At 46.0% G+C, this 50,703-nt stretch overlaps 1 protein-coding gene and 1 long non-coding RNA gene across 5 annotated transcripts; both read left to right on the top strand.

Annotated features, from left to right (window-relative positions):
- The first annotated feature begins 21,122 nt into the window (after positions 1-21,122).
- On the top strand, positions 21,123-34,573 carry LOC121565136 (regulation of nuclear pre-mRNA domain-containing protein 1A). Of its 4 annotated transcripts, none has more exons than XM_045220175.1 (7): positions 21,124-21,483; positions 27,699-27,828; positions 27,926-28,032; positions 29,415-29,509; positions 29,888-30,014; positions 30,454-30,493; positions 32,937-33,025. In XM_045220175.1, the coding sequence occupies exons 1-6, from the start codon at positions 21,333-21,335 to the stop codon at positions 30,489-30,491; spliced, it is 648 nt and encodes a 215-aa protein (XP_045076110.1). In that variant the 5' UTR covers positions 21,124-21,332; the 3' UTR covers positions 30,492-30,493; positions 32,937-33,025. The 4 variants fall into 4 exon arrangements, with proteins under 4 accessions (XP_045076108.1, XP_045076109.1, XP_045076110.1 ...); XM_045220176.1 differs by lacking the exon at positions 32,937-33,025 and adding an exon at positions 31,080-31,171; XM_045220173.1 differs by lacking the exon at positions 30,454-30,493 and having other exon boundaries at positions 21,123-21,483; positions 32,937-34,573.
- A 373-nt stretch (positions 34,574-34,946) lies between these two features.
- LOC123489775 lies at positions 34,947-49,723 on the top strand. The gene is made up of 4 exons (XR_006660649.1): positions 34,947-35,170; positions 35,283-35,351; positions 46,642-46,666; positions 49,699-49,723. It is a non-coding gene; the product is annotated as an uncharacterized LOC123489775 (long non-coding RNA).
- Positions 49,724-50,703: the final 980 nt, after the last annotated feature.

The following is a 50,703-nucleotide window of genomic DNA, read 5'->3' as shown; positions in this document are numbered from 1 at the left end:
GTTTGCAAGCTGAGTTTGAATAAGCCATCCGAATACCTCATACAGGGCAGATTGGGAAAAAGGCACAACCGGGCGCACTTGAGCTCCGTTCATGGGAGACCAACGGACAGGGTAAGGGGTAGGGGTAGGGGCGATCTTGACAATGACTTGGGGGCAGTGAATACAGAACAACGACCAAAACTGTATACAATTTTAAAATATATATATTTATACAGTATCTGTCAAAAGTTTGGACACACCTACTAATTCAAGGGTTTTTCTTTAATTTTACTATTTTCTACAGTGTAGAATAATAGTGAAGACATCAAAACTATGAAATAACACATATGTAGCAACCAAAAAAGTGTTAAAGAAATAAAAATATATTTTATATTTGAGATTCTTCAAAGTAGCCACCCTTTGCCTTGATGACAGCTTTGCACACTCTTAGGCTTGTTATGGCAAGTACACATTTGCTTAACAAGTCACATAATAAGTTGCATGGACTCACTCTGTGTGCAATAATAGTTTAACATAATTTTTTGAATGAATACCTCATCTCTGTACCCCACACATACTCTTTGAGCAGTGAATTTCAAACACAGATTCAACCACAAAGACCAGGGAGGTTGTCCAATGCCTCACAAAGAAGGGCACCTATTGGTAGATGGGTAAAAAAAAAAAAAAAAACGTTGGATGGTGTATCAATACATCCAGTCATTACAAAGATACAGCCATCCTTCCTAACTCAGTTGCCGGAGAGGAAGGAAACCACTCAAGGATTTCATCATGGTGACATTAAAACAGTTACAGAGTTTAATGGCTATGATAGGAGAAAACTGAGGATGGATCAACAACATTGTAGTTACTCCACAATACTAACCTAATTGACAGAGTGAAAAGAAGGAAGCCTGTACAGAATACAAATATTTCAAAACATGCATCCTGTTTGCAACAAGGCACTAAAGTAATGCTGCAAAAAATGTGGCAAAGCAATTCACTTTTTGTCCTGAATACAAAAGTGTTATGTTTGGGGAAAATCCAATGCAACACATTACTAAGTACCACTCTCCATATTTTTCAAGCATAGTGGTGGCTGCATCATGTTATGGGTATGCTTATAATCGTTAAGGACTGGGGAGTTTTTCATGATAAAAAAAGAAACGGAATGGAGCTAAGCACAAGCAAAATCCTAGAGGAAAAGCTGGTTCAGTCTGCCTTCCACCAGACACTGGACGATGAATTCACCTTTCAGTAGGACAATAACCCTAAAACACAAGGCCAAATCTACACTGGAGTTGCTTACCAAGAAGACAGTGAATGTTCCTGAGTGGCTGAGTTTCAGTTTTGAATGAAATCTGCTTGAGAATCTATGGAAATACCTGAAAATGGTTGTCTAGCAATGATCAACAACTAATTTGACAGAGCTTGAAGAATTTTGAAAAGAATATTGGGCAAATGTTACACAATCCAGGTGTGGAAAGCTCTTAGAGACTTACCCATAGACTCACAGCTGTAATCGCTGCCAAAGGGAATTCTAACACTTCGTTAGTGTTGTATTTTTTATGATTTTTTTACAAATGTTAGAATTTTTCTTCCACTTTGACATTAGAATATTTTGTGTAGATCGTTCACAAAAAAATTACAATTAAATCAATTTTTTAATCCCACTTTGTAACAGAACAAAATGTGGGAAAAGTCAAGGGTTGTGAATACTTTTTGAAGGCACTGTATATGATGGTGTGTATAGACAATATGGACAGTATATGAATAGAAAAGGTGTGTACATGTCACGATCGTTGAGAGACGGGTCAGACCAAGGTGCAGCGTGGTATGCGTACATATTTATTAATGAAGATAAGCACTTGACAAAAAAACAAAAGCAATGTAACGTGAAGTCCTATGGGCTATACTCACAACAAGCCTAACAGGAACACAAACAAGATCCCGCAACCAGGCTAATTATGTATGATCCCCAATCAGAGACAACAAGCGACAGCTGCCTCTGATTGGGAATCACACCCGGCCAAACATAGAAATGCAATGACATAGAATGTCCACATAGAAATTCCCACACATAGAATATTCACACCCTGACTCACCAACTAGCCAACTCTAAGTCAGGGCGTGACAGTACAGCAGTAGTTATATAGGATGAGCCTTGACTAGAATACAGTATATACATATTAAATGGATATAACAGTATGTAAACATTATTAAAGTTACAGATGTTCAATGACTATTGTCACGACTTCCTCCGTAGCTGCCTCCTCTGCTTGTTCGGGCAGGCTTCGGCGGTCGACGTCACCGGCCTTCTAGCCACTGCCGCTCCTCATCTCATCATTCTATTTGTTTTGTCTTGTTTATTACACATACATGGTTCATATCCCCTCATCAGTACCTGTATAAGTGTTCCCTCTGCCCCCATGTCTTTGTGTGTGATTGTTTATTGTGAAGGATAGAGAAGCTCGGTGGAGCTCCGTGTATTTTGTATCGCAGGGATATTTTCCTGTGTGCCTTGTATTTTCCAGTGCGCAAAACACTGTGCGCACTGGAGTGTTTTTTACGCATTACTGCGTAACTTTGTATTTGCGGAATAAAGCGTGTTATTCTGTGAGTCTTTTGATTCTCTATGTCCCCTATCCTCCTGGCCGGCTCGGTCCTCCCCTCCTGCTCCGTGGCTTGACGACTCATTGTGTCACGACTTCCGCCGAGGCTGCCCCCCCTCCTGGTTCGGGCAGGCTTCGGCGTTCGTTGTCACCGGAGTACTAGCTACTGCCGATCCCATTCTCATCACTCCACTTGTCATGTCTTGTCAATCACACACACCTGGTGCTCATTGTTTGTTGTGAGAGCGTGTAGCTCGGTTGAGCTACTATTCACTGTGTTTATGCCAAGGTGGATGTTTTCCCTTGTAATAGTTTCGTTTGACGCTTTGGGCGTTTGATTTATGTAAACGGAATAAACTCTGGACTTCGGTATTTTACCTCCTGCCAGTGGCGGCTCCTGAAAAAATTCTCAGGGGGGGCAATTTTTCTGATGATTTAGGTGACCTACACACATTTTAAAAAAGATATGTCCAGCAACAACATGAAGACAGGGGCAGCATATAAGTCAATACTGATATACACATTACTTGCTTCAAAAAGGCCTCATGGTTGAATTGGAAATATGTGCACCTGAGCATAATTCACAACAAGCAAGCAGGAGCTTTTGATAGAGGCTACTGAAAACATTGATGCAAGTTATTGGTAATAGGAAATGTTTATACACTTCCATATTCTGCCCTCTTGTATAGATTTGTGAAAATGAACAGTGATAGACATTTTGCCTGAAAACAGAATTTGAAAATAATTTCTAGAAAAGGTAAACACAGCTATCTGTATGGCTTTGTAAAAATGAACAACCATATTCTGGCCAATTGTATAGATTTGTAAATATGAACAACCATATTCTGGCCAATTGTATAGATTTGTAAAAAAAAAGTTTTACTTTTTTTTTCATGAAAAATAACTATTTTAAACAACATCAACTGTGAACTGATTTGGGCGTGTGTGTGTTAAAGAGACAGACAGGGAGGGACAAAGAGAGAGAGAGGCTACATTACTTGTACTGAAACTGTTCTCTTCTCTCTTTCAATGCAGCAAAGCGGTCAATGACTTTCTCATTGAAATCAGGCATAAAATTCAGCTGATGCACATAGCAATGCACGTAATGGGCATTCTTGAAATGCTCACGTACCTTTTGCTGCACACCAGCCTTCTCTCCCCTCATCACACTGGCTCCATCGTAAGCTTGCACAATGAGTTTGACTCTCAGTTTCAGTCTCTCCAAAAGCACACTGGCGATTGAGACTGAGGTTGATTCCGAGATGGGAAGGAACTCAAAAAAGCGCTCCTGCACTCTGTGGTTGCTATCTATGTACCTCAGCACCAGCTGTGTATGTGTAGAAACGTCCGTGGTCTCGTCAGCTTGGATAGCTACGAAGTTCGCCGACTTCACCTCCTCCACAATATGTTCCCTCATGACCGCTAGCATACACTCCAGTAGCTCGTTTTGAATGGTCTTTGATGTGAACTTCTTTCAAAGAGACAATCGAGTTGCACTGAACGCTATAGCCATCTTGATAGTAGTACGTGAATTGATTGACGCTGCTACCCGCTCTTTTCTTAGTTACGTTCATGGTTATGTTACGTATGACGAAAGCGCGTAAATGCAAGCCCTCAGAAACCCATAGAGATTGTATTGAAAGCTCTGATATTTGAAAAAAAATGATTTTACATGAGAGGCTATGAGAGACTTCTGGGCGATTTTCAACCTGACTGAAATCGCCCCAAAACGGGCGGGGCCATTTGAAGCACGACTTTAGCCTGATTGGACATTTAGTGGCAGATCAGACGTCTAGATTAGAACACTGATAACTACTGTTGCCGTGATATAATTGATTAGAAAATAAATCCCTTGCTTTTCCCGTTTGGCAGTGCGTCGCCCATATCGCCCTAATGAACACACCGCCCCTGCCTCCTGCGCCTGACTCCTTCATTCACACCTCGTCACACATTGCGAGCTCACAGAACAGGGCTCTGGGCAGCCGAGCGGAAATGGAGAAAAACTAGACTCCCTGCGGACCTGTCATCTTTTCACTCCCTCAAGCCTCTGCCTCTAACCCTAGGAAGCTCTTTGCCACCTTCTCCTCCCTGCTGAATCCTCCTCCTCCTCCCCCTCCCTCCTCCCTCTCTTTGGATGTCTTCGTCAACCATTTTGAAAAGAAGGTTGACGACATCCGATCCTCATTTATTAAGTAAAATGACACCGCTGGTCCTGCTCACACTGCCCTACCCTATGCTTTTACTTCTTTCTCCCCTCTCTCTCTCCAGATGAAATCTTGCGACTTGTGACGGCCGGCCGCCCAACAACTTGACCCTATCCCCTCCCCTCCTCTCTTCTCCAGACCATTTCCGGAGACCTTCTCCCTTACCTCACCTTGCTCATCAACTCATCCTTGACCGCTGGCTATGTCCCTTCTGTCGTCAAGAGAGCGAGAGTTGCACCCCTCCTCAAAAAACCTACACTTGATCCCTCCGATGTCAACAACTACAGACTAGTATCCCTTCTTTATTTTCTCTCCAAAACTCTTGAGCGTGCCGTCTCTAGCCAACTCTCCTGCTATCTCTCTCAGAATGATCTTCTTGATCCAAACCAGTTGTGATGCGTGTGATAGATGGAGTCAGGCGCAGCAGGGTAAATCACAGAATACAGAGTTTATTCCTTTCCGTCACAGTTGCGCTGGATAGCGACATACAAACATAGGCACAGGGGAAACTCTCTACCCTGGCAATCACGGTACGGAAATACTCCAAACGATATACAAGCATAGGGGAAAATAAATCTACCCCGGCAATACAATAAGAGAGTAACTGTCACGAATTCAGCCGAGGCTGCCCCTCCTCCTTGCTCGGGCAGGCTTCGGCGTTCGTCGTCACCGGAGTACTAGCTGCCACCGATCTATGTTTCTGTGTTCCACTTGTTTTGTCTTGATTGCACACACCTGATTCCCATCACGTTAATTTGTTTCCCTATTTTACCCTCTGGTTTCCTCATGGTGTTGTGCGTGCGTGATTGTTCGTTGTTTTGCTGTCTTTCTTGTGAGCTGGTATTTTTTCTTCCCTGCGTGGAAGTTATGCTCTGTTACTTTTGTTTAGTAAAGTACGTTGTTTACTAAGTTCTGTGTCCTGCGCCTGACTCCGTCCTATCGCTACACACTGACGCATGACAGAATCACGCACCCATAATGGAATCAGCAGGCACATTCATTCCTCCAGTATCAGTGGAGGAACGCATCCAGCAGCACTCAACCATGCTACAGACTCTCGGCACAGCCATGGATCGAGTACTACAGTCGATGGAGCGTTGGGAGAGAGGGGGTTTGCCTACACCTCCTCCCACTACAAATCCCCCCACATCGCTGTCTACTTCTTCACCTCCTAGATCCAGTGGGATTCTGCTCTCGCTCCCGAGGGCATATGATGGAACAGCTGCCGGGTGCCAGGGGTTTCTGCTCCAGGTGGAGCTTTATCGGGCAACCATCGGCTCCCTCGGGATACGAGAGCGTGTCCGCCCTCATCTCCTGTCTGTCGGGGAGAGCGCTCGAGTGGGCCAACGCTTAGTGGGGAGGTATAGACGCAGCATCGGTGTGCTATGAGGATTTCATCCGCCGCTTCCGGGCAGTTTTTGATCATCCACCGGAAGGGAGAGCGGCAGGGGAACGGTTGTTCCACCTCAGACGGGGGAGGAGGAGCGCACAGGACTTCACACTGGACTTCAGGACCTTGGCAGCCAGTGCGGGATGGAATGAGAGGGCCCTGATCGACCATTACAGATGCAGCCTACGGGAGGACGTTTGTCGAGAGCTGGCCTGCAGGGACACCACCCTCAACCTGGACCAGCTGGTGGACTTATCTATACGGCTGGATAACCTGTTGGCCACCCGCGGACGTTCAGATCAGGGTCCGTCCAGTCTATCACCCAGCACTTCCGACCCTACACCGATGGAGCTCGGAGGTGCTGATTTAAGGGTTACCGGAAGGGGGGCTGTTTCCTGCACCAACTGTGGCCGCAGAGGACACACTGCTGGTCGGTGCTGGAAAGGGTCCTAAGGGAATCGAGGCAGCAGGCAGGGCACTGGAGGACCATCCCAGGGGAGTAGGCACCCGACTCACCCAGAGCTCCCTGTTGCTCACATGTGTGTTCACGTCGATGAGATTTTCAGGGACCTGCACGGACAGGGTGTAGTAGTGTATATAGATGATATTCTCCTCTACTCCGCTACACGGGCCGAACATGTGTCCCTGATGCGCAGGGTGCTTGGTCGACTGTTGGAAGATGACCTGTACGTCAAGGCTGAGAAATGTCTGTTCTTTCAACAGTCCGTCTCCTTCTTAGGATATCGCCTGTCCTCGTCAAGGGTGGAGATGGAAAATGACCGCATTTCAGCCGTGTGTAATTGGCCGACTCCAACCACGGTAAAGGAAGTGCAGCGATTCTTAGGGTTTGCCAACTACTACCGGAGGTTTATCCGGGGCTTTGGTCAGGTAGCGGCTCCCATTACCTCCTTGCTGAAGGGGGGACCGGTGCGCCTGCAGTGGTCAGCTGAGGCAGACAGGGCTTTTGGTCACCTGAAGGCTCTGTTCACCTCGGCTCCCGTGCTGGCTCATCCGGATCCTTCCTTGGCATTCATAGTCGAGGTGGACGCGTCTGAGGCTGGGATAGGAGCTGTACTGTCTCAGCGCTCGGGTACACCACCAAAGCTCCGCCCCTGTGCCTTTTTTTCGAAGAAGCTCAGCCCGGCGAAGCGAAACTATGATGTGGGGGACCGGGAGCTGTTAGCTGTTGTTAAGGCTCTGAAGGCGTGGAGACATTGGCTTGAGGGGGCAAAACACCCTTTTCTCATTTGGACTGACCACCGCAATCTGGAGTACATCCGGGCGGCGAGGAGACTGAACCCTCGCCAGGCAAGGTGGGCCTTGTTTTTCACACGTTTTGTTTTCACCCTCTCGTACAGATCAGGTTCCCAGAATGCTAAGGCAGACGCTCTGTCCCGACTTTATGACACAGAGGAGCAGTCCAGGGAGCCCACTCCCATACTTCCGGCTTCTTGTCTGGTGGTATGGGAGGTTGACACGGACATCAAGCGGGCATTACGCACGGAGCCCACTCCCCCCCAGTGTCCAGTGGGTTGTGTGTACGTTCTGTCTGATGTCCGCGATCGATTGATCTATTGGGCTCATACGTCACCCTCTTCTGATCATCCTGGCATCGGTCGGACAGTGCGCTGTCTTAGTGGGAAGTACTGGTGGCCTACTTTAGCTGAGGACGTGAGGGTTTATGTTACCTCCTGTTCGGTGTGCGCCCAGTGCAAGGCACCTAGACACCTGCCCAGAGGGAAATTACAACCTCCCCTCCGGTCACACCTATCGGTGGATTTTGTTACGGACCTCCCTCCGTCACAGGGGAATACCACGATCTTAGTCGCTGTGGATTGGTTTTCTAAGTCCTGCCGTCTCATTCCCTTGCCCGGTCTCCCTACGGCCCTACAGACTGCTGAGGCCCTGTTTACACACGTCTTCCGGCCCTACGGGGTACCTGAGGATATAGTGTCTGATCGGGGTCCCCAGTTCACATCAAGGGTCTGGAGGGCGTTCATGGACCATCTGGGGTCTCGATCAGACTGACCTCAGGGTTTCACTCCGAGAGTAATGGGCAGGTGGAGAGAGTAAACCAGGATGTGGGTAGGTTTCTGAGGTCATATTGCCAGGACCGGCCGGGGGATTGGTCGGTGTACATCCCCTGGGCAGAGATGGCCCAAAACTCCCTCCGCCACTCCTCTACTGACCTGTCTCCATTTCAGTGTGTACTAGGTTATCAGCCGGTCCTGGCACCATGGCATCAGAGCCAGATCGAGGCACCTGCGGTGGATGAATGGTTTCGGCGCTCGGAGGAGACCTGGAACGCTGCCCATGTACGCCTGCAACGGGCTATCAGGCGACAGAAGGCGAGCGCCACCGCAGTGAGGCCCCGGTGTATGCACCGGGGGACCGGGTCTGGCTCTCGACCCGAAACCTGCCCCTTCGCCTTCCCTGCCGGAAGCTGGGTCGGCGGTTTGTGGGGCCATTTAAAGTCCTGAGGAGATTGAACGAGGTATGTTATAGGTTACAGCTCCCTCCTGATCCCTCCCTCCTCAGGCCGGTGGTAGCTGGTCCGCTCCAGGAGTCTGAGGTGCGGGAGGTTCCTCCACCCCCACTGGACATTGAGGGGGCACCGGCGTACTCGGTCCGGGCCATCCTGGATTCGAGGCGTCGGGTGGGGGGCCTGTAGTATCTCGTGGAGTGAGAGGGGTACGGTCCAGAGGAACGGTGCTGGGTTCCTAGGAGGGACATCCTCGATCCCTCCCGGAAATGGTCAATCAGGGCCCGCTCGTTCCAGCCGGACCCTGCTGCCAGAGTCTGAAACTCCAACGCGAAGTCCTGCGCGGTCCTCGTCACCTGCCTCAGGTGGACCAGCCGCTCACCCGCCTCTCGACGGGAAAAAAAAGGGAAAAAAGAGGACTGAGCACGCCCCCATTCTCATCGACGGGGCTGTAGTGGAACAGGTTGAGAGCTTCAAGTTCCTTGGTGTCCACATCACCAACAAACTATCATGGTCCAAACACACCAAGACAGTCGTGAAGAGGGCACGACAAAGCCTATTCCCCCTCAGGAGACTGAAAAGATTTGGCATGGGTCCTCAGATCCTCAAAAAATTATACAGCTGCACCATCGAGAGCATCCTGACTGGTTGCATCACCGCCTGGTATGGCAACTGCTTGGCCTCCGACCGCAAGGCACTACAGAGGGTAGTGTGTACGGCCCAGTATATCACTGGGGCCAAGCTGGCTGCCATCCAGGACCTCTATACCAGGCGGTGTCAGAGTAAGGCCCTCAAAATTGTCAAAGACTCCAGCCACCCTAGTCATAGACTGTTCTCTCTGCTACCGCACGGCAAGCGGTACTGGAGTGCCAAGTCTAGGTCCAAATGACTTCTCAACAGCTTCTACCCCCAAGCCATAAGACTCCTGAACAGCTAATCATGGCTACCCGGACTATTTGCACTGCCCCCCACCCCCTCCCCCCACCCCATCTTTTTACACTGCTGCTACTCTGTTAATTATTTATGCATAGTCACTTTAACTCTACCCACATGTACATATTACTTCAACCACCGGTGCCCCCGCACATTGACTCTGCACCAGTACCCCCCTGTATATAGCCTCCCTACTGTTATTTTATTTGACTTATGCTCTTTTTTTCTCAACACTTTTTTGTTGTTGTTTTATTTTACTTTTTTTAATTAAAAATAAATGCACTGTTGGTTAAGGGCTGTAAGTAAGCATTTCACTGTAATGTCTGCACCTGTTGTATTCGGCGCATGTGGCCAATAAAATTTGATTTGATTTGACCCTCGGGCGGGTGATCGAAGACCGCCCGAAAGAGGCGCGCGAACTCCCTGTAGTCCTCCAACGCGGCTCCTCCTTTGTTCCACACCGCGTTGGCCCATTCCAGGGCTTTCCCCGTGAGGCAGGAAACGAGGACGGACACCTTCTCCTGTTCCGATGGGGCCGGTCGGATGGTGGAGAAGTGGAGCACCAGTTGAAGGATAAATCCTTGGCAGAGCGCCGCCATCCCATCGAACTCCTGTGGTCGGGATATCTGGATCCCTCTGGGTGTTGGGGTGTAGGTGGCTGGATCTGATTGACCAGCTGGTCTCGACGGATCGGGTCCTCTCCTCTCCAGGCGTTGGATGACCTGAAGAACCCGATCCATCGCTTCTCCCAAGCTGGCCAGCATCGTGGAATGTTCCTGGACCCGTGCCACGACTCCAGGCATGCTCTCTTCTCCCGCTGACTCCATAGCGGGTGGGTGATTCTGTGATGAGTGTGATAGAAGGAGTCAGGCGCAGGATGGTTAATCACAGAATACAGAGTTTATTCCTTTCCGTCACAGTTGCGCTGGATAGCGACAAACAAACATAGGCACAGGGGAAACTCTCTACCCTGGCAATCACGGTACAGAAATACTCCAAACAATATACAAGCATAGGGGAAAATAAATCTACTCTTATACAATAAGAGAGTAGCTCAGCCGAGCTACTCTACTCTCACATGGAACAATCACCCACACAGACAAGGGAGCAGAGCACTTATACACAGACTAATGAGGGGATGAGAACCAGGTGTGTGTGATTAACAAGACAAGACAAGTGGAGTGATGATAATGGGAGCGGCAGTGGTTAGTAAGCCGGTGACGACGAACGCCAAAGCCTGCCCGAACAAGGAGGGGAGGCAGCCTCGGTGGAAGTCGTGACACCAGTCAGGTTTCAAGACTGGTCATTCAACTGAGACTGCTCTTCTCTGTGTCACAGAGGCTCTCCGCACTGCTAAAGTTAACTCTCTCTCCTCTGCTCTTATCCTTCTAGACCTATCTGCTGCCTTTGATACTGTGAACCATCAGATCCTCCTGTCCACCCTCTCCGAGTTGGGCATCTCCGGCGCTGCTCACTCTTGGATTGCGTCCTACCTGATAGGTCGCTCCTACCAGGTGGCGTGGCGAGAATCTGTCTCCGTACCACGTGCTCTCACCACTGGTGTCCCCCAGGGCACAGTTCTAGGCCCTCTCCTATTCTCTCTATACACCAAGTCACTTGGCTCTGTCATATCCTCACATGGTCTCTCCTATCATTGCTACGCAGACGACACACAATTAATTTTCTCCTTTCCCCCTTCTGATAACCAGGTAGCGAATCGCATCTCTGCATGTCTGGCAGACATATCAGTGTGGATGTCGGATCACCACCTCAAGCTGAAACTCGGCAAGTCGGAGCTGCTCTTCCTCCCGGGGAAGGACTGCCCACTCCATGATCTCGCCATCACGGTTGACAACTCCATTGTGTCCTCCTCCCAGAGTGCAAAGAACCTTGGCGTGACCCTGGACAACACCCTGTCGTTCTCCCCTAACATCAAAGCGGTGACCCGATCCTGCAGGTTCATGCGCTACAACATTCGCAGAGTACGACCCTACCTTACACAGAAAGCGGCACAGGTCCTAATCCAGGCACTTGTCATCTCCCGTCTGGATTACTGCAACTCGCTGTTGGCTGGGCTCCCTGCCTGTGCCATTAAACCCCTACAACTTATCCAGAACGCTGCAGCCCGTCTGGTGTTCGACCTTCCCAAGTTCTCTCATGTCACCCCGCTCCTCCGCACACTCCACTGGCTTCCAGTCGAAGCTCGCATCTACTACAAAACCATGGTGCTTGCCTACGTAGCTGTGAGGGGAACGGCACCTCCTTACCTTCAGGCTCTGATCAGACCCTACACCCAAACGAGGGCACTATGTTCATCAACCTCTGGCCTGCTAGCCCTCCTACCTCTATGGAAGCACAGTTCCCGCTCAGCCCAGTCAAAACTATTCGCTGCTCTGGCACCCCAATGGTGGAACAAGCTCCCCCACGACGCCAGGACAGCGGAGTCACTGACCACCTTCCGGAGACACTTGAAACCCTACCTCTTTAAGGAATACCTGGAATAGTATAAAAGTAATCTTTCTCCACTTGTATCACAGCAAGTGTTATTTTTCCCCCACAGCTGTTGGAATGCTACAATCAAATGTCTCTGCATGTATTTTTTATGATTGTTTCTGTATGATCTCTTGATTTGGTCTTCTACACCCAAGTCTCTATCAAATCATGTTGCCATCCCCAATATTCAGCTTCAACTGTGACTATCTTTCCACATTGCAACATAATACAGTAAGAATCTAACACTGACCAGGACTCAGTGGTAGACATAACATAGTAAACTTAAATCTGAGACACTCCAGTTAGTATGATATGTTACGTTTTGTATGGTATGTATTAATTTGTGGATGTCCATCATCCATATCATTCTGATATGTTACAAATTAGAATTTAAATTCATACAATATGTTACGTATTGCAATTTGTACAAAATGTAACGAAATTGTAAAACATATTGTAATGACCCAGCTGGGTCATAAAGTAAAAGAGAGACGGGCACCAGGTGTACAGGCAGAACACAGGTTTATTCCTAAATGGGCTATTGTTCAGGCCACAACCCACGCCGCTAAACCTCGAACATACACAAATAGAACATGTCAAATCAAGGGTCCCGAACCGAAGAGAGAGAGATGAGACCGTAACCCCTATTTAATCATTCCCAAAATCCCGCGGGATTACCCATCATACCCCCCAACCTTTCCATCTGTCCTGGCATATTTAACCCCTGCTAGTACCCATGAGAACGATAACACATCCATGAACACAGAACACAATACAGGGTCGTTACATAGCCCCCTCCTTTCTAAACCCTAGCCCCTAGGGTTACAAAACAAAATCCTTAAAACGACCCGGAGGTCGCATCAGTCTCTTGTGCCTCCCCTTGACTCTCACTGGTGGACCCCCAGAACACTCATCTGCCCCAATGTCATTTCCAGCACCCCCGAAGAGGCAGCCCCGTCCCAGGCTCAGCTTGCATTAGAGTCTCCTCGCTAGACTGTCCCCGTGTGCTCACATCAGAGTCCTCACTTCCATTCCCTACCGTTTTCCTCCCTCTGTAGGGCGCCAATCGGTCCCGGTGGACCACCACCTTCCTGCCCCGTGGGGGAACCTCCACCCGGTACGTCACCTCCCCCACTCTCTCTATCACCAGGCACGGCCCCACCCAGGCACTGTCCAGCTTTGGGCACCGCCCCTTCTTGCGCGTGGGGTTGTGAAGCCACACGCGTTCTCCCGCTCCAAAGTGCCTCCCCCTAGCGCGTGAGTCATAGTGGCGCTTTTGGCGCATTCCTGCGTTCTCGAGTTGCTCTCTTGCGAAGGTGTGAGCCGCTTCTAACCGGGTTCTGCAGTCGACGAACATAGTTCGGGCCAGGCAAAACCCCGTCGTCGTTATCAGGAGGGTGGCCAAACGTCAGTTCGGCTGGGGTCGCAACTCACGACCTAACATTAGTAGCGCTGGGGAGCACGCAGTCGATTCCTGAACAGCCGACCTACATGCCATGAGAATAAACGGTAAGTGGGTGTCCCAATCTCTCTGGTGTTTTGAGGTAACGATAGCCAGCTGTTGTGCTAATGTTCTGTTAAATCTTTCCACCAGCCCATCACTCTGGGGATGAAGCGGAGTAGTGCGCGTCTTCTCCGCGCCTAACCGTCTACACAACTCTGAGAACACCCGTGACTCAAAGTTTCTCCCCTGGTCGCTGTGTATAGACTGTGGCACCCCGAACCGACTGATTATTCCCCTACCAATGCATCAGCTACTGTTTCTGCCTCCTGGTCTGGGAGAGCGTAAGCCTCTGGCCACTTGGTGAAGTAGTCCATAGCAGTTAGAATCCACCTGTTACCGCTGTCTGTGATTGGAAACGGTCCAACTATGTCTACCCCCAGTCTCTCCATGGGCTCCCCCTACTGGGAATTGTTGTAGGAGGGCGTGTGACTGACCTGGAGGTCCTTTCTTAGCAGCACACTCATCGCACTGCCTGCAAAAGTCCTCCACATCCCTCCTGTGCCTGGCCCAATAGAAGCCTTTACGTACGCGCTTTAACGTTTTGGAGACCCCAAAATGCCCTGCGCCTACTCCCCCGTGAAGCTTCTGTAACACGCTCCCTTGCAGCCTTTTGGGAACCACTACCTGCCACGTCATTTCTCCAGTAGCTGGCTTTTTCCACCCCCCTCTGGAGCACTCCCTCAGCCACTCTAAGGACTGAGAATTTAGCCCAGAGGCCTTTGGTGACTGGTGATAGAGGGGCTACTTCCCCCCATGGCGGTCGTCTTCTCTCTTCCACCCACCCCAGCACAGGACGCAGCTCTGCGTCCTCCTCCTGGCGACGCCTCCACTCCCCGACGTCCACAGCCTCAAGCTCCCGGCACTCTGTCACCCTCAGCTGACTCACCGTGGCGGTGACTCCCTCCTCCATGCACAGTTCCCTCTCTCGCTCCACCCGTTTGGCGCAGTACCCACAGCCGTCCTCAGCACACGGGCGGCGGGACAAGGCGTCTGCATTGCTGTGGCGAAGGCCGGCCCTGTGCTCCACCTGGAAGTCGTAGGGTTGCAGCTCCTCCAACCAGCGGGCGATCTGACCCTCTGGCTCCTTGAAGGAGAGAAGCCACTGCAGGGCGGAGTGATCCGTCCGCACCACAAACGGCAGGCCCCCAGGTAGTACTTGAAATGGCGTACTGCTGCCACGACAGCCAAAAGCTCCCTCCTTGTCACGCAGTAGCGTTTTCAGCCTTATCAAAAGTTCTGCTGTAATAAGCTACTACGTGCTCCCCGTCAGAACCACGCTGAGCCAGCACGGCCCCCAAGCCCTCATTGCTTGCATCGGTGTCCAGAATAAACGGACGGTTTGGGTCTGGTGAGGACAGGACAGGGGCCTCCACCAGGGCACGTTTGAGGGCCTCAAACGCCCGCTGGTGCTCTTCGGTCCACTGAAAGACAGTGTCCTTCTTGAGAAGGTGGTTCAAAGGAGCTGCTATCCCCGCAAACCCTTTCACAAACCTACGATAGTAGGATGCCAGACCCAGGAAGCTCTTAACCTCTTTTTTTTCCTTTGGAATTGGCCACCCCCTCACAGCCTCCACTTTGTCTGGCAACGTGCTGATACCCTCACCACCCAGCTGATGACCCAGGAACGCCAACTCCCTTTGCATGAAATGGCACTTTTCCGGGTGTAATTTTAGCCCCGCCCCGAGATCCTCTCCAGCACTCGCCTAAGTGCCCCCAGTGCCCCCTCAAACGACGTGCCGTGTACCAATATGTCGTCTAGGTACACGACACACTCGTCTCTCGGAACCCCCGCCAGCACTCTGTCCATGAGCCTCTCAAAGGTGGCAGGAGCATTACAAAGCCCGAAGCACAGCACCTTGAACTGCCAATGGCCCCTATCCGTGGAGAAGGCCGTTTTTCACGTGCCCCAGGCGAGAGGGGCACCTGCCAGTAGCCACTGCGCAGATCAAGGGAAGAGAACCACGAGGACCCTCTGACGTGGTCTAGCGACTCATCGATCCTCGGTATGGGGTAAGAGTCTTTAATGGTGACAGAATTTAGGCCCCTGTAGTCCGCACAAAACCTAAGTTTACCCCCTTTCTTAGGCACCATGACGACCGGCGCGGACCACGGGCTGTCTGATGGCTCAATGAAATCAGCCCGCAACATGTCAGCAATAGCTGTGGCTGCTGCTTCCCTCTTGGCAAGGGGAATGCGACGGGGCCGAATTTTAATGGGTTGGTTGTCCCCAGTGTCGATGTCGTGCTGAACCAGGTGCGTTTGCCCTACCTCATCTTCCCCCCAAGCGAAGCTATCTTTAAAGTCAAACAGCAGCTGCTTTAATTGTCTCTGTTGTCCCTCGTCCAGACCTTGACAGTTTTTCAGCCACACAGCCTCAACGGCGTCGATAACTTCCTCCTTCCCCCGTCGGGCTGATGGGGTGAAGGAGCCAGTGTGTTTTGGGCTACTGGGATGCCTGTGCTTGCACCATTATGGGGAGTGAAGGTCGTTGCCGCCGGAGACAGCTGCTGGGATGGAACAACGACCAAGGGAGCAGCCGGGACGACCAGTGGAGTTTCGGCAAGCTTGGAGGAAGACGGAGGGACAGCCCTGCCCCCTGCTGGCCCTCCCGTAGGCGACATTCCCACTGTGGGCCCCCCGACAGCCTCAAAGTGCCCGAAGCTAAGTCCAACTGAGCCCCACAGTTTTTCAAAAAGTCCATTCCTAGTATACAGGGGTCCTGTACCGCTGCTACCCACACCGGACACCCCACAGTTCTCCCCCCACAGTCACAGACACCCGACACTTCCCTAACATGGGGGCTAGCTCCCCCGTGACAGTCCGTAGCTGGACAAAGGTCGGCTCCACCCGCACCCCCAACAGGTAGTATGTCTGGTCTCACCAGGGTTACTGTAGAGCCCGTGTCGACCAGGGCCAAACATTCCACCCCCTCTACCTTGACGATGACATTGCAGAAGTCCCCAATGGTGGTACGTCCCACCACAACTACCGGACTAGGAAACACGGTGGCCGCTACACCCTGGGGAAGCAGGTCCCCACCCTCTTGCCTGCACTGCTGGGTACATCTTCTGCTTACTGTGGGTTCGGGGCGGAGGAATGGGCCCGCGCTGCCCCCCTGCGCGAGAACCCGCTGTCGTTTCCCTGTTGACTGGAGAATCTGCCACACTCCCGCTGAATGTGGCCAGTCTGGCCACAACCCCAGCAGACAATGGAAGTTGAGCTGACACTGCGATGTTGTCTGGAGCCCTTCTCAATGACAAGCGAAGCGGTCTTGACTAACCCTCCCAACTCGTCGACCCACTCTGGTTTGGTGACCCCCAGCACCCCGGCCGCCGCTGCTCTCACCTCTGGTTGACTGGCAACCTCCACTCTCACTCCCTCACCCCAGATCAGCTCCCTCTTCCTGGCTATCTCCACTGCAGCCCGCAGAGATGCTGGGTCCGACATCTGCACATGCTTACCCAGTTCGGTGGAGGAGAGCGCTCTAATGAAACTGTCCCGTGCCAGCTCGTCTTGCACCCCAATCGACATATTTGCATAAGCCCGCCTGGTCAGGCTCAGAATATCACTTGCCAACGCCTTTAATGATTCCCCCTGAAGTCTCTTTTTTGTTATTCAGTTCAATCCGCAGCATGTTGGGCTGTGCATCGCTGCCGAAACGGCCCCCCAATGCCTCCACTAGCGCACCGTAGTCGCCCCTCTCGTCCGGGGCTAGCGTTAGCAGGCATTCCGACGCCTCCTCTGACAGGCTCAGGGCAAGCTGTAACCCCTTTCGTCTCGTCAGACCACCTCCCGGCTCTAGCCAACAACTCGAATTGAGTGAAAAAAAACTTCCCATTTACCTTGTCCATTGAACTTTGGAAGTTTAGCCGCTACCGTGGCTAATGGCAATAGGGCGCTGCCATCTCTGTTTACATAAGGAGGTCCAGCCATTTCCGCACGCGGTGACGTCGATATCTCCGTCGCCGTGACGTCTGTTCTGGTCGAGCGGTTTGAAGGAAAACCCGCCCGTTCTGCCATCTCGCTGACTGACAATTTAACTCCCGCCATGTGGCTCTCCAGCTCTTCTACAGCCGTCCTCGCCTGACCCTCCCGACCGGGTACACCCGAGCCCCCAACGGCCACTTTGTCCGACTCTTCCTTAACTTTCCGCCTCGCCCCGATCATCCTGACCGTAGATGCGAGTCACGCTAAAGCTAACCACGGCCTATACTGAAACAGCTAACTCGCCTAATCTCGATCTATCCCGTCGTTCGAAAGCACTTCTGACACCAATGTAATGACCCAGCTGGGTCATAAAGTAAAAAGAGAGACGGGCACCAGGTGTACAGGCAGAACACAGGTTTATTCCTAAATGGGCTATTGTTCAGGCCACAACCCACGCCGCTAAACCTCGAACATACACAAATAGAACATGTCAAATCAAGGGTCCCGAACCGAAGAGAGAGAGATGAGACCGTAACCCCTATTTAATCATTCCCAAAATCCCGCGGGATTACCCATCATACCCCCCAACCTTTCCATCTGTCCTGGCATATTTAACCCCTGCTAGTACCCATGAGAACGATAACACATCCATGAACACAGAACACAATACAGGGTCGTTACAATATGATATGTTACGAATTCAAATTTGTTGTGGCTAACGTTAGGTAGGTGGCTTGGTGGCTAACGCTATCGTTAGCTAGGTGGCTAACGTTAGCTAGGCTAGTGGTTAGGGTTAGGGTGGGGTTAAGGTTAGGAGTTAGGTTAAAGGGGAAGGGTTAGCTAACATGTTAAGTAGTTGCAAAGTAGAAAAACATTTGTAAGTAGTTGCAAAGTTGCTAAAATGCTAATGTTGTCCGTGATGAGATTCGAACACGCAACCAACCACCACTCCGACCAACCACCCTACTTTCGTTTTTGCCTTAAAGCTGCAATATGTAACTTTTTGGGTGACCTGACCAAATTCACATAGAAATGTGAGATATATACACTGCTCAAAAAAATAAAGGGAACACTAAAATAACACATCCTAGATCTGAATGAATGAAATAATCTTATTAAATACTTTTTTCTTTACATAGTTGAATGTGCTGACAACAAAATCACACAAAAATTATCAATGGAAATCAAATGTATCAACCGATGGAGGTCTGGATTTAGAGTCACCCTCAAAATTAAAGTGGAAAACCACACTACAGGCTGATCCAACTTTGATGTAATGTCCTTAAAACAAGTCAAAATGAGGCTCAGTAGTGTGTGTGGCCTCCACGTGCCTGTATGACCTCCCTACAACGCCTGGGCATGCTCCTGATGAGGTGGCGGATGGTCTCCTGAGGGATCTCCTCCCAGACCTGGACTAAAGCATCCGCCAACTCCTGGACAGTCTGTGGTGCAACGTGGCGTTGGTGGATGGAGCGAGACATGATGTCCCAGATGTGCTCAATTGGATTCAGGTCTGGGGAACGGGCGGTCCATAGCATCAATGCCTTCCTCTTGCAGGAACTGCTGACACACTCCAGCCACATGAGGTCTAGCATTGTCTTGCATTAGGAGGAACCCAGGGCCAACCGCACCAGCATATGGTCTCACAAGGGGTCTGAGGATCTCATCTCGGTACCTAATGGCAGTCAGGCTACCTCTGGTCGAGCACATGGAGGGCTGTGCGGCCCCCCAAAGAAATGCCACCCCACACCATGACTGACCCACCGCCAAACCGGTCATGCTGGAGGATGTTGCAGGCAGCAGAACGTTCTCCACGGCGTCTCCAGACTCTGTCACGTCTGTCACATGTGCTCAGTGTGAACCTGCTTTCATCTGTGAAGAGCACAGGGCGCCAGTGGCGAATTTGCCAATCTTGGTGTTCTCTGGCAAATGCCAAACGTCCTGCACAGTGTTGGGCTGTAAGCACAACCCCCACCTGTGGACGTCGGGCCCTCATACCACCCTCATGGAGTCTGTTTCTGACCGTTTGAGCAGACACATGCACATTTGTGGCCTGCTGGAGGTCATTTTGCAGGGCTCTGGCAGTGCTCCTCCTGCTCCTCCTTGCACAAAGGCGGAGGTAGCAGTCCTGCTGCTGGGTTGTTGCCCTCCTACGGCCTCCTCCACGTCTCCTGATGTACTGGCCTGTCTCCTGGTAGCGCCTCCATGCTCTGGACACTACGCTGACAGACACAGCAAACCTTCTTGCCACAGCTCGCATTGATGTGCCATCCTGGATGAGCTGCACTACCTGAGCCACATGTGTGGGTTGTAGACTCCGTCTCATGCTACCACTAGAGTGAAAGCACCGCCAGCATTCAAAAGTGACCAAAACATCAGCCAGGAAGCATAGGAACTGAGAAGTGGTCTGTGGTCACCACCTGCAAAACCAGTCCTTTATTGGGGGGTGTCTTGCTAATTGCCTATAATTTCCACCTGTTGTCTATTCCATTTGCACAACAGCATGTGAAATGTATTGTCAATCAGTGTTGCTTCCTAAGTGGACAGTTTGATTTCACAGAAGTGTGATTGACTTGGAGTTACATTGTGTTGTTTAAGTGTTCCCTTTATTTTTTTGAGCAGTGTATGTCATTCTCATTGAAAGTAAATTTAAGAAGAGGTAGATCTGTTTTATGTGCGCTATTTCTATGCTTCCCGTTCTTAAGTTTAGTTTTTGCGTCTTTTACTTTTGGTTTTGTAAACCAGCTTCAAACAGCTGAAAATACAACATTTTTGGTTATTGAAAATATATTTCAGAGCGGTTTAGATCATACATTGATTCTCTACACTATTTTTTTGTCACAAACTGAAATGATGTGAACTACTCGAATTTTTGCAACCAGGAAATGGCAAAGTGATTTCTGCCTATTGCACCTTTAAGTAACCTTCTGTCTTTTTTTATCAACTACATCACACCTGCCTAGACCCACTAGCACACACCCCCATCTCAAACGCCAGCAACACTTTCGGCCACATGGCCTGAAACTGCACCATTTTGTTTCTCTCAGTAGCCCACACACTTTTAATATTTAAATAATACATCCAGAGTGGCACAGCGGTCTAAGGCACTGTATCTCAACGCTAGAGGTGTCACTACAGACCTTGGTTCGATCCCTGGCTGTATCACATCCGGCCGTGATCGGGAATCCCATAGGAAGGCGCACAATTGGCCCAGAGTCCTCCAGGTTAGGGGAGGATTTGGCGGGGGTAGTCCATCATTATAAATAAGAATTTGTTCTTAACTGACTTGCCTAGTTAAATACAAAATTAGATTTTTCCATTGTGTTAATGATGGCAGATTGATTGATTCACAAGACGGATTAAAAATACATTTCTGTCTTATGTAACCATACCAAACATAACATTTCAGACTAATTAGAGTGTCCCGGAATTACGTTTACTATGAGACCAGGCTGCTAACACAGTTCATGAGAATGTAACAAGAATGCAACGTGGTATGTTTTACTAGCCAGATCCCGCCTTCATTCTAGAATGAACCAATGAAAATACAGAAACAGACGTGCGCCTAAATAAAGAGGGCAACGTGACCCTGCCTTCGTCCGTACACGCTTGCAGGGCTGCAGCTTTTTAAATACAGAAACAGACGTGCACGTAAATAAAGACGACAAAGTGACCCTGCCTCGGTCCGTACACACTTGCAGGGCTGCAGGTTTTGCACATAGCGTGCTAGCTAGCTAGGTAGATTGCTAACTTAGCTAGCTGTACGACCTAGCTAGCATCCAATATCTGTTTTCCCCCAAAAGTCGTCGACATGTCGGCATTTTCAGAGGCAGCGTTGGAGAAGAAACTATCGGAGCTTAGCAACTCCCAACAAAGTGTTCAGACACTGTCACTTTGGCTTATCCATCATAGAAAACACTCGAAGACCATCGTCAACGTTTGGTTCAACGAATTGAAAAAAGGTAATGTTAGCTAGCGCGAGTTAAAATATATTAATCAATATTAGCATTTATCTTCTATTTAGCTATGAATGACTACACAGTCATATCAAGTGTAGCTAGCTAACGTGTTAACGAAAACTTGCTAAGGTTAGTTAGCAAGCTTTTTAGCTAGCTACTGTTAGCTGAACTAGCAATGTTAGCAACTTAGCTTCTTACCTAGGTAGATGGCTAACCTTTGCAAGTAAACAAACATAAAATGTCTTAATTTGACCACATCACAATCTACTAACCATGTCATTAACTTTTCTCTAATCTAAATAACGTCAGTAGCTTTGTTAGCTACTGACGGTTGGATACTTTACTAACTAGCTAACTTGTTTGTCAATTGTGTAACTAACTTACAGTAGTTAGTTAGCTAATTGATTGCAAATGCAGGCTTGCTAACAAGCTAGTTAACAAACTTAACATTAGTTGTAGCTCACTGTCTCCCCTCCTCTAGGGTGCTTGGGGATAGTCTGTTAACAATCACCCTGCTACGGTATTGCTTGTATGGACAACTAGACTGACACGAGGCCCCAGTCAAGCCAGCCAGCTGCTAGCTAGGTACCTCACAAGTCCTTAGGCCTTATAAAGTTGCAATTTAGTTAGAATGCCAAGTTAATACAGTGCCTTCAGAAAGTATTCATACCCCTTGACTTATTCCACGTTTTGTTGTGTTACGGCCTGAATTCCAAATAGATTTAAGCAAATTTATAGGAAATTGTATTCAGAAATATCTTATTTACATAAGTATTCACACCCCTGAGTCAGTACTTTGTAGAATAACCTTTGGCTGTGATTACAGCTTTGAGTCGTCTTGGGTAGGTCGATCAGCTTTGCACATCTGGATTCAAAGATTTTCTCCCATTCTTCCTTGCAGATGTACTCAAACTTTGTTAAGTTAGATGGGGAGCGGCGGTGAACGGCAATCTTCGTGTTTCCACAGTTTTTCAATGCGATTCTAGTCTGGGCCTTGGCTGGGCCACTCAAGGACTTTCACGTTCTTGTTCTGAAGCCATTGCAGCGTTGCTTTGGCTGTATGCGTGGGGTCATTGTCCTGCTGGAACGTAAATCTTTGCCCCAGTATGTTTGCACTCTGAAGCAGACTCTCATCAAGGATTTGCCTGCATTTGGCTCCATTTTATTGTTCGCTCTATCCTTACCAGTCCCTGCCGCTGAAAAGCATTCCCATAGCATGATGCTGCCATCACCATGCTTCACAGTAGGGATGTTAGACAGGTGATGAGCTTTGCCTGGTTTTCTCCAGACATGGCCAAAGAGAATCTTGTTTTCTCTGTCATTATGGGTTATTTTGTCTGTTTGTAGATGGGTGAGAATACAAATCCATATTGAATTTGGGCTGTAACACAACATTTGGAGTAAGTCAAGGGGAAGGAGTACTTTCTGAATGCACTGTATGTATCTCAATAAAGTTGGGTCATTGGAGTGATTGCTCTGATAGTGTATGAGAATGCAGTAACTATTAGCTAGCTACTAATTTTAGTCCTAAAACCAGGTAGTCTTGTGACAGGTAGAGCCCCTCACTTTGGGACCCCACTTCACTATCAGACATCTCCTATTATGTTCTACTTAACATCAGGGTGAACAAGGGTCAGTATTGCTGCCCATAAAAATGTACACATGTAAGTAGCTTATAGCTAGCCCAAGATGTTCTGTTAAGGAGTAATGGTAACGTTCGTCTCCTTAAGGTACTTATGTTATTTTCAGAGGTAGACTGGCTCTGGCAGCTAAAACAGCTGCCAGAGCCCTTCCCTTTTCCACATTTTGTTACATTACTGCCTTATTCTAAAATTGATTTAATAAAATGTTTCCTCATCAATCTACACACAATACCCCATAATGACAAATCGAAAACGTACATACCTTATTAGTATTCAGACCTTTTGCTATGAGACTCGAAATTGAGCTCCAGTGCATTCTGTTTTCATTGATCATCCTTGAGATGTTGCTACGACTTGATTGGAGTCCACCTGTGGTAAATTCAATTGATTGGACATGATTTGGAAAGGCACACATCTCTCTATATAAGGTCCCACAGTTGACAGGTAATGTCAGATCAAAAACCATGAGGTCGAAAGAGTTGTCCGTAGAGCTCCGAGACAGGATTGTGTCGAGGCACAGATCTGGGGAAGGGTACCAAAACATTTCTGCAGCATTGAATGTCTCCAAGAACACTCCATCATTCTTAAATGGAAGAACCACCAAAACTCTTCCTAGAGCTGGCCGCCCGGCCAAACTGAGCAATTGGGGGAGAAGGGCCTTGGTCAGGGAGGTGACCAAAAACCAGATGGTCACTCTGACAGAGCTCCAGAGTTCCTCTGTGGAGATGGGAGAACCTTCCAGAATAACAACCATCTCTGCAGCACTCCACCAATCAGGCCTTTATGGTAGTGGCCAGACGGAAGCCACTCCTCAGTAAAAGGCACACGACAGCCTGCTTGGAGTTTGCCAAAAGGCACCCAAAGGACTCTGACCATGAGAAACAAGATGCTCTGGTCTGATGAAACCAAGATTGAACTCTTTGGCCTGAATGCCAAGCGTCACGTCTGGAGGAAACCTGGCACCATCCCTACGGTGAAGCATGGTGATGGCAGCATCATGCTGTGGGGATCTTTTTCAGGGACTGGGAGACTAGGCAGGATCGAGGAAAAGCTGAACGGCGCAAAGTACAGAGAGATCCTTGATGAAAACCTGATCCAGAGCGCTCAGGACCTCAGACTGGGGCGTAGGTACACCTTCCAACAGGACTACGACCCCACACAGCCAAGACAACGCAGGAGTGGCTTCGGGACAAGTCTCTGTCCTCGAGTGGCCCAGCCAGAGCCTGGACTTGAACCCGATCAGACATCTCTGGAGAGACCTGAAAATAGCTGTGCAGTGACACTCCCCATCCAACCTGACAGAGCTTGAGAGGATCTGCAGAGAAGAATGGGAGAAACTCCACAAATACAGGTGTGCCAAGCTTGTAGCGTCATACCCAAGAAGACTCAAGGCTATATTCACTGCCAAAGATGCTTCAACAAAGCACTGAGTAAAGGTTCTGAATACTTATGTAAATGTGATATTTCAGTTTATTTTTTATAAATTTCTACACCTGTTTTTGATTTGTCATGATGGGGTATTGTGTGTAGATTGAGGGGAAAATAAACTATTTAATCAATTTTAGAATAAGGCTGTAACGTCACAAAATGTGGGAAAGGTGAATGGGTTTGAATACTTTCTGAATGCACTGTAAATACGCCATCTAAACTTGAATCCCAGAAATTTTCCTTATCCACGAAAAGCTTATTTCCCTAATTTTGTTCACAAATGTGTTTACATCCTTGTTAGTGAGCATTTCTCATTTTCCAAGTTAATCCATCCACCTGACAGGGATATCAAGATGCTGATTAAATGGTATGATCATTACACAGGTGCACCTTGTGCTGGGACAATAAAAAGCCACTAAAATGTGCTGTTTTTTGTCGCACAACACAACGCGTGCACTTGGCATGCTGACTGCAAGAATGTCCACCAGCGCTGTTGCCAGAGAATTGAATGTTAATTTCTCTACCATAAGCTGCCTCCAACGTTGTTTTAGAGAATTTGGCAGTACGTCCAACCGGCCTCACAACTGCAGACCACGTATAACCACACCAGCCCAGGACCTCCACATCCGGCTTCTTCACCTGTGGGATCGTCTGAGACCAGCCACCCGGACGGCTAATGGAACTGTGGGTTTGCACAACCGAAGGATTTCTTTATAAACTGTCAGGAACCATCTCAGGGTAGCTCATCTCATTCTAATGGAACCTTTTTTATCGAAGGATTTCTCACACTTCACTGCCACCAGGTCTCAATGTGTGAAACATATTGTAATGAGTGCCATATTTATCTCTAGAAAGCTGTAGGGTGGCTGTTGAATAATAATACTTTAAAAACATTTTTTTTGCTGATTTGAACTCAGGTACTTTTGGTGTGTGAACTTGTGTCAGAAACCGTCTCGGGGAAGCTCATCTGCGTGCTCGTCGTCCTCACCAGGGTCTTGACCTGACTGCACTTCGGCGTCGTAACTGGCTTTAGTGGACAAATGCTCACCTTCGATAGAGAAGTGTGCTCTTCACGGCTGAATCTTGGTTTCAACAGTACATGGCAGATTGTGTCTTGTGGGCGAGCGGTTTGATGATGTCAACATTGTGAATAGAGTGCCCCATGGTGGCGGTGGGGTTATGGTAATGGAAGGCATAAGCTTACGAACAACAATTGCATTTTATCGATGGCAATTTGAATGCACAGAGAGAGATGAGATCCTGAGGCCCATTGTTGTGCCATTCATCTGCTGCCATCACCTCATGTTTCAGCATGATAATGCACAGCCCAATGTCGCAAGGATCTGTACACAATTCCAGGAAGCTGAAAATGTAATGTCTTCCATGGCCTGCATACTCACCAGAGGTCACCCATTTGAGCATGTTTTGGATGCTCTGGATTGCCGCGTATGACAGTGTTCCAGTTCCAGCCAATATCCAGCAATTTCGCACAGCCACTGAAGAGTGGGACAACATTCCACAGGCCACAATCAACAGCCTGATCAACTCTATGCGAAGGAAATGTGTTTCTCTGTGGTCCTCTGTAGCTCAGCTGGTAGAGCACAGCGCTTGTAACGCCAGGTTAGTGGGTTCGATCCCCAGGACCACCCATACACAAAAATGTATGCACGCATGACTGTAAATCGCTTTGGATAAAAGGGTCTGCCAAGTGGCATATTATTATTTGCGCTGCACGAGGCAAATGATGGTCACACCAGATACTGACTGGTTTTCTGATCCACACCCCTACTTTACATATTATTATTTTTTAAGGTGTCTGTGACCAACAGATGCATATCTGTATTCCCAGTCATGTGAAATCCATAGATTAGGGCCTAATGAATTTATTGCAATTGACTGATTTTCCTTATATGAACTGTAACTCAGTAAAATCTTTCAAATTGTTGCGTTTAGATTTTTGTTCAGTGTAAATCCCTTTTTACTTTCATCAAAATAATTGTACAAATGCAAAATATGCGTCTTAATGTTCAGACTGCGCATCGGGGCTCTTAACAAAACTCACCCGTACAGAAGACTCCTTTGTCCAATGACTTGTGTAATGGATTGGAATGAAGTAGGTTATAGCCTATGTGCTTCTTAGGAAATGTTTTCCAAAAACTTCTCTCTGCATCACGTCACTGCACATGAGTGATGGGCTATATCTGTGAAATAGGTTCACAGACCGACAATAGCCCACCTATTTGACTCATCTAGGCAGCCTACATTCCCTGCTTTGCCAATGACTGTTCACAAGAAAATCGTTACCTGGAAACACTAATGGAACCTTTTTTTGTATCGAAGGATTTCTCACTACACTGCCACAAGGTCTCAATGTGTGAATACCTGTTGTAATGACTGCAACATTCAGCTGTAGAACGCTGTAGTGTGGCTATTTCATTATTTTTGATTTTGAGCTCAGATATTTTTGCTATATGAAATTGATGATCAGATGTTTCATTTTAATACTGAATGCTTAAAATGTGCCTGGGAAGAGGACAATCTGCATTGTGTATGACATTAGTCTACCAATACCTTTAGCTGTCTCTTATGTAGCCTACTGCCTAAATACAAATCTGAGCTACTGCCTAAATACAAATCTGAGCTTTTGTGCTAGTTGGAGCTAAGGAGTGGTATTTGATTCGGTCTGTTTTCCTTTGGGTAAAAGAGCACAATGATATCCCATTTGGGCCTCTATTTTGGGAGCTGCTGACTCTCTTCTGTGGACTGGGAATAGCATCTGATGTCTTAGCATTGCCCTGCCTGTAGCCTACTCATGGTTAGTTGTGCTCTCATTTTGTAGGTTTCTTACTTCCTATTTCTTTGTCATCACTGTCCTTGGTGTTTTGAATGAATTCACTAACCACAAGTCACAAATGGGGTTATCTCTGACTTTCTAATTTTGTGTCAGTCTGTGCCTAAAGCTTCAATGCCGCAAATTCACAGTCAGTGTTGGTAGATGAAAGCTGTAAGCCATAGCAAAGGCTACAAGTAGGTCCTCTTTCTAGTCACGAGCATTAATGCTTTAAATAGATAAGTGGTGTGCTTGCTTTGTGTAGTTTCACTCTGCTTTGACTGTTTCCCACAGTTGACTGTGATCTCTGTCTGCAGCCAAGGTATCCAGGAAGCTCACCTTCCTCTACCTCGCCAACGATGTCATCCAGAACAGCAAGAAGAAAGGACCCGAGTTCACCCAGGACTTTGCTCCTGTCATCGTTGATGCCTTCAAACACGTGTCCAGGTGAGGGGTGAAATGCAGTCAAACCTGGCTCCCGCTGTTTTCGCTATTGTCGTGATTGGAGCATGAGCCTGCTGATGGTAATTAGTTGTGTGTGCAGGGAAGGAGAGGACGGATGTAAGAAACAGCTGGGCCGGGTTCTGTCCATCTGGCAGGAGAGAGCTGTGTATGAGAACAACCTGCTGGACCAGCTCTCTCACGTCCTGCGTAAGTACCCTCCTAACCAACTTACACCTCGGGTGTGTATCAATAGTCTTAAGTGGCTTGCTTGTCCTGGTCTCCTCCATCTACTCTGATCTGAAAACATAGTATGCTTGAAAGGAGGTACGGGCATTCACTAGTCATTACTTCACATAAGTGAGTGGCCGTGTCCGACTAGCGTACTACAAACTTAAACTGTATACTATGTACTCATCGTTGCATACTATTTAGCACGTACCGTTTAGTAAAAAGTATGCAGTATGCAACTGCAGTAGGTGGGGCAAGGCCGAGTGGGGGTGGATTTTTCCCATTTCGACAGATGTGCATCGCATTAACCAGCCTGATAATAGCTCATTTCCAATTTGATTAATTTCTCTAAACTCTGAATATGAATGGAGTTATAGACCTACTCAGGCTGGTTATAGGCAGACCATTACATTCAACCTGTATCATAGTAGACCATGTAGCCCATCTATCCTGTTTAAAAAGGACTGAAGACAGAAACAGATCATTTCAACATTTATTAGTGAAACCAAAGTGCTTTAACATATATAAATTAAATAGCCTAGTACATGCACCAAAACTATTCAAATGTTCAATTCAAAAGGCAGAGAAAAAGTTAGGAACCGCTGGCTGGCAACATAATAAACTAAAGCACTGATCATTGGGAACGAGATCAGAATGACTGCTAAGGCTTGATCCATACATTCAATAATGGGTAGCCTAGCCTACAAAAATTGAACGATCCATATGTTCAAATCAAAAGGTCTGATTTAACATGACATCAATAACGCAACCCCATCCCGAGTCCCCGGTGCCGATACGTTCAGAAATCAAAAGATTTAGTTACATTTCGTTTTAAAAGCTCTGACGAAGGCCAAGAGAACAAACACTTTTCAGTGAGAAAACAGAAATCTAAGACTTCTGTTTTCAAAGACGTAGCCTACGATGTAATACTCGTGATCATTTCCCAATTAAGTAGCCTAGTTGTTGTTTGGCTACTTGAAGAGAACTAGGCCTATGACTAGGGCAGACCACCTCTTCCAATGCATTGTGGGAAAGTGTGCGTCAAATTCTACTAGATGAAGAGCTGAAATAAGTACAACATCCTGGCATTTAAAGCACTTGATAAACATTTTTTTTTGCATACTGGGAATGAGTCATGTGTTATTGCGTTGTTTCCCTGCCATTCGTTGATTTCAGTAGCACATCCCTATATCTTAATTGATCAGCTGAAGTGAGTGACATTTAAAGTATACACTTTTTTTGCGTACTCAAATGTCCTATGTGTATTCGGACACGGCCAGTGTCAAAGGATGTGACGTATTCGTATCAGTGTGTTGTCACCTTCTTCCCATGAGTGCTCACCCTGTATCCATGTTCTACAGTGGGAGAGAAGAAGGCCAAGAAGAGGCCGTATGAGGAGATTCAACTGGACGACCAAGATCTGGCCTCCCAGAGCTCCCCAGCAGAGCCCCCACAGGTACAGGCCAACCCAACACCTCACGGGGGGGTGACATGGAGTGTGTGTGTTGGAGGGGGGCTGTGTAATGGCTTGGTTCATTCAACCGATCAGAGGTTCTTTCTGTCGTTGCATTTACCTCTTCGTATCCCACTTAACAGTTTTCGTATCCACATGACTTTAAGCGGAGTTGCTTTGTTAGTTCCTTGTCTTCTTAGAAAGTATGCCAAACATCTAACTGCAATATGGGACTCTCTCCTCTGTCGCCATCTGTCATTTCTCCCTTCTCTTTTCCCTTATTTCCTGCCTGTCCTCACTTTCCTTCACGTCTTTTTTCCCCACCTCTCCTCACTCTCCCCCTCCCCTCTTCCCTCTTTTTCTACCTCTCCTCCCTCTCAGACGGCGGAGTTAATCCGGGCCCTGCAGGAGCTGGAGAATGCAGCCTCCGGGGACTCGGCGCTGCGCCAGCGGATCTCCTCCCTGCCTGCTGAGGTGCAGGACCCGTCACTGCTGCACAGGATCACAGGTGGGCCCTGGCATACACTTCTATCTCACACTAGCTACAGTCAGCCATGCGGAATGCTCCAGAGTGGTGCTGTTGGCAGGGGTGTGGGGGGGGCACAGTGGTCAGGAGGGTGGTTGGGCTCCAGAACGAGGCTTGGCCGTTGCAGTACTGCTGTGCTGACCCCTGCAGGTGCCCCAGCTGTGTGTAGCCTAGTTTTTGAAGTGACGGGAACGTGTTAGTGCTGTCTTCTGAAAAACCACGACAGACACCATGCTACACTTTAAACATTAGTCCGTTTAACAGTTAAACATGCTGTATATTAGTTGGCCCTACAATTAAGCAAATCTTTCAATCACATAAGTCCCTTCTCAGTCAGCCACAACTGACAAAAAGGCTGTTAAGTTGGGGATGTAACGAGCTACCACCTGCTCACGCGCACCCTCACCCTGTTTCTACACAGCCAGAGGGACGGCCTGGCCCAGAACGAGCAGAAACTAGAAGTGCGTAAATAATCATCTCTTTTATTATTTCACTACACACCCTCTTCTGTCATTCTCCATCTTCATTCTGTCTGTCTCAAATGTTCTCTTTTTTGTAGCATGCTTTTTCCTGTTTGTGTCCTGTATCACCTCACCCTTTCAGGTGGTATGCTTTGAATGTCTCCAATTGAATCGAATGGAGACTGCTCACATTTTGCCACGAGCAACACTTCTGAAGTATAATAATGTTCTGTCCCTTACCGAGTAAATCGTTGATGGGACAAATTTGTTTTATTTGGCCATGTCCAAACTTGAGATATGCATGCTTAACTGGAACTGTCATGCAAATTCTGCATTGTCAGTGGGAGATTTGCACAACAGTTTGAGTTAATGTTTACCTCAAGTTAGGATTCAAGTCACTATGCCTCTCTCCACTTTCCAGTGGCTTCTTCCTCCCCCAGAATGCTTTAGCAAAGATGACATCTCTCACTCCATTACTTGCAAAACCACTACAAACTATTTCCATTGGTTTGTAAAACACGGTGGAGGAAAAATGTATGTTTTTTTCAAATTGCTGAATGCATAACTGTCCAGCCTTTACCCACAGGAAGTCAGCAAGATCAAGTCTTCTGGTCTATGTATCTGCAGTTCAACAAATCTCTCTTGTAATAAAGAAAAAAAAGAGAATAAAAAATTAAACTGAATCTGAGTGCTGTTATTTGCTGCTACTTGTGTGCATACTGGTGGTGGTGGGTTGAATGACTCCAGTCCTATTTGATTGACTTTATTTTTTAGTTTCATGGTATTAAATAATATGAATGAAACACTATCTTGTTAAACATAACACTCAACTTCACCTGTTATGTTATTGCAAACACATTACATATTTTTGTAAAACTAAACCTAGTTTTGATAGTCATTCATGACCAGATACTTTACATTGGAAATAGTTATTGAGGTCATAGCTTCAACAAAATAAAAAAGTAGACCAGAGAAATGGGATTAAATGCCGTTAAGAGTTGTACTCAATGCAGACAGTTATTACAGACAGGCTCACATTACATTTGTTCATTTATTTTAAATGAAGTGCATTCTGACTAGAGTTATAAACTTAACCAAACACTCTTAATAATATTATTATTCTTACTCATACGGGGTAGTGAAAATGTCTGAAGGCATTTTCAGCAGGTGTATATTATGTTCATTGATCAATTGTACTGGTCTGCAAATATGATTTTGGTTTCCTCTCAATTTGAATTGTCAAGCCCCTAAACCAGGTGCGGGACACTGGTCCTGGAGGGCTGCAGTATGTGCAGGCTTTTGTTGCAGCCCAGCACTAACACACCAAATCACTAATAATAATGGTCATCCGTAATAGACCACAATTCATCTAATTGGGTGTTAGAACAGGGCTGGAATAAAAAGCTGAACACTACAGCTCCCCAGTACTAGAGTTGCCCACCCTCTTTTTCTAAACACGTGCTTCCTAGTGTCAGGATTATTGGTTATATGGCTGTTTACACAGGCAGCCCAATTCTGATATTCTTTTCCACTAATTGGTCTTTTGACCAATCACGTCAGATCTTGTCACATCAGCTCTTTTTCAGAGCTGATCTGATTGGTCAAAAGACCAATAAGTGAAAAAAATATCAGAATTGGGCTGCCTGTGTGAATAGCCCTTTTTGTGCCCTGGGTTCAGGGTGGTTTTACTCTCCTATACTGAGGATAGGGGTTACTAGTATGTACCCAGTCGTGTAGGGGAGTCATACACTTCAGTTAAGGGGTTGTTTGTCAAACTGGGCCTTGGTTACTTAGCATATCCTTGACTTGCCTATAAGGTTGAATTTCTCCACACTGTACTATTAATTTGACTGATTTAATGCTCAATTTGAATAGTTAGATTAGTCATACTGTCTTAAAAATAGGAGATAAGGAAACCTCTTGGTTTTTCTGTAGCAAATACTGACTGGATCAAACACTAGTTTCTGTCACTTGAAATGTAATGAAAGGATTTCATAGCTCACAACTTTAATGACAGAATGGCTATAGTAAAGGTATTTCAGAAATATTTCCCTTGCCATCACTGTGATCCTGATGTGAGAGGTTGTAGGGTGATGATGGTTTTCAGTTCAAGAAACCAATACTAACACACTCTAGTAATATAAAACTACGGACGGAAAGAATACACAGTACATTTTTCACTCTACTCTTTCATTTAAAATGTTCTGTTTGTCACTTATAAAAGTAAATAGGACTTCACAATGAAACCGAAATGATTGAATGTCATCAATTTACTCGGATGTACCCAAGTTACTTTGTAAACCCTCCCTTTCCCTAACCATTGTGCTAAAAGGTTTACAGTGAACGCCAAGATGATGTCTAACAATTGAACAGCATATCCAACTCGAAGTATAATGTTGTACAAAACATATCACATCACTCTTCATACCTGCTCTTGTTTCAGGAGTACAAGCGCAAGCTGGCACGGGTGACCCAGGTACGGAAGGAGCTGCGTACTCGTCTCAGCAACCTACCGGACCTCTCTCTGCTCCCCAGTGTGACCGGTGGACATTTGCACCTGCCCTCATCTGGTGTCGAACTTTATGACCCCACAGCCTGACAGTTCACCTGTGCTTCTCACCCCTGACTGACCATCCACCCTCTGATTGACACATCTCTCGCCCTATTTAACATGTGGACTTCACTAAGTGGACATCAAAGTCACTTAGTAACCTTTGATTGACGCATCTCCCAACCTATCATTGACCATGTGCATCTTGCCATTGCGCCACTTACTGTTTGACTTAGGCTCTCTCCTATCTTTCCCCATGTAGTCATGTTTATCATTCCTTCCCGATTGACACTGTTCATGCCTCTCTTACCAATCATCATGTAACCCTCCTATTTGCCAATAATCCCTCTTATTCTTTTCACAATAGATCATTTGTCTGATATATATATATATAATTGATATATAAATCCTATGCTTTCACATCTATTGCTATTTAATGAAAGGCATGACCCATGTTTTCCATACATAATGAACTCTCTTTCTTCCCCTCTTCTGTTCTTCCTCTGAATACATGTACTGGTTTAGTGATTCCCTCTTGGCTTTCACCAACAGTCTTCCCATGATATTCCTCTTCTGTTTCCCCTCGACACCTAACCCCAACCTCCCCAAAATTGTCAGGAAGATATTGTTGTAATATTATTTTTGTATTTACAGGTATAGTGAATTTAGATAGCACCAGAAATTGTATAATGCAGTAGTCCCAATGAATACATCCCCTCAGTGTGGTATCAATATAATCAGCTGCAGTATTTTATTACAAATGATTATCATCTTTATGTGTTATTTTATAACTGCTCTAAAGTATTCCCATTATGCGGACACAGCTCACTGGGTTTTAGATCTTGCTCTTGGGTGCTTCATTAATAGCAGGGATTGTTACTGTTTAAGTTCTATATTAATGGCCTTAAAACAATGAATCCTGTTCAGAGAAGTTCTCTTGCCCAGATTTAATTGTCTAATTAAATAGTTGGGAAATGTTAGGTTACTGTTAAAAGTAACAGGTTTTCACTTGTTTTGAGAAAAGCTTTTGAAAAAACAAAAACATCCATTGTTAATTGTAAACATTGTTCTTGAAGCGGTAACCTATTTATTTATTTTTACCTCATAGACAAAGTTGCCTGTAAATACTAGGAACCAATTGGTTTTATCTTGTATTGTCATTATGGGCTCCCGAAGACCTGGTAGTCATTCCAGAAAAGCCTTGAGTCTCATTGCAGATGGAGCTTTATAGATGTTTAATGTCTCCATAATAGTTGAAGCCTTTCCCATATTGGAACAAGTGAGTGGAGACATCAGTGTTGTGTGCTTGTTTACTGTATAACTTACTGCCCCTTGGTTTTAACCTCTAGTGAATGTTGTTCAGCCACCTATGATAGCTATGCTCTTTAAAGAACTTGAAGGGGCCCACTGTTTGAAAAACCATACCTTATAACTTACTTGACTGATTTGTAAGTGTTCATTGAAACACAAATTGTTGTAACGCGTTCAGTTCTCAGAACCAAATAAACAGCAAAACAGAGGATAATTTATCAAGACTTGTTGTCATGTTTGCCTGCATCAATCCAGCATTATTTATTTTGGGGTGATTATTCCTTGTAGTTTTAAAATGTGCATATGCATGTGTACTACAGTATACTTACAGTGACACATGCCCTCTAAAAATACAGTACTTTCAATGTCACATTGTAAAGCAATATGAGCATCAGTCCAGCAGGTGGTGGTATAGCATTTGGACCAGCAACATGGGGAGGAAGTAAGTATGTTGGTCAACCGGTTAAAACAGGAAGTAGGTTTCTGAAAGCAGCAAGCCAGCTTTCGCTTTTATTGAAAAATAACTATCATAGTTTGCAAAAACTCACAAAATTGGGAAAGACTGTGGATCAAATCCGCCAATCTAAAAGACAGTCCTTTTTAATTCCACTGTGGGAAATACGGTTATCTTTTAAGCTTGTTTTCGCTAAGTTAGCATTAGCTGTTTAGTCACCCATCGGTTTACTAGCCACATAGGCTCTTCAGCTCGGTTCAGCTAGCTAGGTAAATAGCTACATTTCAATTTCCAGGCAACAATGGAGGGTCTCGAAACGATGTACGAGGATCCTAATGCCGTGGACTTCATTGACTGTGCTGTAAGTAACGTTGAGAGTAGCCTAGGCACAAGAAGCTACAAACAAGCTAACGACGTTACTAGGCTAGCCATCTCTCTCACCACCACATCATGAAGAATCTTCTATTTTTCAGGTCTGCACCAAATCCATAAGGGGTGATACCCTGTATAAGATTCACCTGACTACAATACAACACATCAGGGTAAGAAGCAAAGTTGCAGTGAAATATTTTAACTACTCACAATTCACAACGATATGTTACTATCTTATAGCTACTAGAGTAATAAGGTCAGTACACATGACGAGTAAAATTGCTGTTCACAAAATAAATCACAATGATACGTTTAAAAATTGTTATCAACTACAATCAGGAGGATGTGCTGAATAGGGCAATTCCATGGTGATGGAATTACTTTTTTTTTCTCACTTAAAAAATGTATGCCAAACAAAAACCATGGATTTCAAAGTTTAACAAACCATACAACTCTATGTACAATGACTACTTTGAACAATTTACACAGTACCTAGTTAAATAAAAGGTGAAAATAAAAAAGTAAAACAAATTACTGGGCGAAAACAAAATAAAATAAAATAACAGTAAAATCTCAAATCAAATCTAATTTTATTGGCCACATGCGCCGAATACAACAGCGAAATTCTTACTTACAGTCCTTAACCAACAGTGCATTTATTTTTAATAAAAAAGTAAAATAAAACAACAAAAAAGTGTTGAGAAAAAAAAGAGCAGAAGTAAAATAAAATAACAGTAGGGAGACTATATATACACGGGGGTACCGGTGCAGAGTCAATGTGCGGGGGCACCGGCTAGTTGAGGTAGTTGAAGTAATATGTACATGTGGGTAGAGTTAAAGTGACTATGCATAAATAATTAACAGAGTAGCAGCAGCGTAAAAAGATGGGGTGGGGGGGCAGTGCAAATAGTCCGGGTAGCCATGATTAGTTGTTCAGGAGTCTTATGGCTTGGGGGTAGAAGCTGTTAAGAAGTATTTTGGACCTAGACTTGGCACTCGGTACCGCTTGCAGTGCGGTAGCAGAGAGAACAGTCTATGACTAGGGTGGCTGGAATCTTTGACAATTTTTAGGGCCTTCCTCTGACACCGCCTGGTATAGAGGTCCTGGATGGCAGGAAGCTTGGCCCCAGTGATGTACTGGACCGTACGCACTACCCTCTGTAGTGCCTTGCGGTCGGAGGCCAAGCAGTTGCCATACCAGGCGGTGATGCAACCAGTCAGGATGCTCTCGATGGTGCAGCTGTATAATTTTTTTGAGGATCTGAGGACCCATGCCGAATTTTTTCAGTCTCCTGAGGGGGAATAGGCTTTGTCGTGCCCTCTTCACGACTGTCTTGGTGTGTTTGGACCATGATAGTTCGTTGGTGATGTGGACACCAAGGAACTTGAAGCTCTCAACCTGTTCCACTACAGCCCCGTCGATGAGAATGGGGGCGTGCTCAGTCCTCTTTTTTTTTCCTGTAGTCCACAATCATCTCCTTTGTCTTGGTCACGTTGAGGGAGAGGTTGTTATCCTGGCACCACACGGCCAGGTCTCTGACCTCCTCCCCTATAGGCTGTCTCATCGTTGTCGGTGATCAGGCCTACCACTGTTGTGTCGTCGGCAAACTTAATGATGGTGTTGGAGTCGTGCCTGGCCATGCAGTCATGGGTGAACAGGGGAGTACAGGAGGGGACTGAGCACGCACCCCTGAGGGGCCCCCGTGTTGAGGATCAGTGTGGCAGATGTGTTGTTACCTACCCTTACCACCTGGGGGAGGCCCGTCAGGAAGTCCAGGATCCAGTTGCAGAGGGAGGTGTTTAGTCCCAGGATCCTTAGCTTAGTGATGAGCTTTGAGGGCACTATGGTGTTGAATGCTGAGCTGTAGTCAATGAATAGCATTCTCACGTAGGTGTTCCTCTTGTCCAGGTGGGAAAGGGGCAGTGTGGAGTGCAATAGAGATTGCATCATCTGTGGATCTGTTGGAGCGGTATGCAAATTGGAGTGGGTCTAGGGTTTCTGGGATAATGGTGTTGATGTGAGCCATGACCAGCCTTTCAAAGCACTTCATGGCTACAGGCGTCAGTGCTACGGGTCAGTAGTCATTTAGGCAGGTTATCTTAGTGTCCTTGGGCACGGGGACTATGGTGGTCTGCTTGAAACATGTTATTACAGACTCAGTCAGGGACATGTTGAAAATGTCAGTGAAGACACTTGCCAGTTGGTCAGCACATGCTCGGAGTACACGTCCTGGTAATCCGTCTGGCCCTGCGGCCTTGTGAATGTTGACCTGCTTAAAAGTCTTACTCACATCGGCTACGGAGAGCGTGATCACATAGTCATCCGGAACAGCTGGTGCTCTCATGCATGCTTCAGTGTTGCTTGCCTCGAACGAGCATAGAAGTGGTTTAGCTCGTCTGGTAGGCTTGTGTCACTGGGAAGCTTGCGGCTGTGCTTCCCTTTGTAGTCTGTAATATTTTTCAAGCCCTGCCACATCTGACGAGCGTCAGAGCCGGTGTAGTACGATTCAATCTTAGTCCTGTATTGACTCTTTGCCTGTTTGATGGTTCGTCGGAGGGCATAGCGGGATTTCTTATAAGCGTCCGGGTTAGAGTCCCGCTCCTTGAAAGCGGCAGCTCTACACTTTAGCTCAGTGCGGCTGTTTCCTGTAATCCATGGCTTCTGGTTGGGGTATGTACGTACGTCACTGTGGGGACGACATCATCGATGCACTTATTGATGAAGCCAGTGACTGATGTGGTGTACTCCTCAATGCTATCTGAAGAATCCCGGAACATGTTCCAGTCTGTGCTAGCAAAACAGTCCTGTAGTTTAGCATCTGCGTCATCTGACCACTTTTTTATTAACCGAGTCACTGGTGCTTCCTGCTTTAGTTTTTGCTTATAAGCAGGAATCAGGAGGATAGAGTTATGGTCAGATTTGCCAAATGGAGGGCGAGGGAGAGCTTTGTATGCGTCTCTGTGTGTGGAGTAAAGGTGGTCTAGAGTTTTTTTTCCTCTGGTTGCACATTTAACATGCTGGTAGAAATTAGGTAGAACGGATTTAAGTTTCCCTGCATTAAAGTCCCCGGCCACTAGGAGCGCTGCCTCTGGATGAGCGTTTTCCTGTTGACTTATGGCCTTATACAGCTCATTCAGTGCAATCTTAATGCCAGCATTGGTTTGTGGTGGTAAATAGACAGCTATGAAAAATATAGATGAAAACTCTCTTGGTAAATAGTGTGGTCTACAGCTTATCATAAGATGCAAAACCTCGAGACTTCCTTAGTATTTGATTTTGTGCACCAGCTGTTGTTTACAAATATACACAGACCGCCACCCCTTGTCTTACCGGAGTCAGTCGGTCTATCCTGCCGATGTAGCGTATAGCCCGCTAGCTGTATGTTATCCATGTCGTCGTTCAGCTACGACTCGGTGAAACATAAGATATTACAGTTTTTACTGTCCCGTTGGTAGGATAACCGTAATCTTAGGTCATCCAATTTATTTTCCAATGATTGAAGATTGGCTAATAGGATTGATGGGAGCGGCAGTTTACTCGCTCGCCGTCGGATCCTTACAAGGCACCCCGACCTACGTCCACGATATCTCTGTCTCTTCCTCATGCGAATGACAGGGATTTGGGCCTTGTCGGGTGTCTGTAGGATATCCTTGCGCCGCCTCGTTGAAGAAAAAAAATTATTTGTCCAATACGGATTGAGTAATCGCTGTCCTGATATTCAGAAGCTCTTTTTGGTTATAAGAGACGATGGCAGAAACATTATGTACAAAATAAATTACAAATAACAGCGGAACAACTTGATCCCTCAGTTTTATTCCGTTAACAAATGTATCTGCACAGTTATTCCTGTAAATGTGTTTTTGTAAAATGTTCAGTGGAAATTGTTAAGTGGTCCTTGTGCATGCATAGAGTTCTATAGTTAGTTAAACTTTGAAATCAATGGTTTTGTTTGGTATACATTTTTCAGTGAAAGATCTGAGTCTCAGCATAATTCCTTTACCACGGAATTGCACATAGACGTCCCTCTGTTATTAACCTCTTCTTTCCAGAACCAAGGTACTGTGTTTTGTATTTTTCAAGAGCTTCCAGAAAGCCACTATTGTTCACTTGTGCTCTCGTATGGTATTTTTCCTCTTTCCAGATGGCTTCATACTACTTGTACAAAATAACCAGCAAGGTATGGACTTAAATAAACATCACGTTCAGCTTTGCTTTCACCTTTGGTTTACCACCAGCACCTTCTGGTGCTCCCGATATATGGTACAGTATTTTCCATAAAAATATTATTTTAGTAAATATTGTTGATGAACATGGCATAACGCCAACAAGAATCAACGAACAAATCACCATGAAGAATCCAAAACCTCTGGATGTGTAACAAATCTGTGCACACTGGAACTGTATTTCAGTTTAATTCTGTTATCTCTTGATTCCTCTTGCTCCCAGTAACAACCTTAATATGGGAGTGGGCCAACAATATACTTTTTTCATGTTGCGTCATGGTTGAACAGAAACCACGAGAGACAAAATGGTGGTCATATTCTTTGTGGAAAGGTGTTGACTTTGGAACTTACCCGATTCCTTCATTTTTACTCTGTGCCGTATTCATGACGCTCGGAGATGTCCCCTGTCTAGGTGCTGTAAAATGCTGATGGATATCACTGGGTTTGAATCGTCATGACAACTTGTGGGAATATTGGAATGTAGAGAGAGTTGGAAGAAGGAAACATTTTCTAAGATTGTAATATAATATGCCATTTGGCAGACGCAAGCAACTTACAGTCATGCTTGCATACATTTTCTGAACCCACTATCCTGGCGTTGCAAGCGCCAGGCTCTACCAACTGAGCTACAGAGGACCATGTCTAGGCTTGTCTTTATAGGTTCAAATGAATCCGTTTACTTTTCCCATGCAAAGTTGAGACTACCTTTGCCATCATACTAGGTTTGGTTCTTCAATCCCCATGTTCCATTCTTATTCATTTTCCTGTGCGTTTTAGCTGCCAACTTTACGTTATTTTCCTTTTTTCCATCGCAACTTTTTTCCCTTATTCAACTTTTTCACTCCGGACGCTTCATCTGGACATGGTTCATCAACATCTTCAACAGCCGAAGCTAAGTAGTAACATTAACATGATGTCTTCTAATTGCAGTCGCTGTACTCATAATATACAGGAGAATTCTCGCCTTACGGCGAGAATAGCTGTGCTACAAGCCCAGCTTCAGACGCAATCGTTAGGCAAGAGTAATATCAGTGTAGGAAAGGAAGAAACAGCGTCTGTGCCACCAGCAAGTACAGACAGTAACGTTAGTATAAATCCCCCGCACAGTCCCCGCGGCCGGACAACTTTCTCATGGCTTCTGGAGGGAAATACTGTTGGAATGCTCAACCGGTGTCGCTCATTCAGCCGACAGAAACCTTCAACCGGTTTTCCCCATTATGTAGCGAGTCGGAGTCTGAGTCTGAGTCTTCTCTAGTCTCTACTCCTCCCGTTACGGGGTCTGGAGACTCCGAAGGCTCCCACCATTAGCTCTGACAAATTGAAAACCCTAGTCATTGGCGACTCCATTACCCGCAGTATTAGACTTAAACGAATCACCCAGCGATCATACACTGTTTACCAGGGGGCAGGGCTACCGACGTTAAGGCTAATCTAAAGATGGTGCTGGCTAAAGCTAAAACTGGCGAGTGTAGAGAGTATAGAGATATTGTTATCCACGTCGGCACCAACGATGTTAGGATGAAACAGTCAGAGGTCACCAAGTGCAACATAGCTTCAGCGTGTAAATCAGCTAGAAAGATGTGTCGGCATCGAGTAATTGTCTCTGGCCCCTCCCAGTTAGGGGAAGTGACAGAGCTCTACAGCAGAGTCTCAGCACTCAATCGCTGGTTGAAAACTGTTTTCTGCCCCTCCCAAAAGATAACATTTGTGGATAATTGGCCCTCTTTCTGGGACTCACCCACAAACAGGATCAAGCCTGACCTGCTGAGAGTGACGGACTCCATCCTAGCTGGAGGGTGCTCTCCTCTTATCTACCAACATAGATAGGGCTCTAACTCCTCTAGCCCCACAGTGAAATAGGGTGCAGGCCAGGCAGCAGGCTGTTAGCCAACCTGCCAGCTTAGTGGAGTCTGCCAATAGCATAGTCAGTGTAGTCAGCTCAGCCATACCCATTGAGACTGTGTCTGTGCCTCGACCTAGGTTGGGCAAAACTAAACATGGTGGTGTTCACCCTAGCAATCTTATTAGGATAAAGACCTCCTCCATTCCTGCCATTATTGAAAGAGATCGTGATACCTCACATCTCAAAATAGGGTTACTTAATGTTAGATCCCTCACTTCAAAGGCAGTCATAGTCAATGAACTAATCACTGATCATAATCTTGATGTGATTGGCCTGACTCGAAACATGGCTTAAGCCAGATGAATTTGCTGTGTTAAATGAGGCCTCACCTCCTGGTTACACTAGTGACCATATTCCCGTGCATCCCGCAAAGCCGGAGGTGTTGCTAACATTTACGATAGCAAATTTCAATTTACAAAAAAAAATGACGTTTTCATCTTTCGAGCTTCTAGTCATGAAATCTATGCAGCCTACTCAATCACTTTTTATAGCTACTGTTTACAGGCCTCCTGGGCCATATACAGCGTTCCTCTCTGAGTTTCCTGAATTCCTATCAGACCTTGTAGTCATAGCAGATCATATTCTAATTTTTGGTGATTTTAATATTCACATGGAGAAGTCCACAGACCCACTCCAAAAGTCTTTCGGAGCCATTATCGACTCAGTGGGTTTTGTCCAACATGTCTCTGGACCTACTCACTGCCACAGTCATACTCTGGACCTAGTTTTGTCCCATGGAATAAATGTTGTAGATCTTAATGTTTTTCCACAAAATCCTGGACTATCGGACCACCATTTTATTACGTTTGCAATCGCAACAAATAATCTGCTCAGACCCCAACCAAGGAGCATCAAAAGTCGTGCTATAAATTCTCAGACAACACAAAAATTCATTGATGCCCTTCCAGACTCCTTCTGCCTACCCAAGGACGTCAGAGGACAAAAATCAGTTAACCACTTAACTGAGGAACTCAATTTAACCTTGCGCAATACCCTAGATGCAGTTGCACCCCTAAAAACGAAAAACATTTGTCATAAGAAACTAGCTCCCTGGTATACAGAAAATACCCGAGCTTTGAAGCAAGCTTCCAGGAAATTGGAACGGAAATGGCGCCACACCAAACTGGAAGTCTTCCGACTAGCTTGGAAAGACAGTACCGTGCAGTACCGAAGAGCCCTCACTGCTGCTCGATCATCCTACTTTTCCAAATTAATCGAGGAAAATAAGAACAATCCAAAATTTCTTTTTGATACTGTTGCAAAGCTAACTAAAAAGCAGCATTCCCCAAGAGAGGATGGTTTTCACTTCAGCAGTGATAAATTCACGAACTTCTTTGAGGAAAAGATCATGACCATTAGAAAGCAAATTACGGACTCCTCTTTGAATCTGCGTATTCCTCCAGGGCTTAGCTGTCCTGGATCTGCACAGCTCTGCGAGGGCCTGGGATCGGGAGAGACACTTAAGTGTTTTAGTACTATATCTCTTGACACAATGATGAAAATAATCATGGCCTCCTAAACCTTCAAGCTGCATACTGGATCCTATTCCTACTAAACTGCTGAAGGAGCTGCTTCCTGTGCTTGGCCCTCCTATGTTGAACATAATAAACAGCTCTCTATCCACCGGATGTGTACCAAACTCACTAAAAGTGGCAGTGATAAAGCCTCTCTTGAAAAAGCCAAACCTTGACCCGGAAAATATAAAAAACTATCGGCCTATATCGAATCTTCCATTCCTCTCAAAAAATTTTAGAAAAGCTGTTGCGCAGCAACTCACTGCCTTTCTGAAGACAAACAATGTATACGAAATGCTTCAGTCTGGTTTTAGACCCCATCATAGCACTGAGACTGCACTTGTGAAGGTGGTAAATGACCTTTTAATGGCGTCAGACCGAGGCTCTGCATCTGTCCTCGTGCTACTAGACCTTAGTGCTGCCTTTGACACCATCGATCACCACATTCTTTTGGAGAGACTGGAAACCCAAATTGGTCTACACGGACAAGTTCTGGCCTGGTTTTAGATCCTACCTGTCGGAAAGATATCAGTTTGTCTCTGTGAATGGTCTGTCCTCCGACAAATCAACTGTACATTTCGGTGTTCCTCAAGGTTCCGTTTTAGGACCACTATTGTTTTCACTATATATTTTACCTCTTGGGGATGTTATTCGAAAACATAATGTTAACTTTCACTGCTATGCGGATGACACACAGCTGTACATTTCAATGAAGCATGGTGAAGCCCCAAAATTGCCCTCGCTAGAAGCCTGTGTTTCAGACATAAGGAAGTGGATGGCTGAAAACTTTTACTTTTAAACTCGGACAAAACAGAGATGCTTGTTCTAGGTCCCAAGAAACAAAGAGATCTTCTGTTAAATCTGACAATTAATCTTGATGGTTGTAAAGTCGTCTCAAATAAAACTGTGAAGGACCTAGGCGTTACTCTTGACCCTGATCTCTCTTTTGAGAACATATCAAGACTGTTTCAAGGACAGCTTTTTTTCCATCTACGTAACATTGCAAAAATCAGAAATTTTCTGTCCAAAAATGATGCAGAAAAAATTGATCCATGCATTTGTTACTTCTAGATTGGACTACTGCAATGCTCTATTTTCCGGCTACCGGATAAAGCACTAAATAAACTTCAGTTAGTGCTAAATACGGCTGCTAGAATCCTGACTAGAACCAAGAAATTTGATCATATTACTCCAGTGCTAGCTTCCCTACACTGGCTTCCTGTTAAGGCAAGGGCTGATTTCAAGGTTTTACTGTTAACCTATAAAAAGCGTTACATGGGCTTGCTCCTACCTATCTTTCCGATTGGTCCTGCCGTACACCAATACGTACGCTACGGTCACAAGACGCAGGCCTCCTAATTGTCCCTAGAATTTCTAAGCAAACAGCGGGAGGCAGGGCTTTCTCCTATAGATCTCCATTTTTATGGAACAGTCTGCCTACCCATGTGAGAGACGCAGACTTCGGTCTCAACCTTTAAGTCTTTACTGAAGACTTATCTCTTCAGTAGGTCATATGATTGAGTGTAGTCTGGCCCAGGAGTGTGAAGGTGAACGGAAAGGCTGGAGCAACGAACAGCCCTTGCTGTCTCTGCCAGGCCGGTTCCCCTCTCCACTGGGGTTCTCTGCCTCTAACCCTGTTGCAGGGGCTGAGTCACTGGCTTGCTGGTGCTCTTTCATGCCGTCCCTGGGAGGGGTGCGTCACTTGAGTGGGTTGAGTTACTGACGTGATCTTCCTGTCTGGGTTGGCGCCCCCTTGGTTTGTGCTGTGGTGGGAGACCTCTGTGGGCTATACTCGGCCTTGTCTCAGGATTGTAAGTTGGTGGTTGGGGATATCCCTCTAGTGGTGCGGGGCTGTGCTTTTGGCGGAGTGGGTGGGGTTATATCCTTCCTGTTTGGCCCTGTCCGGGGTTTCTTCGGATGGGGCCACAGTGTCTCCGGACCGCTCCTGTCTCAGCCTCCAGTATTTATGCTGCAGTAGTTTATGTGTCGGGGGCTGGGGTTAGTTGGTTATACCTGGAGTACTTCTCCTGTCTTATCCAGTGTCCTGTGTGAATTTAAGTATGCTCTCTCTAATTCTCTCGTTTCTCTCTTTCTCTCTCGAGAACCTGAGCCCTAGGACCATACGTCAGGACTACCGGGCATGATGACACCTTGCTGTCCCAGTCCGCCTGGCCTTGCTGCTATTCCAGTTTCAACTGTTCTGCCTGCGGCTACGAAACCCCTACCTGTCCCAGACCTGCTGTTTTCAACTCTAAATGATCGGCTATGAAAAGCCAACTGAGAGACCTGAGCCCTAGGACCATACGTCGGGACTACCGGCCGTGGTGACTCCTTGCTGTCCCCAGTCCGCCTGGCCTTGCTGCTATTCCAGTTTAAACTGTTCTGCCTGCGGTTATGGAACCCCTACCTGTCCCAGACCTGCTGTTTTAAACTCTAATGATCGGCTATGAAAAGCCAACTGAGATTTATTCCTGATTATTATTTGACCATGCTTGTCACTTATGAACATTTTGAACATCTTGGCATGGTTCTGTTATAATCTCCACCCGGCACAGCCAGAAGAGGACTGGCCACCCCTCATAGCCTGGTTCCTCTCTAGGTTTCTTCCTAGGTTTTGCCTTTCTAGGGAGTTTTTCCTAGCCACCGTGCTTCTACACCTGCATTACTAGCTGTTTGGGGTTTTTAGGCTGGGTTTCTGTACAGCACTTCGAGATATTAGCTGATGTAAGAAGGGCTATATAAAATAAAATTGATTGATTGATTGATTATGGAACAACTTGATCCTCTTCAACGTCACTGCTGCTCCAAAGACTGACCTTTTTGCACTCAAAAGCAGTTCATCTCCAGAAGGGACACCTATGTCTTGTCTTCCTGCTTGGGTCTGTTCGTGATTAATATTGAAAACAAAAATGTCCTTAAGTATTTCAAGATGTTTTTATAAGAAACACTGTCGGCTCCTGTTAAGTGAGACAAATGTAAACTCTGTACAAAGCTGTTCACTAGTCTCAATTGGAATAGTGTTCATTATTTTTCATTTACACCGGATCTGCATGCCCTGGTTTAGCGTACAAATTATGTCGAAGCCCTATCCGGAGCCATCTGCATTGAACCGTTGTCGAAGCCAAGTATTATGATAGATAAATATATTGTCTTCCCTTGGTAACCTCATTCAAGTGAAGACAATTTCTTAGGGAAAGGATTCACCCTTCTTAACTTACTTACAGGACTTTGTCACCACAGTATCATGGATCTTATTCACCTCTGAAGTATGCCAGAGTGTCTTCCACTGGCATTTTTCTGACACTAGAAATTATAGTTGAAGCAACCACATTCCGCTTGCACAGTCGCTGTATGCCACTTGGAGATATTTCATCGTTTTCAAACCACCATTTAGCATTACAATGCGCTAGTGAACATAAGAGGATGGACAAAGAGCAACGGACAAAACACAAATTCCAATAATGTACTCAATATTTTTTAAAGCTTTCAAATCAAATGAAGACTCCCAGTTGCTAAGTTTGTCTCAAACCCAAACAACGGAAGTATAGGTACTAAATGAAAGGGCAGGTAAGGTCCAGGTCGGAGTCGAGATTGGAATAATGTATAGTCTCACTCCCAAATGGCCCATCAGTGCACCTCGAGCTTTAGGTGTGGCTTCCCATTATATGTATGTGATTCCGTCATGGATCCTAACCCCATCTTTATCTGTAGTTATGATAGCAAGGTTGCTGGTTACACCAACCAGTTACCCAATGATCCATTGCTGATTGACTTAACTGAACCTGTTTTCTCGGTTGCGTCTCCCTTCATTCCTGACAGAAAGAGGACACCCTGGTTGCTACTGGTAAGTAATTTCATCTTCCCTTCACTCACTGATTGTCGACGATGAGCTTGGACCTCGGTAAGTGGCTTGTTGCTGCCCCCTTCCTTCTGGCAGGGATAAAGGAAGTTCAGAGTTTCAAACCAGGCTCACAAGGCAAGCACTACCCTCTGTGCCAATAGTGTTAGTGCACTTTGCAGATAGGTTGTACGGAAGGGTTGGTACAACGTCGTTTTTGTTGAGTAAAATTCTATTAAACTGAGATGCTGCGATATGAAGCTGCCACGAGGGGAGCACCATGCAGCACCTCAGATCAGATGAGTGTGATACAAACCATGCACAGAGTATCTGCTCATGTGCACTTCAATAGCCACTATGTGATAGTTGCAGGACCACAGGTACATAGAGCTAATTCTAAGCACAACTGACATTTTACATTTGTGTCATTCAACAGCAGAGAAGTTTAGTCTCGTGCTCTTGGAAATGTCTAAACCATGTCCTTGGGACATCCCAACTCTGACATCACCCCGTTGAAATGTAAAAGGATTAGGGGAAAGGTTTAGTAGAGCTAGAGCGATATGGACAAAAATCCATATTGTAAAAACATGCCTGAATTGATGTGACAACGATAAATAGAACAAGTTAATAACGTGCACCAGTTTATTTATTTATTATCCTTTAAAGTACTACTACTAGTTTGATGGCTGTAGCAATCAATTGGCCCATTAACAATCACCCATATTAGTAAACTTTCATTTCAAACTTCACATTTCTCTAGTATAGGCTACTTATCGTAATGAACGATGTCAGCAAAATGCTTGCGATAAGTGATCGGTATGGTCGGTGTCGATCATCTTCGGTTTATCATCCCAGCTCTAGGGTTTAGGGTAGGGATGTTCCAAGGATCCCGGATAGCACTAACCATGCTTTTAGTTGTTGGGGAAATCGGTCCTATATTGCTGTTTACTTTGTGCATTGCTGACTCTACCTTCAATCAGCGATAAACAGTTTTGAATAGATCATTGGAGAGGGAATATGAAGTTCAGTACTATAGCCTCACATGGTAGCAGTTTCTGTGCACATATCTGCAAAAAATGTGCTCTTCCCGTTTCCGTGTGACGTCCACTCATTGGTACGAGAGGAAACAGAACCTGATTATTTGTTACTGCAAAAAATAGCTGTTTTGCCAAACCAACTCTTTCTGAAATAACAATGGATTAAGTCAATGCTCACCGATATTTCAACAGGGCATTAAACCATAGTATGTCTGCAGTCCACCACCTGAAACCATTAAGACTAAAATAAATGTCTGTGTGGAATAAATGTCACACCAATCAATTGGCTCCATATCTGTGAACTGTGAATTGAGTCTAAGTAAGTATGTGGTTCTCCTATTCTCCATGTACTGGAAGATGCTAGCTGAACAGAGGAAAATAAACATCCAAAGGACATTGTTGTGTGTGTTTGTCTATGCTTTAATAAGGCGGACCTGGCAATGGAATTGGAAAGCCCCCTCAATCACTTTCCTCAAAAGCTTCTCTATAGGGGGAACTCCTAAATGCGAATGCAGTGAAAGATGTGGCCCACAGACTGACCTGCCAGCAATCACACAGCCCTTCCTCAACCAGACGTGATTAGCAAAGTCCCTTGCTTAGTGCAAGTGGCTACTCGAGTTCTATGCGTTGTCCCATTCTCCCACCCCTGTGCACTTCGGGTGATGTGTTTCCCGTGCAAAGCAACCTTGGCTGAGGCCGCAGTCATGTGGTCCCACAGCCCTCCCACACTGCTAAATAAAATAAATGGGACTCTTTGCATTGTGCTCGTTCTTGCTAACTATCGGTATGCACACTCAAATGTTGCCTTAAACTGTTTCAGATGACCTTTAGAGCAGCAGTATTTTCCTTTATTTGTGAACAATGTTAAAAAGGCGAAGAAACCTAAATCCATATGTCGTATGAACTAATATTAACAGCAAGAGAGCTTAGCTGTACACATGGTCACCGCTATGATGATTTGCATCACTGTTCCTCGACTGCCCTCTATTTTCTTGCAATCCGAATGTCCTAATGGACACTTCAAGAGTTCTACGTTGCACAGACTGTAAGACACTCAAGACTTAACAGTGGATGTGTTGAGCTGTGCCTGCTATTCTCACAACTCAGTGTCCAAAAAAATTAATAATTTTGCTGAGATATTAGACAAACATTGCACGATCCTGTCCCTGGTAAGCATGCTTCAATCTCTTTGAAGAGACTCAATTCTATCGGGCTGCAGTTAGTTCACTCCCCTTGGACCCACAGCTACTTCTGGTTTTGCTGCAGTTGTCAGAAGTGGGATTTCCGCCCCTGTGAGGTCATTGCGATTTCTGTGGCTGATTTGGGTGAAGGAACGCTGCAAGAAACACCTGCACCAGTCAGCAGAAGTACCATAATCTCTTGGTAGTGACTCGCAGATTCTGAGTGGAATGTTTGATTCCCTCAGCAGACCAATCCATCATCTCAGTGTATATCTGTAACATATCACGCATGGACGATGATAGCCAGGTTATCCATGCATGTTAACCATTTGTGAAAACAAGCACTTGATTGCAGTTGGTTGAACTGTAGAGGGCAGTTCATAAGCGCAGACGAAGGACCTGGAAGGATTCTGTATAGAGGAATGTTCTAAGATCCCTCCCAATGTGTTCTCCAACTCGTAAAACATTTTAGAAAAAGGTTCAGTGCCATTATCCTCGCAAGGTGATGTATTGAAAACAGAGATGTCAATTTTGACCCCTACCTTTTTGATAAAATTATTACTTGTTAAACAAAATCTTTCTCTGAGCAATTGTATTAGTATAAAATAATATAATTTCCCTTTTTGTTGGCATACAATATAGTAATTTTGCTCATCTTTATCAAGGGTGCCAATAATTTAGGACCCCACTGTATGTGAATTATTGACTTTTCCAGTGCTAACTAAGATTTGTACGTTTTTACAGCCGTACTCTGTGTGTTGTTAAAGACCATATCATTGATTGTGGCATTGATCTCTAACTGATGTTGTGGGTCTCACAGGACAAGCTACCAGGGATCATGAGGTTACCACATTTCACGGATATCAAACACTACTTGCGATACCTGAAGCTTGATGAGCCCATCATCGTCAACTACTGTATTTTAAAACCATGTCTAATTCAACACAAAATTCTAACTTTAAGTTGGTGCCCAAAGAGCACATACTTGTAGAAGAGAACTGGATCAAAAATAGTTAAGAGACTAATGATAGTTATCTGTTTAGGGAAGTGTCTCTTTCTGACCTGTACGTCTTATTTCTTCATGTCAGGTTTGAGTGTTCTGGACGAGGTGGAGCCGGTCTCCCGTGACGGTCAGCCTGGCCCCAGATACATCTGCAGAATGTGCGATCTGGATGCAACCTTACCCAACATGGTCAATCATATAATTGGTCGAAAACATCGACAGAAATACCTGGTAAGGGAGGTGATTTACTGGCTGTTGTAGTCAATGGTTTATCCGTGTAAGAACCCCCAAAAATAATTTGACATCATAACCTTGACAGAAGCTGGATATGTGTCTCATGCATGATCTCCCTCTTTCTTGCTGGACATTTTTATTAAAGCCAAGCAAGGATCATGATGGTCAGGAGCTTAAATATAGTGATGATTGATGTACTTTCCTTCTTCTAGGAGGTGAAAAGGAAAGACTTGGTGACATGGGACAGTACCAGTATCCTGTCTCAATCAGGGAAGGCTATACGGGCCAAGGCGGAGATTGTGGAAAGACAGGATGGGCAAGGAAGTCAAAGGTAAGTCATGATGACTATATGATTCCCCTGGTAAGGTACCTGCTTATTGACAACAGAGTTTACATTTATATTTGTTATTTAGCAGACAGCTCTTATCCAGAGCAACTTACAGGAGCAATTAGGGTTAGTGCACATCAACAGATTTTTTCAAACTTAGTCAGCTTGGGACTCAAACCAGCGACCTTCGATTACTGGCCTACTGATCTTATTACCACTGGGCTACCTGCCACTGTAGGTCCTAACTATTACGTGGCTTT

The sequence above is a fragment of the Coregonus clupeaformis genome, unplaced genomic scaffold (assembly GCF_020615455.1).
Source record: "Coregonus clupeaformis isolate EN_2021a unplaced genomic scaffold, ASM2061545v1 scaf3280, whole genome shotgun sequence".
NCBI lineage: Eukaryota > Metazoa > Chordata > Actinopteri > Salmoniformes > Salmonidae > Coregonus > Coregonus clupeaformis.
Note: the sequence above shows the minus strand (reverse complement) of the source record. Positions and strands in the feature narration are given on the sequence as shown.

Excerpts from the sequence above, each read along its gene's own strand:
- LOC121565136 (XM_045220173.1), top strand. The coding sequence starts at position 21,333 with ATGTCGGCATTTTCAGAGGCAGCGTTGGAGAAGAAACTATCGGAGCTT. Across the intron at positions 21,484-27,698 it reads GTTCAACGAATTGAAAAAAG|CCAAGGTATCCAGGAAGCTC; the intron begins GTAATGTTAGCT and ends CTCTGTCTGCAG. Across the intron at positions 29,510-29,887 it reads CCCCAGCAGAGCCCCCACAG|ACGGCGGAGTTAATCCGGGC; the intron begins GTACAGGCCAAC and ends CCTCCCTCTCAG.